General features: G+C 26.9%; 4 protein-coding genes and 1 long non-coding RNA gene across 7 annotated transcripts in view; 3 read left to right on the top strand and 2 right to left on the bottom strand.

The window, feature by feature from the left end:
* LOC126551951 (uncharacterized) overlaps positions 1–2,231 on the top strand; it is an 8,181-nt gene extending 5,950 nt beyond the window's left edge. Inside the window, exons 4-5 of the mRNA XM_050206342.1 lie at positions 1,706–1,815; positions 1,895–2,231. Coding sequence (XP_050062299.1) covers positions 1,706–1,815; positions 1,895–2,067 — 283 coding nt within the window. The 3' untranslated portion in view covers positions 2,068–2,231. The remainder of the gene's footprint in view (positions 1–1,705; positions 1,816–1,894) is intronic.
* Positions 2,232–5,977: 3,746 nt separating this feature from the next.
* Positions 5,978–6,775, top strand: LOC114130057 (mitochondrial inner membrane protease subunit 2). Its single transcript, XM_027994946.2, has 2 exons — positions 5,978–6,140; positions 6,280–6,775. The coding sequence occupies exon 2, from the start codon at positions 6,304–6,306 to the stop codon at positions 6,772–6,774; it is 471 nt and encodes a 156-aa protein (XP_027850747.1). The 5' UTR covers positions 5,978–6,140; positions 6,280–6,303; the 3' UTR covers position 6,775.
* An 11,678-nt stretch (positions 6,776–18,453) lies between these two features.
* Positions 18,454–31,603, top strand: LOC126552711 (E3 SUMO-protein ligase PIAS2-like). Its single transcript, XM_050207462.1, has 3 exons — positions 18,454–19,151; positions 29,054–29,806; positions 29,870–31,603. The coding sequence occupies exons 2-3, from the start codon at positions 29,059–29,061 to the stop codon at positions 31,045–31,047; spliced, it is 1,926 nt and encodes a 641-aa protein (XP_050063419.1). The 5' UTR covers positions 18,454–19,151; positions 29,054–29,058; the 3' UTR covers positions 31,048–31,603.
* Positions 31,604–35,192: 3,589 nt separating this feature from the next.
* On the bottom strand, positions 35,193–36,684 carry LOC126552120 (uncharacterized). Its single transcript, XR_007605963.1, has 3 exons — positions 36,514–36,684; positions 36,091–36,388; positions 35,193–36,007 (listed from the first exon to the last, which is right to left on the bottom strand). It is a non-coding gene; the product is annotated as an uncharacterized LOC126552120 (long non-coding RNA).
* Positions 36,685–54,044: 17,360 nt separating this feature from the next.
* Positions 54,045–62,834, bottom strand: LOC114119668 (ubiquitin carboxyl-terminal hydrolase 48-like). 3 transcript variants are annotated; one of them, XM_050207511.1, is made up of 4 exons: positions 61,867–62,834; positions 60,718–60,912; positions 60,411–60,557; positions 54,045–57,661 (listed from the first exon to the last, which is right to left on the bottom strand). In XM_050207511.1, exon 4 carries the CDS (start codon positions 57,598–57,600, stop codon positions 54,304–54,306), a length of 3,297 nt encoding a protein of 1,098 aa, XP_050063468.1. In that variant the 5' UTR covers positions 57,601–57,661; positions 60,411–60,557; positions 60,718–60,912; positions 61,867–62,834; the 3' UTR covers positions 54,045–54,303. The 3 variants fall into 3 exon arrangements, with proteins under 3 accessions (XP_050063468.1, XP_050063469.1, XP_050063470.1); XM_050207512.1 differs by lacking the exon at positions 61,867–62,834 and adding an exon at positions 61,225–61,854; XM_050207513.1 differs by lacking the exon at positions 60,718–60,912.
* Between the last annotated feature and the right edge of the window lie 9,255 nt (positions 62,835–72,089).

Here is a 72,089-nt window from a genome sequence, read left to right as displayed (position 1 = left end):
CTTCACTTATTTTATAATTTTTATATATTTAAATATTAATTGTTATAATAATAATGGTTAAACGGCAACAGGCCGACACCGGCCCATCGGGCTGCTTTTAAAATTAGATAGGGGCAAATCCCCACCTTGTCACTCCCAAAATGACGCCTCTTATGCTTCAACAGCCCCGGACTAGGTCTTCATACCGTATGATTTAGTTATGAACTCAACCTACCTCATTGTGATGATTACGTTGTCACTTATAAGTTATAGCCTATATAGATACGGCCGTACTCCGCAAACGGGCTACGGTTTGAAAAAAATGTAAAATAATATACCTAATAAAAAACAAAAAAGTAGGTCAGCGCATTTCGGTGGTAGATGTTTGTCCATCGTTCCTTCGGTCCTCAGACAGGATAGTGTTATTTTACTGTAGGTATTCGATTTGAATGCAATATGATTGCATTCGATAAAAAACGATTCATAGCGGACGAGAAGATCTTTTTTATTTAATTTTATTCGTTTCTATAGTGATAAACAAAGCCATAATTATTTTATACCACATAATCGTGAAGTTGTACATTTTTTCTCCTTTAACCGCTTTTATTTCGAGGATCATTTCGAAAATCGAAAAATGACCTCTTTAAAGTACCAGCTCAAGAACATTATCTTTCAGAAAATATGCTACACTTGTACTTTTGAGCAAGTTTAGGGAGAGAAAAAGTGTTTACAGAATAAAAAAGAAATAAACATCATTGTAAAACCAATAAATTCCTCGCTCCGCTCAGAATCTAAAATATAATAATATAGGTAACAAATGTAAAAAAAATGATTGCATAAATATTAAATATAATAATACAAAACAATAAAATGTTGATTACAAACTATTATAAAAAATGTTATCATTTTAGCACACAACATGTTAATTATTAAAAATTATTGGTTACTACAATAAAAAAAAATTAAAACGCTACGATATAGATACAATTTTTTCCAACGTGATTTATAATTTTTGTATTTTGATACAAATATCGAGAGAGTAAAGTCATCCCGCACTAGACAGTTTTTAACTACCTATGTTAAGACCTATGTACGAGTATAAAACAGAGAACGACGCGCGACGTCTTCACAAGCAACTAAACGAGTACCTACATAGGTACTAAATATACATTAGATAATTTTAAACTTTATTTTTTTTTCTCATTAAAGTTTAAAATACTCTAGATTACTGTAAATAAATACATTAATAAACGATTACATTAGTGGCAGATTAAATATAAAAAATGCTGAGTTAGTGAGTTATAATAAAATTTTTAATAGTATTTAATTCTAATTTAGTAGGTATCTTAATATTATAAAACTTCAGTTGTTTCATAGAATAACAAATACAATAGAATTAAATATTTAATTCTGTATTTTTTATACATACATATATTTAATTTGATACTACAGACTACTCTAATTTACGCTGTATACTTGTATTCTCGAACTTATGAGTCTTTAAAACTTTAACATTTAAAATTAAACCAAATATTATGAACAGCTATTGGTAAATTATGCGAGTATTTCAAAATGTTAATTCAATTATTTTAAATTTGTAATCTTTGTTTAATACTTACACCCTAGAGGCCTAGAATATTTACTTATATAACATATTTCTGAAGTTAAATATACATATATTTTCATTATGCAATATGTGTGGTAAATGTATGCTTATATTTTTTAGTTATGAACATTTAATAAAAAAAGAAGATAATTTATCATTAGAATTTAGTTATGTTGAAAATCAATCAAATAAATCAAATAATTTTTTTGTGAATGATTTTATGGATACAGGTAAATTAATTCAAGTTTTTCCAAAATATTACATTTATAAATACCCAATAGGAATTACTAATTTTTTTTTTTTGATCAGATGATTTTGGAGGTACAAAAGAAATCGAAAATATAATACAAAAACTATTTGACAATGATGATTCGTTTATTGACAATGAAACTAATAAATGGTGGACAAATGATCGTGATTATGAAGATGACGATGAAATACAAGATAAGTATTTTTTATTGTTTAAACAATTTAATAATTAAATTTTTAATAGATAGATTTTAATTAGTCAATTCATGTATGATATTTACATATTTGATATTTTTTCACTATAGGTACTTACGTATGTTAAGAGTATTTTCAAAAGATATTTTATTTCAAATTTTAGTTAAAATTAATTATCTAAATTACAATATATTTTATACATAATATTATTATAATTTTACATTAAATTTAGTAAAAAGTTATTAGGCTATTAAAAAATTATTCCTAATATATAGGAATTAATTTGTTTTTTTATTACATTTAATATCATGTACCTATAGTATTTATCAAACATTTCAATAATAAAAAAAAAATGTTTATTTATATATTAAATTGTTTAGTATTTAATAAATTAATGTTTTTGATGTGTATGAAAATATTATTGGTTACTTCGTAATGATTATTTTTATTACTATTTCTACATTCACCTCCTTAGACCTTTACTCCGCTCTATAAGCTCTCCTTAGACCCATATGGTACTATATGACAGTGATTCTCAACCATTTTGTTTTCGCGGACACCTAATCTAGAATTTAGATTTAAGTAGGACTACGGATCACTTAGGGTTTTGGTTCGTTTAACCACTACACTGGAAATGTAATTTTTCCAATATTAAATACACGGACCAGCGGTTGAGAGCCACTGCTGTATGATATTCGATGTTGGCCATTTTAGGGCTAAGCTAAACCGTCTAACACTAGAACAATACAGGCATTTCAGTTTATTTGCATTCGCTTAATATCAGGTGGCTTCTTGTAATATTACTAATGACTCACCATACAAAGACATTTATTTTGCATTCTAACTTTACACAATCTTGCTAAGCTCACGGCTCACCTAAAAAAAACACTTTCAATTAGCTTTCATCCAAACAAATCTGCACAGGTAATCCACTCAAGTGCCTTAAAAGAAACTGGTATAGGTACCTACTCTGTAGTACTTTCTCCATAAAAACATTTTCGTATGGGGTGCAGTTAATAGGCGTCTTCCGCCTTCCCGCCATTCTAATCTCATCCAATTTACGTCTTAATGTATAATACTGTATATACAGATTGTAGATACGATTTTGTTTAAAAAAATCTGAAATATCTAAGTAAGTATACACTTAACAAATATATAAATACAAACTACTTTGTATACGTATGCAAGTAGAAAGAGGTAGAGAAAAAAGTGTGTCAATAACTAAGAAGTAAGTACGTAAACGTTCAACCGCAGGACGGAAAATAATTTATATTTTATTATTATGTCAGAGAAATAAGCTTTACCTATTTGTCCCCGAATTACAATTCAACCTATTATAATTTATAATTTATCGATTGATGAAGTGTACATCAAATTTAAAACGCAATAAATAAACAAAAATAAATATTTTTACATTAATAAAACGAAATACCGTTGCACTCAAAAATATTTTATCGTAGACCGTAGATATAGGCACACTTTGTATTTGTCCATACAATAAAGTGCCTTTATCCACCATAATAATACGTAGGGTACAAAACTATATTATACATATTACTCGTGTTGATGTATTTTAATTTAAAAGCTTTTAATAAGATAATAAATAATAATATAAAATTATAATAGCATGTCATCAGATACATTACATACTAATCGACCAAAACTCCACACAAATATGTTAATAAGTAGGTAGCCCAAAAAAAATTGTTGTGTTACTGTGCACCTTATAAATACTGATTAGTTACTATTCTATAAAATGTATTTTAATTGAAAATCTTGAATTTATAGTTATGGATTGTGCCGGTAGTATTGGATTCTGAAAAAAGTGATGAATGTATTAATTTTACAATGATGTGTGTTTTTTTGTGTCCGTGTATACGCATTTTGTCAAAATAATGCTGCAATTTAAAACTTCAAGAATGGTTTCCGATGGCAAAGTGAATGTCCTTGGTGTATTATATAGATCAAAAGTAGGAATTTTCCTGTAGTTTTAAAAAAAATCGCGAAAAACAAAAAAAAAAGTAACGGAAAAACGGCAAAACCAGTTTTCGACAAAATTGATATTTTTATATTGTTGAAACTTAAAAACGAATCACTGCCAATAAACCTACTTGAAATTTTTACAAAATGATTAAATAATATCAATATACAGTTAAATTTTCAAAATATTTTGACCTTTTTTGAGCTATCTGAATTTTCACATCGTTATAATTAAAAATAAGGTTTTTCAGTTTATCAAAATCTCATATAAGGTTATTAAGTAATAATTACTAATAACTAATAAGTAATAACAACTATACTAGCCTTTAAATACTGATACTGATTTTGATAATACTACTAACAAATATGTTAGATGAAAATTTAGTGTTTTATTAGCAAAATAAAAATAAAAATTGTATATATTCTAACATAACTTTGATTTGAAATGAGGTTTTTTTAATTTTTAAAAATCTCATGTAAACATATTTTGTAATAGGTAAGTAATATTATCTTTTGTCTAAATTTAATTTTAAAACTCATGGTAATTATTTCAGGTGTGTAAAATCAATATTCTCTTAACTATCTTAAACGGAATATGTTTAGTTGGTGACTGGTATTTACTAATATCTTTATAGTTAATTTAATAGCTGATCATATTATATACGTTGCTATTGTTATTAAATTAAAAAGTCTAGTTCCTAATTGTGTATAATTTTATTTATTTTCACTTATTATTTCAGATCAAAACTTGTGGGAAAAAATTAAAATAGGTATATGGTTTACAAATGTATATTTGTATAACATTTACAGTTACTGATTACCAGGACTAGGATTTGTATGCAATAAAAAATTGTAAAATATGTTTTTTATTTACCAAAATATGCAAAAATATGCATTTAAATTTTTATAAGATTTTTTTTTTTTTTTATTAAGAAAATTTGTCTGAACCATTAGTTTTGATAATTACAATAAACATATAAATATATAACAATTAATAAGCTACCTACTAAATTAGAAAAATATTATTTTTTTTTTTTTAATTATGAAACCAGCCTGATTGAATAAATTAAGTGTGGATAGAATATATTTATAAGACAAACACAAAAATATAGTAACAAAAAAAAAATTGTCTGTTCTTTATATAATGTAATTGAAAAATAAAATAAAATAAAAAAATTTAGAAATAAAATTTATAATTCACATTCAAAAGTGTTACATGCTACGACAACATATATTTTTAAATTGTCAAGTATAAATGAATTAAATACGAAATATACAATAAAACATGAATTTTTCGCATTATTTTAATCGAAGTATGCAATAATATTTATTTTATTCAATATATACAATAATATGCATTTTATCCAAAATATGCAAAAACATGCAAAATAAAAACACCACCATCTATCTCATCATGAGGTGATTCGTGGACATTACTGACAAAATCAATAATCAGAAGTCGCAAAAAAAACATGCTGTTGCATATAAATCCTAGTCCTGCTGATTACTATTCAGTTGCTGGGAGTATCGATACATTTTGTAAATTTATCGACAAAACCTTAAACGTTTTAAGGGCTTTAAAATCTACTCAGGATTGATAAAAAGTTCATAAAACAATTAACACCCACCTAAGTATTTGATTATTATTTTAATAGCTGTCATCGAGTATAATATCTATTTGTATACATAAATATAAATAACATAAATTGGTACTTAACACTTGTGCAGTTATGCCTATTATAATCCTAATATGTACCTACCTATGATAATAAAGTATATTTATTTTTATTCAGGACCATCAAATTTAATACAAAATGCAGAAGCTACAACAGGACAGGTATTGAATATCTTTATGAACACATTACGTCATAACATAAACATATAAATATGTTTATTATACATATCTGTGCTTTTGAATATTTGGTAATGATATCATGATAGTGTCGATATCTGTGATTTTAGCTTATCAGTTTTGATAAGTTAACACATGATTTGTAATCTTGAATAATATTTCCATAAAACTATTCACCGATCCAAAAAAAATAAAAATTATTTCGAACTTAAAAGTGCTGACTGTGTATTAAATAATATGACCTGTTTTTGAATCGTCAATTCATGATTGCCAATTAGTGTAAGTACATAAATATAATAATGTAAATAAATAATTATCTGTAAGTTGTATTTGATTGTGATTTTAAAAATAATTATTTAGACAATATTATTCATTTTTGACAAGTATTAAGTATTATCTATATATTTTATTTTTTAAGACTCAGTAAATCACTTCAATTCAAATGGGAGTTTGGAGTCAAATAAAAAATGTTGTGATTGGCGTAGCTGTTGGACGCACAGTAATTGATACGTTTGGTTCTGTAGCCAGAGTTGATGGAATTTCTATGCAACCTACATTTAATCCAAATAACACAGTGGATTTTGTGTTTCTATCATATATTCCAGTGCGATTTGATTCTGTTAAGCGTGGTGATATTATTGTGGCCGTATCACCTAGGAATCCAAACGAAACAATTATTAAACGTGTAATTGGTGTGGAAGGTGACATTGTAGTATCAAAAAAGAAAAATAATACTTCAGGTACAAAAAAAATTGTTCCTAAAGGATACTATTGGATTGAAGGTGATCACAAAGGCCATACATATGATTCTACCAGTTTTGGTCCAATTTCTAAAGGACTAGTTGTTGCTAAGGTTTCAGTTATAATTTGGCCTCCCAGTAGATGGCAACTACTTCAGTCTCACCACAAATAAGGTAATTATCATTTTCTTTTCAGATGATCCTTGTAAAAATAGTAGTTACTCATCAATTGATGATAGTTTAGTATTATTTAAATATCACTGGATAACTGATAATAAATTATAGTTTAGTATTAACCAGTGTCGTAGCTAGACACTTTTTCTTGGGTAGGCCCAATATTTTAGTGTAATAAAGATTATCAATGTATATTTTTATTATGTAAAAAACAGTATATAAAACATTCGTTTTTGAAAAAACTGAGTAGGCCCAAGCCTACCCGCTGGCTACACCACTGGTATTTACTATTCAGTTTATTAAATAGAAACATTGAATTATTTTGCCCTTTAATAGATAATTATAACTTTTTTAAATATGTTTATTAAATTTCATTAGTATTATATAGCATATTTTACCAGTTCTTTTAACACTTAAATTTGGCCATTTATATTTATTATAATAATAATATATATACTATATTATTGCCTTCTTTAATGTTTATTCACCATTCTAATTTAATTTTAAACTCAACATTATTTGAACAGGAAATTCTTATAATGTAATATGTTTTATTTAAATGTATACTATTTAGATGGGTGCTCTTTAAGTTTTATAGTACCATTCAATCTAGAAGCTCTATGTTTTGTTAACAGTTCTAATTTCAAAAGATTATTATAAAGATATGGGAAATTTAAATAACACTTATTTAAATTAAATTGCTCCTGAGCTTAAAAATACAGTAAATTCTCAATTATCTGGAACTGAGTTATTTTAAGAAAAAATACAAGTTATGTACATGGGTCATGCTTGTTAACAATATCAAATAATATACACATATGTATAAGAAACCATTATGGTTATACAAATATGTAACTAAACATGATAAAAGTATTTTTGTGTTAGCAATTTCATCTCATTTTGAATTTTTTTATCCGTCATTGTCACACTTTCCAATTCTATAGATGATTGAAAGTTTATTACAATAATGTTAGAATTTTACTTATTGTAAATAATTATTAAAACTTAAAAATGTTAAAAGTCGTTTAAGTTTCCACAATTTATGTGTTAATTACTACTAGCGCATACACTACTAATGTGACAAAATATTGTATTTTAATATTACGTCTTTCGATTCAATCCAAGATGCAATTCAACCAATACATTTTTCTGTACAGATTGTAATTTGTACGATGAGTGTAATTTTACTGTTTCCTATGGGGCCTATAGTATAAGATATAGATGTCTCAATAGTTGATTAGTTGAACCACAATAAGGAATGACTTAAATTATTTTTAGTCTTTTCCAAACTACGTAGGTACATAAACGTTTTTGGATTACATATTATTTTATATATTTTCAATATTATATAGAATAATTGAATATTAAAATTTAAAAAATATTATTCTTGTATTGAATAAAACTAAAAGTAATTTGCAAATATTTATGAAGACTTGTACATATGTTTACTGTTTTAGAACAAATTCAAGTCATCATTGTTTATCATACTGAAGTAAAAAGGATAGCTAGCATCCAGTATAAAGACACAAATTATAATTAGAAGAAAATGAAAGTATAAATAAACTAATTTTTTAAGTATCTGTGTTTATTTAATATTATATTTATTTTTATTTTTATTTTGTAAGGTTGTAAATAATTGTAATCATTAAAAATAATTAACATCTGATATACAATAATGCTTATCATAAATATGTATTTATTATATAATAATTATTTTATTTTAACTTGCTACACACAGTCATGTAGTTAAAAAATATAAAACATTATGTTATATCTATAAATTTTAACAGAGTTATAGTAATGGTTTGATGTATAAAATATTTTATATTTTTTAAGTTAATAGAAATTTGTTTTTATGTTAAAATTATAAAATACATTATTGATTTTTTTATTTTTTTGTTAAGTACTTTGTAAAACTAAACCGTATAATTATATTAGTTACAACATTAATTAATATATTTTTAACAATACTGTTGTGATTTTATGTGATTAAAATGTTTATTTATAATTTTAAATTTTATTACAAAAATTTCAATGGGAGGTATAATATTTTATGGGTGCTCTAGGACAATGTATTCTAAGTACATACATCTTTTAAAATAACAGATAGAAGGACTTCAAAGGTGAAACTTTTATTTTGCATGTTTTTCCATTTTTAGGTAGGTAATTTTATTGATTTTAGTGTTTAAATTAAAACATTGCACACTCTTTAAATGTTAATTAGGAAATTCAAAATTGTAAACAAATATTATTTTAAAATATTTGCTTTAATAGTTATTAGATATTTTTAATCTATTTCAAATGTTGTTAAAAATCATTTTGTACATGAAAGTGATAACATTTTTATCTATCTCTAATGATTATTACATTTGTTATCTTTTTTGCACGGACTAAAGGTGGGTTTCCACTGAACCGTTCCTATGTATATGTGAGTTTTTACGATAATAGATACACGTCCTTCATGAAAAATACTCAGATAAGTATGGTAAGCGCTTAATTTTAGCAGTAAATTAACTTACTATAATTTGGCTTGACTCCATAGTGTAAATACACTTTAATTAACTTTTAAAACAAAATAATTTTAAAGGATTATTTAATATTATAATAACAAAACTTTTGATTTGAAAAAAAGTTTTACAGTTTTTAAATATCTCATACACATATTATTCATTAAATAATATTATATTTTCCTTTATACTGAATTCTTATTCTAATGGTTTCAGTTTCAAATGTGAGAGATGAAAATTGGAAACTGAGTATTTTATCAGCAAAATAAAAGTTTTTATTGCTTATTTACATATAATGATGATATGAAATAAGATTTTTTAGTTTTTTAAAAAAATCTGAATTGGATATAGCATGGATAACATTGTGATGAACTTTTATAATGTTAGTCTATTATTATGTTATTTTTAAATGTAAGGGTTAATCTTATTGATTTGTTATCAGATGTATAAAATAATATTCAGTTTATTGTTTCGAATTTCTTATCTACTGTGTAGTATTTCCTGGTTTTATTGTAAAGTTGATTGGTGTTGCTTTATAATTTTTTTCAACAATTTTTGCTCTTATAGTCTTATGTGGTTGGGATTGTCCTAGAATGACAAATGTTTCTCTTTGCAATTTAAATTGTAGTTAAATTAATTTGTGTTTACTAACGTCTCTACTATAGACTTAATTGACTATCAATTTAATAGCTAAATATACTTACCTAAAAGTTTTGTTAAATTTAAATCTAGTCAGATTTACTAGTCAGACTAGTCACTAATTGTTCATTTAATTACACCAACCTTAAACTTTTCAGATCAAAACTTGCATGAAAAAAAATAGTCCATATTGACAGTAGATGCGCGGTTACAGCTGCTGTACTTGTAGGTGTGGTAGATGCATTAAGTTAATTTCGACACTTCACAATTTTTACCGACAAATGGTAACGATACAACCAGTGGCGTAGCTAGACAATTTTTCTTAGGTAGGCCCGATATTTTGATGGAATAAGGATTATCAATTAATATTTTTATTTAATAAAAAACATGATATAAAACATTCATTTTTGGAGAAAAGTGGGTAGGCCCGGGACTACCAGGCCTACCTGCTGGCTACGCTACTGGATACAACATTTTGAAATACATTGTAGATCATGTTTTATTATCAAGATTAAAGTTGATATTAAGAGGACGTGTGATATTGACAAAATGTGTTTACGTAGTCTGAACTATCATTCACTCTGTAGTTAGTAGTTACAGCTCCTTCAACAATTTACTTAGAAGGAATGTGATTAATTTTGTTGAAAGGAGAGATATTAAACTATGCCTCCTCGAAGAGATTTTTTTGATCGTTTTAATATATCAACCAATATTCACGCTTAAAAATGTCAGTTTTTTATTTTTACCCTTCAGGTAAAAAATAAACCAAAACATTTTTTTTAAAAAAAACTCATCGAGGAAACATAGTATAAGTCATGATCTTTCTATTGGAGTTAAAACCATGTTTCTACAGTATCTGTGCATTGTGTTGTGTTCATAGAGCCGAGGCTTGTTTTATAATTTAAAAATACACGTTCGATGTCCTCTTAAGTTGAAAGAGGATGTCGTACCCGCATGTGTGATCTCTGTTAGGTTAATCGAAAATCCATTTCCTACAAAACCTAGAAAAGAAAATAAGGAATTCAAGTATGTTTTTAAAATTAAAATCGGACTTTTGGTACTGAGTGAACTTTTCTTTCACTTTTTGGGATTTTCATGTAAACATTTTTTTATCGTAAAATTGAGTGACATGTGACTGCGCGTGTGTACGTTACTGATTTCCAAGAATCTTGGCCGGTAGTCTATCTTTAATTACATAAAGCATTCGGGAACTCACGCACACTAATGATCAGTCACAACACATACAGTTACACTTAACTCATGAAGTATATCGAATATTGCCTAAATATAACCCATTAAAAATGGTTTGCTTTCAACAGCCATAAGATTATAGAATAATCAAGGTCGGGATATCTTGTCATTTATCAAAAAATTAATCTAATTAATAGACGACTCGCGTCAAATTAGCAATATTTAAAAATTATTTTACACTTTATACATTAGATACTTATATAATTTTCTTTATGTCATGATTACATGTTACTTACGTCCCATGAGATTATTGATAAAAATTCGAAATATTACTGCAAGTAAGTTGCATACCATAACTCGAATGTATAATGCAATATTATTTTATTTTAAACTGAAAAAATTATTAATTTACAAATTTAACAACAAAGAATTAATTATATGTTATTTATAAATTATAGCTAATGTGTGTCGTACATTTTTACTTAAAATTTAACATATTTAGATTTTTAGATTCTGAACACAGTGATTAATGTATTGATTCTACAATGATGAGTTTTTTGTTTGTTTTTGTGTTTGTGTACAGCATAACTGTCGAAATAATGCTTCAATTTCAAATTTTAGGAATGGTTTCCGATGACAAAGTGAATATCCGTGGTGCATTATAAAGGTCAAAAGTAAGTATTTTCCAATAGTTTTCAAAAAAATCGAGAAAAACAAAAAAAAAAGTGACGGAAAACGAGAATTTTTACGCAAAACCTGCAGTTTTCGACCAAGGTTAACTCTTTATAGAATCACTGTAAATACTTGAAAATGTCACCAAATGTTTATACTAGTGTTATCTATATACAGTTAAATTTTTAAAATATTTAACTTTTTTGAGCTATTTGTAGGCAATCGAAATTTTCGATTTTTCTGAGAAGTTTTTTAAAAGTGTTAATAAAATTTTTTTGGATGAATCAACTTTATTGTTGCCTGATGTTGTCAGATCAATTTCAGTGTTTCCTATAATTATTACAGATACGCCAATGAAAACATGCACAATAGCGCATATTACATATGCGTATGTGAGTATAGCAAACGTGACTTACATAAGGTGACATATTGTGAATAGTTCTTGCGTATAGAAATAATTGTCTTTATTGCGTTTTCAGAATTTTTTAGACTAAGCTATTAGTGCGAGTATTTTAATTATTAATTTTTGTACTGAATTGATGTATTTGCCAAAGATATGTATTGCAAAAAAAAAATTAGTCTTTAGCAAGTACTAAAAACACAACTAATAAAAAAGAATTAAAAAAGATTAAAAACAAATCAATTATATTTCAATTATAACAGTTGTCTGACTAAAATTTTTAAGAAAAAACCTCAATAAATTCATATTTCTACTAATTTTAGCAAGTTCAGAAAAATGTCGATATAAAACACAAATAATAAAATGAATTATGTATATTAATTATACGGATGACGAAATAATATAATAAATTTATATTTTTTTTTGTTTTTCTCGATTTTTTGAAAACTAATCGAACATTCTTATTGTTGACCTTTATAATGCATTAATGGTTATTGCACCAAGGATATTCACTTTGCCATCGGACATCACCTCTGAAGTTTGAAATTAACGCGTATTATTTCGACTAGTTATGCTATACACAGACACAAAAAAAAACACACTCACATAATTGTAAAATCAATACATTCATCACTTCGTTCAGAATCTAAAAATAATTATATAAATAAAAAATGAATTTTCATAAAATAAAAATGATAGGTAGTTTAAAGAGTCGTCTTTATTTTTGATAACAAATTATTTAACGATATTTAAAAAAAAATCATAATAAATAAGAACTATGAATATTATATTATTTATTAGTTAATTACTTCAATAAGTAATTGAGGAAAGATGTTTTTCGTTTCATTTTTATTTTATTTTCCCAAAAACTATCGTCGTGTTTTATTTTTTCATACATTAAACCAAGGGTATGTAATACTCGAACATTAAAAATTTCAAATCTCACTGTACTGTGACTTGTACCAACCATCCACTTTGCATTGATTGAGATTTCATAACGAATTATTATTTTTAATTGTTTATAGGTAGTAAAAGTTATACCTAGAAATAAACGCGTTATATAAATGATGCCAAAGTACTAATAAGACTAATTATTTTGGATGTGGTATAGTCGGACGATGCAATAATTATCATGACGTATCTTTCTATTTTTTGTAAAATATCATTCTCGTTGCCTCTACACATTTGAAGCTTCTCGTGTCCATGATTGTCTTTATATTGTCTATCTCGTCATTAATATCTCATATCTGCATCATATAGGCATTATTGTATTGCTTAATGGTTTATTGAACAAAGGACATACAGTAATTGTCGCCTAAACCCGTTAAACGTGTATGTAGGTTTAGTTGCCTACCTAATTTACTATAGGCGCTTTCAGTATTTTTCGTCGTTTTTAAATATATTACAATAATATTACTTACCAATATATTTGAATGTCTTTCAGTGCGCAGCAGTTTTTTGTGAAAATGAGTTTATATGCGTTGAGTAAAAAGCTAAAAAAATAAAATATTATCATTGATTTTTTAAATTTTTAATTTATTATACAGCGGTTCCCGACCTTTTTAGTTCTGCAGACCACCAATTTTCTGTAAAAAATCTTTAAAGCCCACTAATAGCACACCTATATTACCCATTGTATATATTTTGTATTCATATGCATATAATATATAATATTTAATATTGTATGGTTCACGACCCAGTACCATGCTGCTCGCGACCCATAGGTTGGGAACCGCTGAATTATATAATATGATTCGAACAACCTCGTCAGACAATAATACAATAATTGGAAGCTTAGCAGTTTTAATTTATTTTTTCAGATATTTTTATTGCTGTGATTATTAAAATTTGTTTAGAATTACAAATATATAGTTGATTAAATTCATATTAAACAATTATATGTAAATTATATTTTCCATCAAATTCCATTGTGTATTGCAGCATGAACAGGTGGTGGTGAGGTAGGGCGCTGCTCATATTTTCGTCGAACGACAACGGTTGGGAAAGGGGAGTGGAAGTGATGGCGCCCCCACGGATCACTGTCATTGCTCGAAGCGTCGTGCGCTGCGCATGCGCGAGGGGCGTTCAAGACTGTATTAGACCATGGTTTTACGGCTACGACGTAGACAATATACGTTTACGGAGTCTGATTAACTCGCTCAATTTTGGTTCTTGAGTAAATATATCTGTTTTAAAATTGAATTGTGACAATATTTTTGAAGACAAGATGTTGCGTTTAAAAAAAAAAATTAATTGAAGATCATTTAAAAATGTTGACATTTTTGCTATTTCTATAAACGGTATAATGAACGTTGTATTGGGAAGAATGGAAAAACGCAGCGTCTTGCTTTCAGAATTTTTTTTATGTGACAATTAAATGTAGTTGATGAATATTTAGCTGTAAATAAATCTTATTATTCTTATATATATTTATACTATACAAACACGGTGTATCGTAAATATAAGACAATTTTATATTAAAATTACATTTAAATGTATCAGATTGTTGTGATACACTCTGTATATATTATCCCTAAATATTATATAATAATAAATAAATATATCCATCGATATTCGATATATATAATAAGATCATACTCCAGTGTTCTTCGATGTGTTGTTTTCAACAAGTACCTAATGTACCCATAAAAAATTTATAGACAATTAATTAAAAAAAACATTTAATTATTATTCTAAAAAGCATTATAAAACGATCACGAATAGATATTAGATTCTGCTCTTTTGGCTTACATATAATACTATTTTACTTCAATAAATTTAATTAATGATACTGTGTACCTATAATGTGTAATTGTGTAAACATCTATAACATAATATTTGACCTGGGTACTATTTTTTAGGTTTTTTAAAATACTCGCATATTAATTTATTTTAATGTATACCACTGTACCTATTATATATCTGTCCTTCCGCGTATGTTTGTGCGTGTATAACAAACAACAAAAATTTGTAGGTACCATTGGATACTCTAGTCGCTGAAATACAAGCAAATAGAGATTTTTGATATGAATTATGTCTGAGGGTTATTCCAAAAATGTGTGCAGGACACCGAGAATGTTAACATCATTACCGTCATGAACGAAACCGATGCTTATATGGGTTAAATTAAGATAGTTACGCGTGGTCGGACCCAACACCTGAACAAATCTTACACATAGTATTTGTTTAGCTTACACGATTCAATGGGTATGTGTATTATTATGTTGTGCGTGTAACTGTGTAAATGTATGCGCAAACATGTGCCGGACGGCGGTTAGGTTAGCTAATGTAGATATACATTTTATAGTAAATACTAAAATACGAAAACCTATATTTGTATTATACTAAAAATCAATAATTTATTCAAACGATTTTACACGTGGAGTATAATAATTCAAATTATATTGTAAATAAAAACACAACCTTATTGATATAATAACATTTTAACTGTTTTTAATTCAATTATTTTTCTTGTCTAAGTATATTCCAGTGAACCATATATAGTAAATTAATTTGTCCATAAATAACACGAATAAATGGAAAAATATTCATTGATTTCTGTGAAAATATTTAATGTTATTGAACGAATATTACTTTAAAATTCTTTTAAAATGTAAATATACAGTTAAATTATAGTATTTAATTAAAAACTTTTATAAAATATAAATTTTACAGCAACGAACAGATATAATTTATTACAATAAAGCTGTGAGACCTAAATATTTTCATAATAATGTATTGAAATCGTAAAAATGAAAATTACGTCGTGTACTCGTGTTTCAACTAAAATTGAATATATTTTTTATGTTTTATTATTATGTTATTATTATTATTATATTACTTTATTATGTACCTAAATATTTTATTATAATGTACTATATACATGATTGTTAAAACTATTTTCAGTGACGGATTAACACAATAAATTATCAACTTAGGTAACATTTTTTATAAATCTGATCAATGTAATATTTACATGAAAAGAAAATGAAAAATATATGTATGTATATTTTACTATATTATTTAAAATATATGTCTATCAAAATTTGTTTATTTGGGTCGAGTAACTTTATGACCATATTTTCGTACCTTTACGTTTACCTTAACATACGTACCCCGAAGTTGAACTGTAAACGATAAGTACAGAAAGAGCATTCTTATAAGTATAGGTACTGTACATGTACTTACGATAATGTACAGTAAAAATTAACGTTACGTAAAGTACATAAGATATCACCGGATAACCGGTGTACATTCGCCTAACTATTTCGAAGAACCGATGTGATGTTTTAATAATTCGATTTACTTTCAAATTTTCAATGTTCTAATATACGGCCGGTCCGTCCTAGGACATTTTGTTTCAATAACGTGATTGTATCATTTATCCGTGTTCCTAATAAGCCGCGGCTTCTACTATACAGGTATATGGACAATCGAATAAAGCAAAACAGTTCAAATGAAAATATTATATAATAAGTAAAATATTTAAAGCAAAAGTTTAATAATTTTTGGGGTATATTTTATAATTTTTAGTACATAAAACTCCTGGTTTATTATGATATGCTGTGAGACTATGAAAGACTCATCGTATATATAATTATGTAAGGCGTTTCGGTATGTCAGTAAAACTGTTTTTGTTGTCAATCATATTATAATCAATAATGATTGTGAAAAATGTATTTATTCGTGCATATTACATATGAGTTATGACAATTAGGTATTAAAATTATTTATAAAATAACATAATTACTAAGAAAAATCATTTACTTAAATAAAAATATTATATTACAAAATACTTGATTATAGTTTTCATTTTAAAACGTTAAGCTGTTCTTATATAAGATTTATAATATTATACTGCATACCTAGTGTTAATTAAATTATTATTAATTCATGAATGAATATATTATAACAATATTTTAAGTGTGAAGACATGTCACGATACCTAAGTGTAAAATTATATTATGATTTGTTTGTATTTCGATACTTTTGTTTCAGTTACTTATTACGAGAATACTACGGTCTCGCAGTGCGTGTTTATTACATCGGGATAGACGTATATACTAAATTGAATAATAATATTATATACATAAGGGCAGGCAACCTTTGATGTCAGTAAATTACAAGGAGGGTGTAAATGGAGTGGCGAAGCGGTTTTCTTCTCTGTTGTTCATCGTCTGCAGCGTTGCCATTCAAAACGCGGGCAATTTTGCCGTAGCAACGTTGTCGAAATCACACCGTTCCAAAAAGTATCCCTATCGGCGACCGGGCGAGTGCTGCTGAGCGAAACGGGGTGCGGAGAGGGGTTATCGAGACAATCCCGCGCCGAAACCGAATAACGTCCTATATACACTCTCCCTATCCACTCGGAAAAAATAACCAACCGAGGGGCTCGAAAGTAAACGGATAGAATACACTTAACGTTCTGGCAATCTAACGCCGTAGACCCATCGTCGTTTATATACAGTCAGAATATTATATTGGTGTTCAAAACAAATTTGTAAGTTCTATACTATTGTTTGAGTTCAACGTGCGTGCACGTGAGTGCGCACGCATATTTGTTTATGCGTATTGGTGTGCAAGTGTGTACTATCTTACCCCTAACCGCGTACGGGCTAAGAAATAAATCGATATCTGCCGCCATAGCCTAAAATATAATAAAACCCACCGGTGTATGCCAGTGATGTGGGCCGTGGGCGTGTAAATTCGTTGAGTTTGGGTCGATGCGCAATCGCGTAAATAATTTTGACAATAAAAACGCAGTTGTACACTGAGTTTTTCTTTTTCTTTTTATTCGAAAACCACGTAGTTATGCTACAGATATTTTATTGTCGTTACTTATTAATTTTTGTCAGGATCCCCGGGACAAAAACTATAAGTATTCGTAAACGTGCATGTATTATATTGTAGGTAGGTACACATTATTATAATAATTTACAACACTCGTATTCTAGCCAAGTAGCGGCAATCCACTGAAGCGTTATAAAAAGACTATATAATTTAATCAACAAAGTCCAAAGGTGTTATGATTATGCATGTTATCATTTAGGACGAAATCAACAGGACATAAGTGACAACATACGCTAATTATGATGAAAGTGACCAAGATGTGTAAAAAAGAAATATAATATACACCGTTATAAAATAATATGTTAAAAATTTCAAAAAATTTATAGTTCGTAGAATTTATTTTTAAGTAGCTTAGAATTTCACAGATCACAAATTACAATTGACGTGCCCGTTTTTATTTCACATTTAAAATATTACATTTATATACGATATTCTATTATTGACTATGTTTAAATATACAATCAATGTATAGTATGTACCTATGTATTTCATAAATATAAAAATCATAGTATTATTTTAGTCGAATAAAAATAAAAATGGTCCCCATGGATAAACAAAGACGATTCGTTTCGATCTTCCGAGCACTTTCTTCCCCGCCGACCTTCTCGTATACAAACACGTAATATACACAGTACACACCCATAAACAGACGCATGCGCATTTCATACACGTCTTATCTCTTTTCTATGACGTCTGTTTGGATTAGCGGCGGCGACGGGTCCTCCAAGGTTTATAGATAATATAATATATATTATATATTATACTATCTATAAACTTTGGGGTCCTCGGCCATTTTATTATACTTGCCTGAAAAAAAGAACAACACATTTTTGAGCCTAATGCCCTAATGTACAAATAAAAATAAAGATAACTATTTTGTTGCGCAGCCTGGTATCGATAGTCGTATTAAAATATTTGAATTCTTCTCTTACCCGGACCGGCTGCAGTCGGCACAAAAGACTACGCAGTCTCCCGCTATATGCGTCGGCCGCTAGAGTCGTTCAGTTTCCAATACAAGCCTATGTTAAATAGTGTTCACGTCGAGCAGTCAGATCCGTGTATGTATCGCGCCCAGACGTCCGTCCGTGTTCAAGTGCCTTAGATTCTACAGAAACTGGTAATTTACATTATTATTTATTTGTTATTAACTATTATATTGGAATATTATTCAAAAGAAATAACGTTTAGAAGTCTATATAATGTGTTTATATAGTATACAATATATATGGGGGTTATGGGTGTATCATGTATCGAATTGAATATATAAATAATTTTATATAGTAATATATATATATATATATATATATAATATATAATTTAATAAACACGTTTTAATACTTATTTTTAAATACCTATTCATAGAAATTGTTTCATATTTTTTTTGTTTTTTTTTTTTTTTAAAGTATAATAAAATAATGTGATCACTGGTTCATAGAATCAAAAATGAAAATCCCAAACCAAATCGTATACATGAAATGTTGTAAATATTTTATACGGCTAAGTAATAAAATCAAAATAACCTGCACCAAAGTGATTACTGATAACATTAAACGGAAAATTATTGAACTCTATATTATGATAAAAAAAGATAGCAACACCATTCTTATCTGCTGTCTTTTTCTAACACGCTATCTCGGTTATGTTTACATTGGTCTTAAGACTGGTGAGTATTCCAGTTATCATATTATAGAGTTCAATGCGGAAAACTCACTGTAGTTTTGTGTTTATTATATTTATTTTTAATCGTTAATGTATATATTGTAAACAATGATTGTTAAGTATGTCATATATAATTATTAATTATATATATATATAAGTATATAGGCAAAAAGGTGTTCTTATGACCAGATTTAAAAATAGTTAAATATAATACTGTGTGTTTCTACATCATACTATGAATAATGCATAATATGTTAAAATTATTCGGTAAATGTTTTATTATACGGTGAGACATCTGTTGATAACTCCGTGATCTCTTAAAAAAGGTTATCCAGGCACTTACTTATTTAAAATAAAATGTATGATATTAAATATCTTGTTTAATTGTTGTACAACATAATAAACAAATCTCTGACTGTCCAATATAATAAAACTTTATAATCGATTCTAAGTCATCTATGCGTTCACCAATCTAACTTATCTAACAAAATGTTTCTGCTAATTTTAAGAATCAATTACAAATTTACGATTCTTTGACATTCATAGTATCTGAGGTTATTATTATTTCAAAGCGATTGAGACCCGGACACCCGATACAATACCACTGTTGCACTTTATGGTATGTCCTAACCTAATGGTTATTACTTATTAATCATCGCGTAAGAATTTATGTTTAATTATAATTATTGTCTTCAGTGTGTAGAGCGGAATTCTGGTTAATGTCTACATTTTTAATATACAGTGAATACCGCTTAATGTGATCACTTTGGTGCAGGTCATTATGATTCTATTAACTGGTTAATTCTATTAAATACTTACAACATTACACATACGATTGGTTTGAGATTTTCATTTTTGATTCTATAAACAGTATAAACCAGTGATCACATAAATTGAAACTCACTGGATAATATAGGAGCTCCATAGACGTTTTTACTTTTTAACCCACCTTGGTTAGGTTATAAGTTCGATATGTAAAATAATAAATTATTTACCTATATTGGCTGTATTATATTACTGTATTAATTAATATCCTTCATGGCCTTCTCCTCCGTGACAAATAAAATGCTCGTAGATTTATCCCGTCTTAAAGTACGTTAAACGTAAATTTTATAGATTATAGATCTTTAACACAGTCATTTTGGAAGTTACAATAATATAAATATAGATAATAGGTCTAAACTTAAATACAATTATAATAACTATTTTATTTTATATACCTAATCAATGACAACCCTATCAATTGTTAAAATTAATTCAAAACTTTTAAACAATAACTTGAACGATAAACCATAGTTCATATTAATCCAGATATTAATCTATAACTATAACATATTGTATAAATAATATACAATATGCATAATAATAAAAACATAACCCAAGTGCTGAAATGTAAGGTGGATGAGTCAATATTAATTTCTTTTAGTATAGCACAAATAATATTGTATTTTTTGTATAAATTTAACTATTTGTTTTTATAAAATAAAAAATGGCAATTTTAAAAAGTTACGATTAATTTGTACTTTCTATTTAACTACAATAAGATGCAGACTAAAGTGTCGGAATACTGAGTATAAATACTTATATATATTTTATAATATAGCTGTATCAATATCGATGTATAATTATATTTCTAATGTAAATGAAATTTGTCGTTTGTACGTTGTCGGTACTTAATAGTTTTAAATGGTTAACGTGGTCAAAACACGCATTGTTATTATTATTATTTACCTACCATTATTATCATACCCGTAAACGAAACAGACACTTATACTATAACATATAACATAGTGATAGCGTACTCATAAAAAAAACAACGCTTTTAAAACTATAGCTATAGCTAGTATAACTATGTATAGTTTATTATGTAAGGTATCGATACAACTATAAACTAGGTGCTATAAATCTATAAAATAGTTTTAAGAGAATGTCACGTGCAACAGGTTTATTGAGTGTGTAAGTGTGTTGGTTCAGTAAAATAAAAAAATAATTTTGATACCATCATCCACCGCTCACTATAATCATTATACTCTGTGGAATATAGACAATAATAATACCATATACATATTATTATTCTAGAACCAGAATAATAAATCCATACGATGTATAACCTATCCACAAATTACAAATAGGCATATTCTTCTACAATGACAATATTCCAAAATATACAATATTGAAGCATATTATTCTTTTAGTCTGAACGGAGTGATGAATTTATTGATTTTACAAAGATTTGTATTTTTTATCTTTTTTAATATGTATATAGAATAAACTATTGATAAAATACTTTGATTTTAAACTTAAATTATGATTTTGAATAGTAAATTCCCAATACCTTTTTATTATTGGGGAAAACAAAAGAAACTCAGGGACAAACTCGGATTTTTATGCAAATTCAATTTTTCAAACTAGAGAACGAATAACCGTAGGTAGTTAAAAATTTTGCCAAATATATGAACTATCATTTTCTATTTACAATCAAATTTTCAAAATATTTCGACTCTTTTTAACATGGTTATAGACGTGAAAAATTTTCAATTTTTTTTCTTTAATCACTTGACAATTTAGTATAAAGCTTCTCGTAAGATATTAATATCTCAATTAAAAAATATCGAAAATCTACAGTACTTACATCATAATTTTTATACTTGAAGTTAGTATTTAACTAAATTTGTCAAAATTGCAAAATTTAGTAACTATTTTGTAATTAGGAATCTATAAAAACGTTTCATTTTACATTTAAGTTTTAAAAATAGAATACTAGATTAAGATTTTATTAAATATTTCATGCTGAAACTATAAAATCTAAAAAATGTATAAGCGCAATTATTTTTTGTAGACTTTTTGAGTCCGAATTTGGAATTACTTATTTAAACGATAAATAACGGTGTTAATTGTCTTGTTATTTTAAAACATTACTTGTAGGCATTTCAACTTTTAAATATATTATATAATTACGAATTTAACGCAGACAATGCAGACATTTTCATTTTATTTTAAAATATTATTTATTTATATACTAGGCGTGTATCTAATTTTACTGTTTTATGGTATTTACAAAAAGGTGTAATAAAATTTTGAGCTTTCCAATATCACTAGGTATATAATATATTGGATTATATTATTATTGACTTTTGAGTAAACAACTTACTGTAAATGCCATAAAAGTATGAATAGGTTCATATCATATAATATATTAATTATTATAATATCTTAAAATTAATTAACAGATTTTATATTCTTTAATTTTTTATTGTTTTTGCTTATAGTAAAATCCGTAATAAGTAACTAGGTACATTCATTAGTTTTCATTTTACCAACTAAAAAATATCGAAAATGTATAGCCACATACTCTTTTTTATTAGTATTTGAACTTAGAATTTTGACAAAATAATAAAAATGCACAAATTATTTTGTATCTAGTTTCAATTCATTAAAATACTTCTTTTTATATTCAAGATTTTAAAATTTAATATAAAAGATTCTTAATTAGTTTTTCTATATCAAAAACAAAAAAATCGCTGGAAAATTACATTAACTTTTTATGATTGAAGTTCAAATTTTAGAATAAATGAAAACCTAAATGGATATTCACCGGTATAATTTATTATAACTATTTTTCTTCATACGATTTTTAATATTTTGTTGTAATTCAAAAACAAATAATCGTAAATTTATTTAAAAAGATATTCAATAAAATGCTCATTATTCATGTTATCATTTTCTATGCACAAACTATACTTTTTTAATATTTCTACTATTTTAAAAAAAATCTTTTTTTCACATCAGCAGTTTGTTAATTTACTAGACGTATATTACATTATTTAGACAACTATTGCCGTGTTAAGCAAAAACGCCGTAAGTCCCGTATGTCCCCCCCCAACAAAAAAATAAGGTTAAAACAGATAAATAATTATAAAATTCGACTTGTGTAGATGAATATGTCGTATGTTTGATATATTACTCCAAAAGTATAATATAAGAAAGCAGTTCTTTAACTTTTTTTCTGCGTACCACTCAGGTGTATTATTAACCATTCGCGTACTACTAATGACTAAAAATAGAACGATCCAAATTGTACAGTTAAATTCTTTACTTTTTAATCAATACCTTTATTTATTTAAAACGATAAGGCAGTAAAACACTACAATATAATTGTTTTTATGTATTAGTTTTTTAAAATAAGATAAGATTTAAATAACAAATTTTCAATAAGATCAGAATCGAATATTTATTTTTAATTTTCCGTTCCACCACCGACCATTTGTCAAATTGCACTCGAGTTGAAAAAAGTAATAGTCGAACCGTATTTAGGCTCAAAAAAAGTATTTCCACAAAAATATCATGCATTTGATGGGGTTAAACGTTTAGAAAACACTCATTTCCTTTCCCACTTACAGGCTTAGAACTGACAATGATTTTAATCATTGACGTGGTTAAAAATGATAGTTTTATGTTAATATAATATTATAGATATATTTGTAAAATTAAATTTTTTTTTTTTAAATTGTCAATTATAATTATTGTTATTACCTATCACATTTTTTTGAAGTGAAATGCAGGGTAGTGAGGAAAAAGCGGGCAAGTGAGTACCGCTCTGCTGTACATTAGGTGCCGTATGGATCATATTATTATATATTATAGGAGTGTTAAATTTGAATCCAATGATAGTTATCATTGTATACGAAAAACGATTCTGAACGAAGATGATTTGTCAGCCTAGGATATAATTTCTAGTGGTTGGTGAAAAAGGTGGTTTATGTTTTAATGGCCTGAATACAACAAAATTTAAGTTCTGTTATAATAATTATTGTAAGCTAAACTTATGAAAAATCTTGTATTAAATTGTCAACTCTTAAGCTACTTATTCAAACATTTTTATGAAATATACCTACAAAATAATTTGCAAATATTCATGCTTTTGACGAATTTTCGTCAAAATTTGAACTTCAAATGCTAATAAAAAAAAATTGTGCCTATGTATTCTTATAATTTTTTAATCACTATAAGAATAACATATGAGGAACTTTGTATAAAATTTTCAAGTATTTTGATAGGGCCAAAAAAATTTTATCGACCCTTCAAAAATTTCAGTTGTCGATAAATAGCTCAAAAAAACTCAAAATATTTTGAAAATAAAATGCCAATCTAAATAACTGGTAAAATTTTCAAGTATCTACGATTTATACTTTTTGAATTATAACAAATATCAAAAATCGTTTGAGGCTAAACCGTTATTTAGCGCGGTTTTGTAAAAATTTAAATTTCAAACACTCATAAAAAATTTTTGTCTTAATCCGGTAGAGTTTTTTTTACAGATATTTAAAGAAAAATGTATGGAGAACCTTGTACCAAATTTTCAAAACTTAGTTATAAAAGAAAAAAATTTTATGATTTTTTAACTTCAAAATTACTTGCAAATTTTCGCGTTTTCGACAGATTTCGTAAAAATTTGAACTAAAAACGCTTATAAAAAAAAATTGTGACTAACGATTTTTAATTTTTTTTAGCTACATTAAAAACAACTCATAAGGAACCTTGTATTAAATTTTTAAAACTTTCTGGTCATCCAAAAATTTTTTATCGACACTTTAAAAAAAATTTCTTATTTATTTATTTAAAATTTCAGTGGTCTATACATAACTCAAAAAAAGTCAAAATTTTTTGAAAATTTAACTATATACGGATACCACTGACATTAACATTTGGTGAAAATTTCAAGTATTTTCAGTGATTAGTTTTTGAATTACAACCATAAAAAAAATCGATTTGGTCGAAAACTGGTTTTGCGTAAAAATTGCCGTTTTACCGTCATTTTTTTTTTGTTTTTCTAGATTTTTTTGAAAACTGTTGGAAAATGTTAACTTTTTACCTCTATAATGCACCAAGGATATTCACTTTTACATCGGAAACCACCCCCATTCTTTGAAATTGGAGCATTATTTCGACTAGTTATGCTGTACACAGACAAAAACAAAAAAAAAAAAAAAAAAACACACACCATTGTAAAATCAATACATTCATCACTTCGTTCAGAATCTAAAAAAGCGAAAAAAAAAATAAAAAAAAATAACGGGCGGCCGTACAAACGCGAATGCGTACATATGTGTTACTATAGTAACTAGGTATATACCTATATAGTAAAATGATTATTATTATTATTTATTTGCAATTTTCATAATTGACCTCAGATCTGTAAGTCCTTATTAATTGTAATAAAATCAATTCTACCACCTTTAAAATATAACTTAAATATCTTTAAACTTAAGATTTACTAGATAAAAGTAATTTTTCCTTCAAAATAATGATGAATTTTCAAGGATTTAAGAAATTGTTTCATTAAATAAAAGAAGTCATATAATAAATACAAATATAAATCGTAATAAAATCAGTCCCTATTAGGTACTAAAAATAACAACTTTTACATTTAAATTATTATTTTTTATTCATTTAATAAATGTAATTATAATGTAAATACTTTAATATTAATAGGTATTTTTGAAATCAAAATATTTTTGAATAAATTTAAAAGGTTAAGTTCATTACAAATTATATTATATTATTTAATAGTTAAGTACAATAAAAAATATTAATGTTTAATAAAGATAAAAATGTAAATGAGTGTTCTAATAAATAAATAAACATCTTGTACATAATTATCATTATATAAATGATAATTTTACATAATTAATTATAATATAAAGAAGATTACAAAAAAAGTATATTATATAAATAATGGATACTTCATAGTTAATTTTATATACAAACCTTCACTTCTGTTTTAAAGTAACTAACTATATTAATAGCTATATGTTCAAAAAGTTTTGGACTTGCGTGGATTTTATTTTGAAAAAGGTATTTAATAACAGGATCAGTACCTTACAGTTTTGCAACACTGTTAATTTAATTTAGAGATTTTTAAGTAAAATTCTACAACCATACTTCCTTCTCCCCATTTATTTAATATATTTTCTACATTAAACTACACAGAAATCATGAAAATAATTTAGTAACTAAAAACGTTGGTTATAAATAATTTATGCAAACAAAATATAAATATAATTCTAATATTATGAAAAATAAACAAAGTTAATGGTTTGAACATTATTCGTAATATATTCATGGATTCCAAATAATTATGATTTAAATTAAATAAATTTTACATTCATCTCATAGTTTGCACTTGAGCTTTTTGAAGTTAACGGGGATTTATTGTCTGCTCTAGAGCTAATGCTGTTGCAATGTGTAGATTCCTTAATAAACAATTCATAATATGGTATTTATTATAATATATTATATCAGCTGACAGCTAATCCGCCAATGTAAATGTATTTAATATTTAGTACTAATATTAAAATTTGATTGCCATTTCATTAAGTTATGCTTGAATATTATTCTTTGACCAAATTTCTCCTTAGAATATATAAGGTATCTAAATGTTTAGCATTCATCAATTTAAGGTTTTCTTGTGTGATACTACATTCTAAAAAGTAAAAAAAAATCTATTATTATACTAAAGGTACCTATATAATATAACATTTATTCATGTAATTAGCTTTAAGATATTTTCGTTTAATGGTTCATCGGGGTTTTACATACAAATTGTCAATCATTCAATTCATTTTAGATTCTGAACGAAGTGATGAATGTATTGATTTTACAATGATGTGTGTTTTTTTTTTTTTTTGTTTGTGTACAGCATAACTAGTCGAAATAATGCTCCAATTTCAAACTATGGGGGTGGTTTCCGATGTAAAAGTGAATATCCTTGGTGCATTATAGAGGTAAAAAGTTAACATTTTCCAACAGTTTTCAAAAAAATCGAGAAAAACAAAATAAAAATGACGGAAAAACGGCAATTTTTACGCAAAACCAGTTTTCGATCAAATCGATTTCTTTTTATGGTTGTAATTCAAAAACTAATCACTGAAAATACTTGAAATTTTCACAAATGTAATGTCAGTGGTATCTGTATATAGTTAAATTTTCAAAAAATATTGACTTTTTTTGAGTAATACAAGGTTTGAGTTATACATATAATACAAGGTTCCTTATGAGTTGTTTTTATTGTAGCTAAAAAAAATTAAAAATCGTTAGTCACAATTTTTTTTTATAAGCGTTTATAGTTCAAATTTTTACGAAATCTGTCGAAAACGCGAAAATTTGCAAGTAATTTTGAAGTAATCATAAAATTTTTTGTGTTCATAACTAAGGATTAAAATTATAACACTGAGTTTTCCATAAGTTTTCCTTCGAGTAGCTACAGAGAAAACTCATAACATCATTATAGAAAAAATTTTATGTGCGTTTGAATTTTAAATTTTTACGAAATAGCGTAACGACAACGATTTATCCCAAACGATTTTAAATATTTGTTATTATTCAAAAAGTATAAGTCATTTTTGAAGTGTCGATAAAATTTTTTTGGCCCTATCAAAATACTTGAAGGTTTTATACAAAGTTCCTCATATGTTATTCTTATAGTGATTAAAAAATTATAAGAATACATAGGCACAAGTTTTTTTTATTAGCATTTGAAGTTCAAATTTTGACAAAAATTCGTCAAAATTATGAATATTTGCAAATTATTTTGTAGGTATAATTCATAAAAATGTTTGTATAGGTAGCTAAGATTTGAAAATTTAATACAAGATTTTTCATAAGTTTAGCTTACAATAATTATAAAAGAACTTAAATGTTGGTGTATTCAGGCCATTAAAACATAAACCACCTTTTTCACCAACCACTGGAAATTATATTCTAGGCTGACAAATCATCTTCGTTCAGAATCGTTTTTCGTATACAATGATACCTATCATTGCATTCAAATTTAACCTACCCTAGTCCGAGGTCAACCCCGCCCCCTAATGTACAGCAGAACGGTACCCACTTGCCCACTTTTTTAAATTCGATTTTTTATCTTGTCTTTATTATCGACTGTAGAGCATCCACCGTAATCAGGCAAATAAGTAATAATTATTCAGTTTTTTTTTAATAAAATAATAATTATTATATCTTATTTATATTAGTAATATAATTGTGGTATCCTAGTAAACTTGAAGAAAACGGCAACTCATTAATTAACTTAAGTTTGTTTTTTAGCTTATCTGTCTAGATAAGTCATCTAAGTATCCAAAAAAATCAAATTGATTCGTCCTGGGATAAGTTTTCAAATATTTGTCACCCTTTACAGGATTTTATTTGGTTAGATATCATAGTTTTAATTTATTATAAATCTAAAAAAGTTACAGATATAACATCCCATGTTATATATTATATTATAAAGATGATGTATTTATTTTTATTATGCGTTTATTACCTACAACTATAAATTAAAATTTTTTTTTTTTGTTTTTTTAGTGACCATGAATATGAATAATTACTCCGTTGACGAAAGGTATAGAAACATGCTGAGTATTTTTCGGTATAGTGATCTACAAACACTATTGGGAATTTTTGGTCAAAATAGGGGAGGCCGAAAATCCGAATTAAAAGATCGAGCTATTGAATTGTTAAGAACTAGACCAGCTAACGTTAACTACTCAGCATATTTAGGAAAAATAAATGAAATATATCGTACCTTGCAACATGAATTGCCTAGTAATGATAGTATGATGCGCAGATTATCACAAAATCAACAAAATCAAATGCAGATGATATCATCTGTGGGTCAAATACCGATGCCCCCACAAAGAATGTACCAACCACCACAATATCCTCAACAATCAATGCATATGGCACGAGCTGGATTACCTCAAGTTATGCCCAAAATGCAAAGAGGCGTGTATGGTAACCACGTATCAAATTCTATTCCTGCTAACAATATGGTCAATAATAACATTCAGTATATACCTGCTGGCAATTATCAATCATCCAGAACTCATACCATAGTGTCACATCAATTACCCCCAAATCAACAAATGAGTATTATAATACAAGATGCATTAGGATTAGGAACAACGGCTAACGAAAATAATTCTTACCTACCATCTGTTGAAACTGTAGCCCAAATCAAATTTAAAAAGCTACCATTTTATGAAGTTATTGATGAAGTCATTAAGCCAACTCTTCTAACTGGCACAGACAGATGTACATTACTAAACGTTCCTAGAGGTAGCAATATTTTATGATTATTTTTTTATTTTAATCATGTTCATAATATCTATTTTATTTCAGATATGAAAGAAACTACATTCAAACATACTCTGTCACTCGAACACGCCAATTCCGTATCTTCGAATCGTGACTTTTCTGATGGAAAAAATGAATATCGTAATCAGTTCCAAATTCGAATTTGTCAGTTAATAGAGCCTGTACCTAATGAGTCACCAGATTACATGCCTCTTGGACTACACATACGAGTTAATATGAAAACCTGTCCATTACCGCCAATTCTTCCCAATACTCGACCAAATAAACTGACTGAACCTAGACGAACTGCAAGACCTATCAATTGCACTACAAATATCAAACTTTCTCCAATCGTTAGCAACAACATAACTATTAATTGGACTCCTGATAAAAAAAATTATGTTTTTACTATGTATCTTGTAAAAAAATTAACGGTAGATACATTAATAAAGAAACTTCAAGACAAAGGCGGAAGGAATTCAGAAGAAACCAAAAACTATATTATTCAAAAGTTAGCAGACGATGATCCAGATTTAGCTACTACTACATCTTATCGTTTTTCTTTAGTGTGTCCACTTGGTAAAATGAGAATGAAGATACCTGCAAAATCTATTCATTGTGATCATTTACAATGTTTCGACGCAAGTACATTTATATTAATGAATGAAAAGAAACCAACTTGGATGTGCCCAACTTGTAATAAGCCATGTTTGTATGACGATATACAAATTGAAAATTACTTTTTGGAAGTTGTTTCAAGTCCAACACTTAAAGACTGCAATAAAGAAATTGAATTTTTGGTTGATGGAACATGGAGAGTATATGAAGAAACTATAGAAACACAAAACACCAATAGTACTCCAGATAAAGTAAAACCTATTGAATCAGTAGATTTAGATAGTGACGATGAAAACTGCATTGAGTCAAGAACTGAACCTAGCCTTGAAAATTCTAGAACCCAAGAACCTGAAAACAACTTAAAGTCATCTTTTGTCGATCTGACATTAAGTGGCGATGAAGAACCACCAACAGAAAAAGATGATAAACAGGAAAATGAAGCCCAAGCAGCTGATGCTATTCAACCAGTCACTGTAGTTGATTTAAAACCACAAGCTCAAGTACAACCACAACAAGCTGTTACCAGTTCTGAACAAGGATTAGTAATTGAAATAGACAGTCCATCTCCTTCTTCAAGTCCTACTCCTACGACTGAAGCTTCCTAATTTAGTCTTAGTTTTATTTTTCATTTTTTTTTAATATTATACCTAAGTAATTTTGATAGTATAAGCTTTTAAAATTAATGTAGTTCAATCCATGTATCAACAATATATTTATTAAAATGGCATTTAATAAGTATTAAAATATTTATATATTAATTATCTTTTCTTTTTATTATAGTATTTAATAATAAATTTTATAGTTTATTAAATTGAAAATAGTGACATCACATTCTTTTACATTCTTCAGGTTAATGTAGGAGACAAATTATAATTTTATTATGTTAACAATGGAATTTGGTTACTATAGCTAGTACCTACTTTAAATAATAAAATCTATATTTTTCCTACCACTTAAAAGCAACCTATAGATATTTGATAAAATAACCACCGATCTACATATTTTATTCTATCACAGAACAAATACTCTGATATTATGTTTAATTATTATACTATAGGAGTGATAATGAATTCAAAATTATTTTATTTAGTATTTTGTTAACCAATAATTAAAACCTGAAAGTTAGAAAATTTAAAAAAAACACTCAACATAATAATTATCATATAAAAAATATCTGTAAATAAAATATAATATACAAGTATATATATAATAAATGTTTACCTTAGTTACTAATTACTATTAACTAATATTCTTTTAAAAACTACTTCATTTGAAATATTATTCATTTTATTACATATAACTATTATTATTTTCTTCTTCATTTTGTATAAAACTTGATGCTACCTTTAATAATTAAATTAAGCTTATGATTATATTATGTTAATTTTTTATTGATTTTTATCATCAGTTAAAGACTGTACCTAACTATTATTTATGCTTTCAATAAAAGTTATTTAATAATGAAATTCATAAATGTATCCTTGAATATTATTTTCTTATTATGTAATATCAAATTTAAAAAAGTAGTCAAGTGATAATCGTTCTAGTGTACATTAAATTTCAATTAATACACTATTAAGGGCATGTTACATTAGAATTCATAGATAGTTATGTGTATATATTGCATATATTATTTTGATATCCACAGCATTAAAGTTATTTATTTTTAATACTACAATAGGTTGATTTAATTTTTTTCAAAAATATTTCATTTATTATACTATTAAGTATTAATATTATTATTAAATTACATTATACAATATTTTTTTGTAAGTATCGTAAAACAAAAAAAAAAAATAGATTCATAGTATTATGTTTATAGATACATACACTAAGATGTGAACAATTGTTTGAGAAGAAATAATTATTTTACTGGTGAATATCAAACGTAAACATTTGAATTTGTAATGTTCTTAAAAAATGTATTTAAATTTTCGGTTTTTTTTTTTAATTTATAAATATTTCTTTATTGCACATATTATAATTTTTATTCTTACTATTAAGCAATAGGAAATTTAATTAAGTAAAAAATATGTACAGTTTTCTCGAAAATCACATATCACCTTATCATATCAAAATATTTTAATATGGTTTTTTCATTTATTATTTTTTTTTTAACAAAAATTTATACTTTATTATCGAAATTTTCCTATAAATTTTTATAGATTTCTCTTGAAAAAACTGCATTTATATTGATTCACCGTGGGATTTGTTGGGTGATAGGTAGTAATATAAAGCATTTGTGATTTCATATATACCTAACATGAAATAAATATATAAGTATTATTTATGACTGGTAACGTCTGTATTTAACTTAAGTAGTCAATACATTTAAGTTATATATATTTAAAATTAACCTTTGTATTTGCTCACATTCCAAAAGAAAAAAGGAAAATACTATTAAATATTACAATTCAATATTATATTTTAGTACAAATAGTACAATTTATGTCAATTTTTGTTGTGTGTAATAAGGAATAATTATAATAGCAGCTGCCAGCTTGTCCAGAGTCTGTGGAGTTCGGACAAATATTGTATGTATAAGTTCATTATTTGACTGCTCACTATAATGACAACATTTATTTATTTATTTATATTATCATCTTAATTCTATAATTAATTTTATGAAACACTTATACGTCCATACCCGGGTTTTTTTTTTAATGGGTTCGTTTTTATATTCTTGTTTTAGTTTTAATGTTCTTACACTCGTTTGAGATTTTTTTAAGACAGTTTAATATTTTTTTTTATGAATTAAAAATTATTGAAATATTGAATTTTTATAAATAATTATTGGATTTTAAAAATAATTGCGTTATTTATTTCTTCAACAAATATTTTCGATCTTGTGGTAATATTATTTTGATTTTTATATACTTAATTATTTTCTTCTCACCTTGCATATGTAATTATTGGTCACCCAGATAATCTAGATAAAGAGGACATCTCACTTTGGTAAATAGTTTGTGAGTTAATAACCATAAATATACCTACTGCTTATAACATGGACATTGCATTTAACATGAATTAACTTTAATCAAGTGCTTATAGGTAGTGTGGAGTTTGCGTACTACAATAATATATACAAAAATCTACAAGTATCACATTAGAAGTCCGAAGAATATATTTTTTGTAAATTAATAAACATAATATATAATACATTTCAAGTATAGTAAAAAGTAATAACGATCACACCGCGGAATTATGATAACAAAATTATTATTAACTACCGAAGTTCTACAACGTAGTCACATAAAAATTACTAACATAAAAAAGAAAATAAAAAAAAAAATAAGAAAATTAATATTTATCCTTATTTTAACAAAAGTTTGGTTTTTGGAACGATGAATGTATAAAGAATGCACAATGATGTATGTTTTTTCACTTTTGTATATATACCTATATCATTAAATTTAAAAGCAGTAAAAATTATTCGACATTTTAAAAAAAAATTCTCAGGAAAATTGAAAATTTCAGTTGCCTATAAATAGCGTAAAAAAGTAAAAATATTATGAAAATCAAATCATGTAAAGAAAATGCCAATCTTAATAACTGGCGAAATTTTTAAGTAGGTATCTACAACTTATACTTTTTGAATAATAATTAATATCAAATATTTAAAATCATTTGAGGATAAATCGTTATTGTTACGCTATTTCGTAAAAATTTAAAATTCAAACACACTTAAAATTTTTCCTATAATAACGCTTCAAGTTTTCTCTATATATCAGTTACTCGTACGAAAACAAGCCGTGACCGAAAGGAACGAAAGAACTGTCCACGCGCCTTAAAATAATGCGTAACGCGATTGCAGGTGATATGATGAGAATAATCCGTCGGCCTTCCTTTCTTTCTTTTTATAAATCTCATGTCGAAATGTAAACAAATTGACAACCCATTAAGAAAACAATGTAAACGAATAATATTTTGAAAGAACGCATATTATAGGGCGTAAGAGTTCTTTTTCTTGAACGTAATTTATTTTCTTTATTTTTTAGTGACAGTTATGTCACTATGCCACTAATGCCTCTGTAGTACCAGGATCCCATACGGGATGACGGTTCGTGACGACGCGCGGCGGTATCAGCAGATAGGCGGGTCGCCTCTCTCCGACGAGTGTGTGGGCCGTGGTTAAAAATAGGAAAAAAAATAAATTGATTAAATATTATTCCAAATGAAAATTACAATGAATAATTGTGACATAATACACATCTTAAAAATTACCAGACTTGATACTTTAACTATACATGGTAACCACTCTTATGTACGGTATTAGGTTATAGTAATATTATAGTAATACGGTTTGATTGAATTTATTTTTGGCAAATTGTGGCAATTATTGTATTCATATTTAATATATCAGTATTATAATGTGTAGCGTGTATTTAAATCAAAAAGCATTTAAAAATTAAATTTACTCTTAAACAAATTTAACATACTCATTATTCATGGTAGCTATTCAATATACTATTGATCATACATATATTGCATATTACTAAGAAAAAACTCAACATTGATAAAAAGAATGTATATTTATTTTAATAGCTTATGCAATTTTTTGTTTGTTCTTTCAAAAAATAATATATTTATATATTTATAAATAATACCAATCCATAAATATTATAGTTAATATTTTGGAAACTATTTAATATACATTGTATTTTTAATAATTAGGTAATAGTTAAATATTTTTAACTTATTATACATATATTCAATCTCAGAAAAATTTAAGCTATTTAGTGCCATTTAAATGTGTTTATCTGCTATGCAATGTAATGCATTTAACTCGCAAAGTTATTTAAAATTTATTCCCTTACAACCTTACATAATTTCATTCAAATTTGCTATATATTGAAGATTGAACGGTCGCCCTGGGTTACTACATTGTCTTATAGGAATTATCGCTAAATTGTTAGTTGAAAACATATTCTCATAGATCTGTTGTTATATATACTTATTTATGTTATATATAACATAAATTTTTATATTATTATTATGGGAAAAAGAAAAATTATTGGAAAATCTTCATATTCTTCGATAAAAAACAAAAAGTACTAGAAAAAAACGACAGAGAAGTAGACGAATCTCAAGAAAATGTTGAAGATGGTATCACTAATGTTTACAGTAGTGAACGAACCAGACAAAGAAAATCAAAGTTAGAACAGTTTTTAAAAAAAAGCCGTCGCGGGACGCCTGGCAGATGTGAAACATCAAAAATTTTTTTTTTTGTCATAATGTTGAAAATAGATGGTGAATAAGATGACTATGAAATAATTTTTAAATTAATATCATCAGACTATTTTGTTTTTTATTTACATATGAAGTACTTAAAAGATTTTCAAAGACATACAAAAATATACAAATGTAATAATGTAACTACTCTAATCAATATTATCTGCTGCCTCTTCAGTTATTTCTGTGACAGTAAATTCGAAATTTACCGGTGAATTTAGCCGAAGAGCCACGAGTGGGACATCGTCACGCCACAGTCGGTCTCACTACCGTATCGCGCCATAAGATGTTTCACATCAAAATGAAAGCATTTTCATACAATCCAGAAATCGACTATGAATTCGGAAATAATATTTCAATTGGGTTAATGGATACTGAATGTACTTATTGTCAAGCATTAAAATACAAAAACGAACCAACTAGTTTATGTTTTGCAAATGGATAAATTAAACTTTCAGTCCCAAGGAGTCCAGTTGAACCATTGTTATCATATTTAATCGGTAATACTTCTGATTCAAAATAATTCAAGAATAATATTAGAAACTATAACTCCGATTGAAAGGAGATATTGCTTTAGCAGTAGCTTCTTCAGGAGTTGCTGCAACTTTATTAGAAGGAGGTCGCACAGCGCATTCAATGTTCAAATTGCCTTTGAATTTGAATTCAGTAGAAGAACCCTTCTATAATATTGTAGATAACCCAGGAACATGTGAACTGTTAAAAGAAACCAAAGTCATTATTAGGGATAAGTGTACTATGCTAAATAAAAAATTTACCTGAAGCTTTACATAAAACTTTACAAGATTTAAAAAATAATAATTTTATAATGGGTAAGGTACCAGTAATATTAGCAGGTGATTTTCGTCAAACGTTACCAATTATATCACATGGAACACCAGCGGATCAAGTTGATGCATGTTTAAAAAGCTCATATCTTTGGAATAATATTAAAATAATTACTTTAAAAACAAACATGAGAGTATTTTTAACTGGTAATCCTGCATTGGAAATGTTTTCTAAACAATTGTTTATATAACCTGTGTTTGTTGCTAACCAACTCATATATTATACTACCTTATGTATATAATACCTATATATTAATTTATACTTAAGTAATTAATATATTAAACTAAAATTCCAACTTGAATTACCTCAACCCTACCAACTCATTTATTATTCAAAAAATTTAGTATTTAATTTACTTTTGAGCAAATTTTATTTATTCCTGGTAGCTAAATAAAAAACTCTTCATAGATAACAAAATGTATATTTAATAAAATTTGGAATTTATTGTGTGCTTGGTTCAAAAAATAATATGTTTTAATATATATATATATATCCAAAAACTCATAAGTATTGTAATAAATATTTGGTAAATTATATAGGTAAAATAGTTAATTATGTTTTTAATTTTATATAAAAAAAATCCAATCTCAAAAAAATTGAAACTATTTAGGGTGTTTTAATAAGTAGTTTAAAAAATGTTTCAAATCCCAACTTTTTTGGAGGTTTACAATTCTCATAATTGAAATATTTTGGAAAACAAATAACAACTACCTATCTATATTATTTATGTCATAATATTGTTTAGTAATTAAAATTAATGTTTAATATTTAACCAATCGACTTAATAAGTAATCCACTTAACATCTTGATGTCTTAAATTATCCTATACCAATACTATAACAATTATATTATATAAATTCTAAATATTCATAACAATCATAACAATTTACAAGTTCAAGAGACATTAAAATCTTTTCAAATACTTATTTCAGTGCAATTATAGGTATCGATATAACGACTCTAACCTTTATTTTACAAAGGTAACCAAATATTTGGATGATCAATCTTTTTAAATAAAATTATAAACATTCAGTAATTCATCAAAATAATATCTTTATATAATTTAATCTTATATATTTTATTGTACTTGTATAAAATAAAAATACAAATTTGGGTAATTGTTTAAGGACATTATTGCAGTTAAAATGCATTTTTAAAATATTTCTTTACAGTTTTTGGGGTATTAAAATCTAAACCCATGTAATACTAAAATCAACGCAGGTTGTGACGGACCTTCGATTCCAATCCATGGATGATAAACTAGGGCTAGTATTTGTGTGCAGCAACATTTTTTTTTGTTTTTGCTACTACCAAATAGTGTACTACCTACTATTCTATGGGTTGGTTAGTAAATTTGTGTTGATTTATCTCGATGATATTGTAACAGGCAACGTACCTATGAGCTACCGTGAATGGATGGTGTGAGGTAGAGCTGAAATAAATAAATGGTAGAAATATTTCAAAAGGAAAAACATCTATTTACTCAAACAACAGATACATACCTTGTGTATACCGCCATACCGTATTGAAAATATTGATAATATGCATGTATGAAACGACAAAATATGTGTACTTATCGTAGTTTGAATAGTGCGGCTACAATAAAAGTGTCCGATGTAATTTTCTGATGGACAAGAAAATGAAAAAAGAACTAACATGTAATATTGTAATGACCGACCAAATAGTTATATGCGTTTTTATACGATTTTACCTATTAAATTGTGTTTTTGGACAAATGTATCCCAATAGTTCTGATTTATACCACCAGAGTGAGTTTTGTTAATCTGCGATACCAATATCGGTATGTCGTTTCATTTTCTGGGGGCATGGAATTTGTGCTAAGTCGCCATTGTTGAATAAAAGAGCGATGTGAGTACCAGGAGTTCATGAACACGGGCGTGTTCTTTTAGCCGTAGCCGGCAGTCAGTCGGTTTAACAATTTTCCTTCACATTTGTGTGAAAAAGCCGCTTTGCCTTTTAAAATATTTCTACCATTTATTTATTTCAGCTCTACCTCACAACAACTATTCACGGTTGCTCATACGGTGTTCATAATTTTGATTGGTGAATTGCATTGATTTAACGTTTTGAAATGTATTGTAGGCGATCAGATACTGTCTCATAAATCTCTTAGATTATAATTTATTTTATTTTATTTGTTTCTAGTGTTGCCGTGTCGGTTTTTTATTTAAAATTTTAATATAATATACCCGTTGTTATCATTATCAGTTATCAGTTTTCACTATTTTATATCGTATTACCATTGAAATGGATAAGATAAACTGGAGCACGGACTCGACCTTAAAAACGAGCAGTCGCGTTTAGCGTTACCGCCACCATCGACGGACAAAACATTTCATTTTTACAGAGGAATACGATGGAATTGTAAATAATGATTTATTTTCATTCATAATCGCTGATATATTTGCTCAAATGTTTATAAAAGTAAATTATCTATCTCATACTACTAAAAAGTAAAAAAAAAACAATAAACCATCAGCTGCCACAACATAACAAAATTAAAAATATAATAGTCAACAAAAATATAATATTGGTGCTATTTATTAATTCAGTCCTCTTCCATTTGAAATTATAATTTTGTATTATAATAACAATTATGGTTTTAATGTATTTATTAATTTCTATTTTTTTTTTTTTTAATAAAATATTAAGATACTATAAACACCTTGTCGATTTAATTTATTAAACAGTCTTTATGATAATTATTAATTAATATTAATATATAGGTATCTAATAAATAATTTTAAATTTATACAAATAAACTAAAATTAATGTTATACAATTTAAAAAATAATACTAATTCTAACCTTTCACTTATTGCAGTATAAAACAATTTTATAAATTGACTAAAAATATGCAGAATTGTTTAGGACAGACCTGCAGTATTTAATAAGTTTGTATTATTAAGATTCTTTTAATATAAAAAAAATATAACAAATATTGGAATATATTCGTTATACAACAACATATTTTTTTCCTTTAGATAAATCGTAATAATAAAATAAAAAAGGATATTATGGCGTTTTACACTGTACAAACATAATATTGACTATTAAAATTATTTTATTTTTTTATATTTTATAAAAACATATTATTCAAAGAGTTATATTATTATATTTACTATACATTTAATAAAGATTCTAATAGTTATAGTTTAATAGTTTGAAGTTTGTCCCCGTCCCGCTGATATACTTCTCGGCGAACGAGCGAACGACATCTGCGTGCGACGGCGGTGGCGACGGTGACGCCGATCGTAATGTCGTTCAGATGTGGCGCCACCGACGACATTCGTGCGCCCACCCAGATCGACGATCGCCGCCCGGTTACGTCCGGCACGACGGTGAGACGATTTGCTGGCGCCTGTTACCAGGGTCCCATGCACGGTTGTCGTGCTACCGACGCGACGGGCGCGAAGACGGGGGAACAGCACCGGACCAAGTAGTGTGTCATTCGGAACCATGTATTCTAAGACTACCCGCGAGGGAACAGCGCCGGACCGAGATTGTGTCGTCAGAACGGCCGCGGTTCTCGAATTCGGGGTGCGCGTACCAGGGCCCCATCGATAATCAGCTCGCTTGCTCGACTCTGCCTCCACCGCAGTAACCGACACGGCTTCCAATACGCCGCTATTGTACCTCCAATGTACCAGGACCCCGTACAGGATGACATGAAATAAGCAGACGGAAATTGTTCCGATTTCCGCGTCGTCGTCGTCGTCGTCAGCGCTATGTGTTATTAAAATTATTTCATTACATTAGTGCGATATTGTTAACGATACGATTGGCGAATTGAGACAGCTGAAAGACGGTTGTGTATTCTTTCGTCTACGTCCATAGGTATCGCACGTGTCGTTTAAATGGACGGTATTCAGTTTTCTATCAAAAATCGAAATTGTTAAGATTTTTGAAATTATGAAAAAAACAATTTGCATAGCGGTCAAAACAGTATTTCTCAATTTGGAAAATTTGGTTTAAAGTTTTTTCAATGAATATAATATCCTAATTTAATGTATATGAACACTATTATCGGAAATAAATAATTATTTGCTATACAGTGACAATTTATGAAATTGAACATGTTTTCATATTTTAAATCGCCGAAAACTGAAAAATAACTTTTCGACGTTTTTAATTTTTTTTTTTTCAAGCGTATTTAGCGTATTTTATGTTGGATAATGAATGGTATTTTTTTTCTTAACGTTTTCGTCTACCACTAAAATAATATATTATGTACATTATTAATTGTCAGATGTGTTTTAAAGCTAATGATGATTTAGTATCAGTTACTCGTACGAAAACAAGCCGTGTCTGAATGGAACGAAAGAACTGTTCAGTGTTCACACAATCACATGCCTTGAAATAAACACGTAACGCGTTTACAGGTGATTTGATGAGAAGAATTCGTCGGCCTTCTTTTCTTTCTTTTTTTAAATCTCATTTCGAAATGTAAACAAATTGACAACCCATTAAGAAAACAATGTAGACGAATAATATATTGAAAGAACGAATATTATTATAGGGCGTAAGAGTTCTTTTACTTGAACGTAAATTATTTTCTTTATTTTTTAGTGACAGTTATGCCAGTAATGCCGCTATAGTGTCTCTGTAGTACCAGGATCCCATACAGGATGACGGTTCGTGACGACGCGCGGCGGCATCAACAGATCGGCGGGTCGCCTCTTTCCGACGAGTGTGTGGGCCGTGGTTAAAAATTGAAAAAAAAGATAAACCGATAAATTATTATTCCGAAAGAAAATTATGATCAATTACGAAATAATACACATTTTAAAAGAGACCAGACATAATTCTTTAACTATATACGAGTATAACTATAACTCTTATGTACGATATTAGGTAGCTAATAACAAAATATTAGGTAGTATGTAATACATTATTTTATCCCCCAAAACAAAGGATAGTCACATTTATATATATAAATCAGTGATGTCACTTATATGTAATGGGTTTTTTTGGAATAATCATAAAATATATATAGAACCGCTGCTCTAGTCATTCTAACGTATATTTATTTTATGTTATAGTGAGGTACAAACTTAAGTTCATAAATTTATAGTTACATAATTACGTCTATAAAAGTCAAGTATCTATACTAAAAAATTACCGATGAAATTGTTGAGCTTTTCGACAAGGATAAGAATTGCAATATATTCGATGAAATTATTATTTTTTTTCTTTTGTAAAAAATTTATTACGAGTTATTACGCGTACGAGTACTTTTTCTTGAACGTAAATTATTTTCTTTATTTTTTTGTGACAGTTATGTCACAATGTCAGTAATGCCTCTGTAGTACCAGAATCCCATACGGGATGACGGTTCGTGACGACGCACGGCGACATCAGCAGATAGGCCGATCTCACCGACGAGTGTGTGGGCTGTGGTTAAAAATTGGAAAAAAAAGGTAAACCGATAAAATATTATTCCGAATGAAAATTACAATGAATAATTTCCATATAATACACATTTTAAAAATGACCAGACATGATACTTTAACTATTTATGGTATTATGGTAACCCCTCTTATGCATGATATTCCCATTGTTCTGTGATATTAGGTAGCTATATAATAACAAAATATTAGATAGTTTGAAATACATTATTTATATTGCTGTGGTAGTAATTCATTTACTATTATAGTAATACAGTAATCTCAATATGGAAAATTTTGTTTTAAATTTTATCAATGAATTTATGAATATAATATCCACATTTAACGTATAAGAAAACTAATATCCGAAATAAATAATTATTTGTTATACGGTGACAACATATGAAATTACCGAATAATACTACAAATCGAAGCAGTTGTGCACGCAGTGGTGTGTTGTACCCCATAGTGCGATATAGCCATACAGGACTACATACGGTGCTAATAATTCCATACCGCAATGAAATACAATATATTTGATATAATATTGAACTACAATAATTTCCACGATCCCTGCTAACCTCCAACCATTATTACGTTACTGATACGGTCGTAAATCATGATCGTTCGGCCTTTTTTTTCTTTTTTTTTCTTTTACTCGGCTGGAAAACGGCGAGGTTATAACTCCGCGAAAATGCGTTGAAAATTTCAATCACGGTCGTCGTGTATTATGCACGGAATGCAATAATATTAACAACAACAATTATTAATATTATTGTTGCCACGATCTGTTAATGTTGGTGTTGCTGTTGCGGTTGTGTCGTCGCGTAAGTTGTCAGTCTGAAATGAAGTTCAAAATTTACTAGGAACCTATGCGGCCTAATACGTCATCATCGCGGCCCGAAGAGCCCGGTGTTCGGCGGCGGTGCACTTGCCGTCCAAAAATTACGGCGACGCCCGTCGTTCCGGCTAGACTCCTGGTCGTAAATCCATCGGATACCCCAAGAAATGTTGATCAATTTCGACAATGTCAGTAAGTATTATAAATTATAATATATTTTATAATATTATTGAAATATTGTAACTGTGATCTCACGCCAATTGCTGTTTAGTTCTTAGGGGTCGATCCACAGATTTCATGTACCAGAAGCCTGGTCGGAGGCAAACAAACAAGTCTAGGGCTGATATTTTAACGCCCTAAAAAATCTCAAAATAAAAATACAGTACATAATGTAGAAAATATTATTATTAATTAGCAAATTAAAAATGAATATGGTATGTTTACACATATATTAAAAACTAAAAAGAAAATTGTACTTTATTTAAATCGCACATTGTCAATATATTCATTAAGTCATATTATGGTTACTCTAAATTTAAATATGAATCTAATTATTACAGTTTGAACAGTGTGAATTGAAAACATTTTTTTTTATTATTAAATTAAAATTGATGTAGGTATATTTACACATATATTAAAAACTAAAAAGAAAATTGTACTTTATTTAAATCGCACATAGTCAATATATTCATTAAGTCATATTATGGTTACTCTAAATTTAAATATGAATCTAATTATTACAGTTTGAACAGTGTGAATTGAAAACATTTTTTTTATTATTAATTTAAAATTGATGTAGGTATATTTACACATATATTAAAAATTAAAAAGAAAATTGAATTTTATTTAAATCACACATTGTCAATATATACATTAAGTCATATTATGGTTACTTAACATTTAAAAATACTTCTAATAGTTATAGTTTAATCTTTGTGAAATAAAATCTTTTTTTATAATTAGCAAATTAAAAATGAATAAGGTATGTTTACTCATATATTAAAATTTAAAAGAAAATTCTATTTTATTAAAATTGCACATTGTCAATATATTCATTCAGTCATATTATGGTTACTCTAAATTTAAATATGAATCTAATTATTACAGTTTGAACAGTGTGAATTGAAAACATTTTTTTTTATTATTAAATTAAAATTGATGTAGGTATATTTACACATATATTAAAAACTAAAAAGAAAATTGTACTTTATTAAAATTGCACATTGTCAATATATTCATTCAGTCATATTATGGTTACTCTAAATTTAAATATGAATCTAATTATTACAGTTTGAACAGTGTGAATTGAAAACATTTTTTTTTATTATTAAATTAAAATTGATGTAGGTATATTTACACATATATTAAAAACTAAAAAGAAAATTGTACTTTATTTAAATCGCACATTGTCAATATATTCATTAAGTCATATTATGGTTACTCTAAATTTAAATATGAATCTAATTATTACAGTTTGAACAGTGTGAATTTAAAACATTTTTTTTTATTAGTAAAATTCAATTGATGTATGTACGTTTACACATATATTAAAAACTAAAAAGAAAATTGTACTTTATTTAAATCGCACATTGTCAATATATTCATTAAGTCATATTATGGTTACTCTAAATTTAAATATGAATCTAATTATTACAGTTTGAACAGTGTGAATTTAAAACATTTTTTTGTATGAGTAAATTTCAATTGATGTAGGTATGTTAACACATATATTAAAAATTAAAAAGAAAATTGTATTTTATTTAAATTGCACATTGTCAAAATATTCATTAAGTCATATTATGGTTATTCTAAATTAAAAAATGAATCTAATTATTACAGTTTGAACAGTGTGAATTTAAAACATTTTTTTTTATTAGTAAAATTCAATTGATGTAGGTATATTTACACATATATTAAAAATTAAAAAGAAAATTGTATTTTATTTAAACTGCACGTTGTCAATATATTCATTAAGTCATATTATGGTTACTCTAAATTTAAATATGAATCTAATTATTACAGTTTGAACAGTGTGAACTTAAAACATTTTTTTTTATTATTAAATTAAAATTGATGTAGATATATTTACACATATATTAAAAACTAAAAAGAAAATTGTACTTTATTCAAATCGCACATTGTCAATATATTCATTAAGTCATATTATAGTTACTCTAAATTTAAATATGAATCTAATTATTACAGTTTGAACAGTGTGAATTTAAAACATTTTTTTGTATGAGTAAATTTCAATTGATGTAGGTATGTTAACACATATATTAAAAATTAAAAAGAAAATTGTATTTTATTTAAATTGCACATTGTCAATATATTCATTAAGTCATATTATGGTTACTCTAAATTTAAATATGAATCTAATTATTACAGTTTGAACAGTGTGAACTTAAAACATTTTTTTTTATTATTAAATTAAAATTGATGTAGATATATTTACACATATATTAAAAACTAAAAAGAAAATTGTACTTTATTTAAATCGCACATTGTCAATATATTCATTAAGTCATATTATGGTTACTCTAAATTTAAATATGAATCTAATTATTACAGTTTGAACAGTGTGAATTTAAAACATTTTTTTGTATGAGTAAATTTCAATTGATGTAGGTATGTTAACACATATATTAAAAACTAAAAAGAAAATTGTACTTTATTTAAATTGCACATTGTCAAAATATTCATTAAGTCATATTATGGTTACTCTAAATTTAAATAATGAAACTAATTAAAACAGTAAAATGAATTGAAAACATTTTTTTTTTTTTTTTATTAAAATTGATTTATTTTATATTTTACACATATATTAAAAACTAAAAAGAAAATTGTACTTTATTTAAATCGCACATTGTCAATATATTCATTAAGTCATATTATGGTTACTCTAATTTAAATATGAATCTAATTATTACAGTTTGAACAGTGTGAATTTAAAACATTTTTTTGTATGAGTAAATTTCAATTGATGTAGGTATGTTAACACATATATTAAAAATTAAAAAGAAAATTGTATTTTATTTAAATTGCACATTGTCAAAATATTCATTAAGTCATATTATGGTTATTCTAAATTAAAAAATGAATCTAATTATTACAGTTTGAACAGTGTGAATTTAAAACATTTTTTTTTATTAGTAAAATTCAATTGATGTAGGTATATTTACACATATATTAAAAATTAAAAAGAAAATTGAATTTTATTTAAATCACACATTGTCAATATATACATTAAGTCATATTATGGTTATTCTAAATTAAAAAATGAATCTAATTATTACAGTTTGAACAGTGTGAATTTAAAACATTTTTTTTTATTAGTAAAATTCAATTGATGTAGGTATATTTACACATATATTAAAAATTAAAAAGAAAATTGAATTTTATTTAAATCACACATTGTCAATATATACATTAAGTCATATTATGGTTACTTAACATTTAAAAATACTTCTAATAGTTATAGTTTAGTCTTTGTGAAATAAAATCTTTTTTTTATAATTAGCAAATTAAAAATGAATAAGTTATGTTTACTCATATATTAAAATTTAAAAGAAAATTCTATTTTATTTAAATTGCACATTTTCAATATATTCATTCAGTCATATTATGGTTACTCTAAATTTAAATATGAATCTAATGCTTATAGTTTAAACTTTGTGAAATAAAAACCTATATCGTTACTAACAAAATAAAAAAGGAAATGGTGTGTTTTCATAGGACAATTATAATATGGATTATTAAAAATATTTTTATTTTTTACAAAATGTTTTACTATAATTACCTACTCTCTTTTTAAATTGATGCTAATGGTAGTTATTGCAAATGTGTTCGATGAAAAATGGGTTTTTTATTATAAAGCTGAATTGAGTTTGTTTATTTCCACACATAATTATTATTATATGAAATTTGGTTTTTGATTTTACGTTAATCTTATAGGGATATTTTATGTATAGAATATTTTTTAAAATGGTGATGGCGAATGTTACGGGTTTTGTATCAAAATAATAAAATAATATTCAGCTGGTGTTCTTGATCATGGCTTCCACTCTAGGTTTTCTTGTTTTATTGCTCATGTACTTGTGGATTGGTGCTGTTAGATATGTTATTTCCTCTGTATCTCCTTTGCTGCTATTGACGTTTTGCTAGAATTATCCAACATTTTATCTTGTTTATCTAAAAGGAAAAACGATTAATTTTTGTCCCCTTATGTCCCAACAAGTTATAATAATCAGTCTAGTCCCTTCTAGTTCATTTAATTTTAGGTTCACTTATGTCTTCAGATTGAAACTTGTGAGAAAAATTTAGTTCACATTTGATAGTATATGCATGGTTACTGCTGTAGTTCTTGTTTCTATCTCTAGGTGATGTTGGTATTTATTGTGTTTCCTGTGTTTGTATACCATGGTATTGCTATTCTATAATAAATAAAATACAAGGAGTTATTTAATTTTGTTGGCCTAAAAAATGTAATAATAATAAGATAGAAATTAAACTTAGAGAGTTCAGAAAAGTTTTGGTGCGATGCACTAGTTTTTTCAAAATCTAAAAGGACATGTTTTGTATAGTCTGCTAATACAAAATTGTTTTGCTAATCTAACATGTGTTACGTATCAAAAAATTAAATAATATTCCGTCTATTGCTTCAATTCCTTTTTCAACTGTGATGGGTTTCCTTGTTTTATGGCGAGTGTACTTGTTAATAGGTGCTGCTTGACAGTTTTTTTCTTCGACAACTGCTTTGCTGTTATCGGTTGTACCAGAATCATTCAGCTGTTCCTCTTTACTATCTGAAATTAAATATGATTAATTTGTGTTGACTTACGTACCTTCAGTTAATTTAATAGCTACTCATATTATAAATAATTTATTATTAATAATAAATAAATATTATGGACTTTAATAGTAGGGTTGTTAAATTAAAAACAGTCTAGTCCCTAATTGTTGTATTATATTGATAATATTGATAATATTATCCGAGTCCTCGTATGTTAATTCCATAAGTGCAATGTACTATAGCCTGGGCTATAATCAACGGCGGTTATAGAATATCATTTATCGAAATTAACAAAACAATAAAAATATATTGAAATATTCTTACCATTTATTTATTTTAGCTGTACTTCACAACTACTATTCACGGTTGCTCATGATTGGTGAATTGCATTGATTTAACGTTTTGAAATGTATTGTAGGCGATCAGGTGCTGTCTCATAAATCTCTTAGTTTATAATTTATTTTATTTTATTTGTTTCTAGTGTTGCCGTGTCGGTTTTTTATTTAAAATTTTAATATAATATACCCGTTGTTATCATTATCAGTTATCACTTATCAGTTTTCACTATTTTATATCGTATTACCATTGAAATGGATAAGATATACTGGAGCGCGGACTCGATCTTAAAAACGAGCAGTCGCGTTTGGCGTTACCGCCACCATCGATGGACAAAACATTTCATTTTTACAGAGGAATACGATGGAATTGTAAATAATGATTTATTTTCATTCATAATCGCTGATATATTTGCTCAAATGTTTATAAAAGTAAATTATCTATCTCATACTACTAAAAAGTAAAAAAAAACAATAAACCATCAGCTGCCACAACATAACATAATTAAAAATATAATAGACAACAAAAATATAATATTGGTGCTATTTATTAATTCAGTCTTCTTCCATTTGAAATTATAATTTTGTATTATAATAACAATTATGGTTTTAATGTATTTATTAATTTCTATTTTTTAATAAAATATTAAGATACTATAAACACCTTGTCGATTTAATTTATTAAACAGTCTTTATGATAATTATTAATTAATATTAATATATAGGTATCTAATAAATAATTTTAAATTTATACAAATAAACTAAAACTAATTCTAACCTTGCACTTCTTGCAGTATAAAACAATTTTATAAATTGACTAAAAGTATGCAGAATTGTTTAGGACAGACCTGCAGTATTTAATAAGATTGTATTATTATGATTCTTTTAATATAAAAAAAATATAAAACAAATATTGGAATATATTCGTTATACAACAACATGTTTTTTCCTTTTAGATAAGTCGTAATAATAAAATAAAAAAAGGAAATAGTGTTTTTACACAGTATAAACATAATATTGACTACTAAAAATATCATATTTTTTTTTAAATTTAATAATACCATTTTGTACAAAATGTTAAATTATAATTTTTCTTCATTTAATAATGATTCTAATAGTCATAATTTCAACTGTGGTCTGTGTGATATGAAAGTTTATTATATTGCCTATTAACAATATAATAATGAAATGGTGTGTTTACAGTGTTTACACTGTACAAACATAAAATAGACTATTTTAAAAATATTTTATATTTTTATACTTCATGAAAACATTTTATTCAATAAATTATATTATAGTTACTCTACACTTAAGAATGATTGTAATGTTTATTGTTTCAACTGTGTCAAATGAAAACTTTTTTTTTAACTAGCAAATTTAAAATGAACTAGGTAAAAAGGAAATAGTGTGTTTACATAATACAAACATAATAAAAATAGTACCTGTTGGAGTACCGATTTAGGACATAAAACTATAATAAATGTTTACAGTACTTATCTAATTAATACATTTGTCATTGATCCGTTGACTGTCATATATTTTAATTACCTATTGCAAGTTTAAATCCGTAATAATCATTAAAAGTTTTATTATTTTGTTAGATTGATTATTGTTTTTATTGTACCCGCTATAGTATCATAATTTAACATATTTTAAAAATGTAAAGACTAATGTGCCTTATAAATAAAATATAAAAAAAAATTTAAGAAACCGTTTAAGCAGATCATTTTTTTTCAGATTCAGTTTGAACCAAATTTTTAAATATTTCATTAAATTCAGCAATATGATTAACTATTTTTTCAAGATGATCACTAACTACTTTTTTTTTTTTTTTGTATTTATTTTGTTTTTGTTAATGGTTAATCAGGTGATCATTTTATTGTTACCTGTTACAGAAAATCCAAATTTATTGAGTTTAGCACTAATATCATTCCATATTTGAATTTTTGTTTTTCTACCGTTATCAAAATGTTTCTCAAATTTGACATAGGTACTCATAAGGCATTTAGTTTTTATATAACTCGATGATAGGTAATGGATTAAATGAGGAGAGCTTTCACAAACAAACAGTGTAATAATATGTGTTGGTATAATCTGAGAAAAGACGGTCAGTCAGTCTATAGTATAGTCTAAAAGTTTCATATACCAATAAATAATATTTTTAAATTGGAACAAAATAATTAAAATTCTTATTCTTGGTTTTAATATGTAATTTTATCCAAATTTTAATTTAAAATATCAGTAAAAATAACTGTATTTATATATTTTTTAGATTTACACCCCCGCAAAATACCAACTAGATTTAATTTTCTATCAGAAAAGCTACTGTTGAAGAATATCTAAGCATTTTTACTATTCTAAAAGGTGATGACAGACACAAAAAAACACATCATTGTAAAACCAATACATTCATCGCTTCACTCAGTATCTAATATATATACCTATAATAAATGAAAGCCATACAATGGGTGAACCTTATACAAATTTTACAGTTTTTGACAAATTTTCATTCAATGCTTGTTTATGGATTCTGCAAATCTGTAGTGGCTAAATTGTCTTTCGAGTGTGTTAAAAATAAAATAATTGTTAATTAATTTTTTTATTAATTTATACTGATTATAGGTACCTATATTTAAGTTATTTATTTTTTTTTTTTGTTGCATTTTTAGGGCATTTTTTGAGATTTTTTTGGGCATCAAGCCCTAGTTATTACCGAATAATACTGCAAATCAAAGCAGTTGTCCACTTAGTAGTGTGTTGTACCTCATAGTGCGATATAGCCATACAGGACTACATACAGTGCTAATAATTCCATACCGCAATGAAGTACAATATATTTGATATAATATTGAACTACAATAATTTTGAAAAAAAACGCCCACGATCCCTGCTAACCTCCAACCATTATTACGTTAATGATACGGTCGTGAATCGTGATCGTTCGGCCTTTTTTCTATTTTTTTCTCTTTTACTCGGCTGGAAAACGGCGAGGTTATAACTCTGCAAGAATGCGATGCAAATTTCAATCACGGTCGTCGTGTATTGTACACGGAATGCAATAACATGGCCAACAACAATAAATACAACAACAATTATTAATATTATTGTTGCCACGATCTGTTAATGTTGGTGTTGCTGTTGCGGTTGTGTCGTCGCGTAAGTTGTCGTTCTGAAATGAGACTCATAATTTACTAGGAACCTATGCGGCCGAATACGTCAGCATCGCGGCCCGAAGAGCCCGGTGTTCGGCGGCGGTGCACTCGCCGTCCAAAAATTACGGCGGCGCTCGTCGTTCCGGCTAGACTCCTGGTCATAAATCCATCGGATACCCCAAGAAATGTTGATCGACTTCGACAATGTCAGTAGGTAAGTATTGTAATATATTTTATAATGTTATTGAAATATTGTAACTGTGATATCACGCCAATTGCTGTTTAGTTCTTAGGGGTCGATCGACCGATTTCATGTAGGTACCAAGAGCCTTGTCGGAGGCGATGAGTGTCACTGCGATTTTCATGTGGCGAGCGGGAGCGCCGCCAAACACCTGACTGTTCGGATACCGACGATGACATATTCGGCCGCATAGGTTCCTAGTAAACATTTGAACTCATTTCAGAACGACAACTTACGCGCCACACAACTGAAACAGCAACAGTAATATCTACAACAAATAGTTTTAAGTCTAAGGCTGAGATTTTAACGCCCTAAAAATCTCAAAAAAAAAATACAGTATAAAATGTATGAAAATATTATGATTTATTAGCAAATTTAAATTGAAGTAGGTATGTTTACACACATAATAAAATTTAAAAAGATAATTGTTTTTTTTTTTAAAATTGCACATTGCCAGTATATTCAATAATTTATACTATGGTACCTCAACATTTAAAAATCTAAATTTTATAGTTTCAACAGTGTGAATTGAAAACATTTTTTATTATTAGCAAATTTAAATTGAATAGGTATGTTTACACACGTATTAAAAATTAAAAAGATAATGGTTTTTTTTTTTTAATTACACAATACCAGTATATTCAAAAGAAATTAAGAGTGTATTGTGTATTTTAAATCAACATAAAAACATCATATTTTATGGATTTTAAGAGAATATAAATCCGATCTAGATATTGATAATTTATCAATATTTATTTTACCTACACATTTCACATTTAGATGGGTGGCTTTTTAAACTGGTCTCAATGTTTTTGAAGTATAATTAAAGCTCTTTACAAAAAAATGTAAAATGTCAAAAACACGATACATAATTGCAATGAAATTTTTAAATATACTTACCGATACTTGACAGTTCTATGAAAATTAATTAAAAATTAGAACATAATAAGAAATAGGTACTAATTTTTAATGCAAGGCCCCCACACAAGTCTTCTCAGTGGAGTCCAGTATTTCATTATATAAAATTAAAATTAAATAAAATAATAATAATAATAATACAGTGGTGTGTGTATCTTAGGGGGAGTTCAAACCTTCTGCCATTTTGCTTAAAAGAAGCCACATCATTTAATTTGTTGCCTATTATAATTTATACATATTTATAGTTTGATTACATCCATAAAAATAATAAAATATAACGTTATTACATTTATACAGTTTTATAACGTTTATTAAGGTACACTAGGTGAATAATTCGCGCATGGATGCGATTATAATTCGCCGCGAACCTCTGTTTAAAATTAAACAGCCAGTGTAAGATTCACATTATGTCACTATAATAATATGACGTACTACGTGCGCATAAAATTCGTTATCGTTTGCGATTATAGGCGAACAATCGCCCAAAACAGCTAAAATTAAACACGTTGTTTTGGCCGATTTGGAGCGAATTTTAATCGCGTAAAATGTAATAATAGTATGCAAGCTTTGTGTTCTAACGAATTTTATTCGCGGCGATTTAAATATTTCAAAATCGTGTTCGAGGCGTTCGCGCGCGAACTGTTATCATACCTACTTATATTATATTATGGTGATACAAGGTCGCATCACCACTTTACTGGGTCGAACGATCGACCACCGTTAACATTTTTGCAACTTGAAGTTTACCTTTATATTATATTCGTAATTATTTTTATACTGTATTCGTTTTTGTATTATTTTACGTCCGCTGAGGTTTATACAATACGTTCCTCCATTTTACCGACGATATCGTCCCCATCGCCGAACTTACCGCGAATGTCACGATGCTGGCGACTTCGAAAGCTTCGTTTTCTTTTTGCTTACAGCGTTCGACTGAGCCACGCGGGACAACGACGCGAGTCTTTTTCACGTCATAAAAAAAGTAGTTTTGTGTAGCTACAGTCATTCCAGTCCGAATACCTCTATCTTACCTTCTGCTAAGGAGTAAGGAGTCAAACATAACATACGACAAGTTGGCCGCAAGTGCTGTTTGGCATCTTGTAAACATTACCTCCAGGTTACGACACCTGCACTCTACAATATTATTTATAACGGCGTTTTGGCACAATAATTATACTTTTAATCATGTTTTTTTTTTTAGTGAGCAAGTGGCTTTATTTCTTGTAGTGCTATTGTCACGTGCCCATCGACACAAGTCTGATTGATTTGATGCAGTGAATAGTGATAACACATTAGTACACTATCTACGAAAAAAAGTACGAATACATACGGTTAACGATTTTCGGCGCACTTATAGTTTTACTGCTCCAAGGTAATATTTTTTAGTGATGACTGAAGAGCAAAATAAGAACATGGTCATTAAATCCCTTGGGAAATTTCTGGCTACCCTATTGACTGATACTATTGAGAAGATAAGTATCTTATTAATTTTAATTAATTAAATTAGAACTTTTACATTAGATTGAATTTCTTTTTTAAAATAATAATGTATATATTAGAATTAAAATAATAATAAAAATATATTTAGCACAATGAAAATAGTAAATATAATGTCATTAATGATGTTTAAAAGTATTTATCTGAATAGAATACAAATTAACATACTTAATGTAATATTTTTTTTTCTTAACTTAAATACACCATAATTTAAGAAAAATACAAAATTATAATTATAAAAAATATCTGCATATTTAAATTGCATATTAAGTTTAAAACAAACCATACGGAATTCATATATTTTATATTTAAAAATTAATAAAAATGAATACTACGGAACATAAATCAACAAAAATAGACATACACATTATAGTAAATTAATTATTTTTCTAAGAAATAAAATTATTTATTTATAAATTAAAACAAAAAAAACTTAATGCATAAAGAAAATGCATTAAAGTAAATAATACACAATAAGTGATAACATTCTATGTACAACTTATACAATTCCATTTGTTACAGTAAAAAGTTAACAATACGAGTATAATATAGGTAATTTTTGTATAATAAAATATGAATAAAAAACAAAATTATTTCAGACTAAAAACGCATAAGCTCAGTACCTTTAAAACCAGTCTCTTGTGTAGTAATGACTTTTGACTTATGTATTTTTTCTTCATTAAATTGGACTAATATCACCGATTGAGGAAGGATATTAAGTTCTTCCATAGTTGCATCGTCGTTCTGCAACTCTACTCCTTCTGTAGTTTTTAAACATTGATTAACAGGAAAAACATTAAACACCTTCATGATCTTTAATTTGAGTTCAAGCACCGTTTCATAAAATGAGATCATGATGGACTCAACTCTTGGCAGTCTTTTTTGTTCACTCCTTGTAAATTTACTCTGAGTCACTATATTGTTATTGTTCATTGAAGTCGAAGCAATATTTGAACTATTAATACTATTCACTGACATAGAAGGATTTTGTTTGAATTTCTTCAAACAGTTGCCATTCTGATCTTCACTATCATCCACTTTAATGAATATTTCCACATTAATGTATTTTAATTCATTCATTTTATCTTCTTGCATTTTCTTCTGGCGGCATGTTTCACATACTTCTGGTTTTGAAAATGTAAAAAGATTTTGATCATTAAAGTTTACAAATATACCAAAATCAACTTCAAAACATTTTAAAAGAAAATTCCATTCTTTTTTTGTTACAAAAACCAATTTATTATAATCATACTCTGTTGGACTTAGACTTAACATTGGATGGTAAAGCAATTTGTTGTGATCATTGCAAAGCAATATTTTATTCTTGATCATAATAGGGACTGGACCCTCTAATGGAGATCTGACAAAGTTCCGGAAAGTTTCCAAAAATTCAGGAGAAATGCAGGCATATGGGGAATATTGTATTGAAAAAACATCTCTTTCACTATTCCACAGTAAGTCATTAAAAATGTAATTTTCTATTTTTGCCAGAAGAATACGTATACACTTGTACATCCTAACCTGAAATTCTATATTCTTACACATGTTACATGGTAATGTACTTTTATCAAACCATGATACTTTTGGGAAGTAGGTTTGGAATATATCTATTACTTCTTTTGGCACCAATTTCTTTGAATCTTTTTCAATAGTCATGTTTCCATGCTTGCATATAATGTCACTATTGAATCTCCATGGCCTAATATGTTCAGTATTATTCATGTTTTGCAAATAAGCATAACAGTTGTTGTTAAGTGCTTCATCAAAGTTTGTATTAAGTAATGAATTGTCTTTCCACTTGGCCTCTGTGTCTGACTCTCCAGAACAATTATTATTGTATCCAAGATTAATCATATTTTCCGCATCGATGGCCACATGAACATTTTCCTGTTTCATATCTTCACTAACTTTAATTTGTTTGCATAAACTGCTATACGGTTCACATTCTGCGGACAATGTTTCGTAGTTAATTGGCAATGTCATATTAGGTAGTACATCACTAGTGTTGAGAAATGTTTTAAATGACTCAAAATACTTTTTATGCCAGTATTTAATTGTTTCATTGCCTACCCAGTAACTTGTTTCTCTATTTTTACTATTTGTATTGTCATTTTGGGACCAATTGTCTAAGATTGTAGCAATAGATTCATTTTGATTTAGAATTAAAATTTTTGTATACATTCGAGCACATTTATTTCTAACGCATACTTTACATAATGACGACATTAACTTCAATCTTGGACCCCCTTGAAATAGACCATAGAGTTTATCTGCTAAGTCTGATCCAATATATTTGACTGAACTTACTTTTTCAGGATCCAGTAGGTTATGTTTACATAATATTGCATAGTTGTCTATTTTCTTGACAGTCTCATTTGGGTTCACTTTCATCAAATATTTCAGCCACTGCACAGAAATAATATCACCAACTTCGTTTACACAATTATTTTTTATATCGTTCATTAAACTTAATATTTGTTGCTCAAATATTTTGCCTTGTTTGCCTTCTAATATTTTATTTTCAAAATTTGTGTTACAAGTGTTAACCAACTGAGTTAATCTTGGCGATAAATTGCAGGAAATTGATTTGGTTTTCTGATTTTTAGTTTTTATATCTTTCAAGTAAACTAACATATATGCATCAGTAGATTGTAATTCTTCCTTGGGATTTTTAATATTTTTCATTGACTTAAATTTGTTAAGCTCATCATCAGTACATAAATTAAAACCTTTAATGGTTAGCTTTTCTACTTTATCATCGTTGAATTGATACCATTGTTTTGTAGCATTATCTTTGATCTGTGCAACATAATGACCACAATTAGCACTGGAGCCTTTATGAATAAGTACTGCATATAAGTTGTACTTATAATTTTTTCTTAAAGTTGCATTATGTTTCTTAGGTAAACTTAAATATTGTGTCATGTCTAAAGTTTGCGGGAATCTTATAAATGAGTTAAGTTTTATTTTTTGCATTGATTTTTTATTGTAAACAAACCGCATTAGTTGAAAACTAAACACTTCAGGTAATTTATTCAAATACATTTTACGTGTAGCATTTTGTTTTCCTTGACATTGATCACAATAATATTGGTCATCTCCAGCAAGAAGTTCTGCTTTAAAGTAATCTTTCAAACTATCATTTAAAGTTTGATGACCTTCAATGCTTAAGCTTAGATGTCTAAATGTAGAATGACTTGCAGATTCAGTTTTACACGTCAAACATGTAATTATACTTTGATATCCACCTAAAAGATTGTTTTCTACCATTTTTCTAACAGATATATTTGTTTGTTCATTAAATTTATTTTCTAGTGTTGTTAATAATAAATTAGAAAACTCTTCTGCATCTTGTTCTATTGTTGTATCTATTTTTAAAGATTTTATGAAAGCTTCTGGATTTATTGTCTTTTGTTTCCCTTTTAGCATTAATGCAAATATTAATTGTAATTGGCCAACAGAAGTTGTTGGTTCATATCCGTTTTCAATGAAAAGAGTTGGGTTATGTTTTTCAGTCTCATCTTCCATAGGATTCCATTTCAATATAGCATTTCTAACTTGTAAGTTGTGGAACCATAACTGGAGCAAACTGTTAATGTAACATGTTGCTCCTAAATTTTTCAAACCACAAAAAGAATTTATTTCTCGAATTTCTAATTCTGAATCTTTAACTGGAAAGATATTATTTTGAAGCCAACGTTGTTCTCCTAATCCGGATAAGCAGAATGGGTTGTTTCTACAAGAACGATGGTTAGATAGTGGTTTACATCTGGGATGTTCCAAAAAAAACGTTTGACTAATATGACTATCGTTGATGTCATCAGGATGAATGTCTTCAGCCCAAGACCACTGCTTCCTTTTCTCTTGAATTGACTTTTTAATACGCATGATAAACATTATATTTTGATGAATTAATCAGTTAATGAGCGTTTGTCATTTAACACTTGTGAGTTTGTGGCTGAAACAATAAAAGCAAATAATATATTTAGTAGGTTATCGATGGATTATAAAAATAATAAAATAAATAAAGCAGATTAGATACTAAGCGTAAAACTATTTTTATTTGGGCATTTAATACTAACACTGATTAAAACCATTCATCCAAAATTTAACGGTAAAATTTTAATAATTTAATATTCTCAAAGAAAGTAATTGATATATTTTAAATTATTTAGATTAAAACTATAGAAGTTTGAAAATGGAGTGTAAGTTTTGATTAATTATTAATTTAGAATGGTTTAGTTTGAATGATATGAAATTAATTTGTAAAATACAGTGAGTAACCTAATTTTTATTTTTATTTGTTAAAATCTTATTATTGTAACTTAAAGAAAGATAATTATAAATATATGTGATATAATTATGATAGTTTAAAATAAAAACAAAAAAACAATTAACTAATACTGCATGCATTTTTTTTTTATTCAAGCATTATATAATATAAATTCTAAAACAATTGACAAAAGTTTTATAATTATATACTATTTAATTATTACCTATCTAAAAATGCAATGGGTTGTATACTTTAAAATAAATCTAAGAAAGAAAAGAACAAATTTAGTTAGATAATAAAGTAGGTATTAGGCAGTAGTTCTCAATCTTTTTTGATTCATGTCACCTTTAACAACTAAAATCAAGCACAGCTTCACCCTAACATTAAAATAATAAACAATCTTAGCTTTATATTTAAAAATTATTCTATTAGAAAAAAAAAAAAACACAGTACACAGAAAAAATCGTTCAAAACGTTGATATTAATATGAATATAATAATATGATTTTTTTCACAAAAATGTATTTATTTTTAAATTTTTTTCCTTTTATTGTTGATTTTTTGTGTCACCCTGGTTGAGAACTACTGTATTAAGGTAAATAATTTTAGTATTTAAAAAACATTAAATGTGAATGAACCATTTCAAATTTATTTCAATAAAACAAATAAATAATTGAATTATAAATATAGAAAAAAGCTAATATTTTAGCACAAATAGTTCTCACTGAATAACATACTTGGTTTTACTAAACACAAATATGCTTAATTATATGTTTATAAGATGGAGACAACACACATAGGTGTAACATCCTTTTAAGCTAGACAATTTATAACTTTATAAGCATGTACACAACTGTCTTATTATTTTGATGACATGATATTTTTTTTCAAGTTAAAAATTATAAGAAGTAGAAAATTCAAAGAATATATTATGATAATAGTTTGTATTTAGAAAAAAATTTAAACTGTACTTTAATATTTTAGTTAAAAAGTATTGAAAATTATAAAATAATAAGTGAATAAAATATAATAAATAAATAATAATAATAATGTGATTTGGTTATACTGGTTATAGAGTCATTAACCTTAATTTAAAGCTCATAGATTAAAGGTTTTATAAGTTATCTATATAAATAATATTCTATATTCTACCATTTTTTGAATTTGAGCTGGTGCATGACAATTATAACAAAAGGATTGTTGGTAAAAAAGAGAGATTGTAATTTAAAATAAGAAGTCATTTATGGTACAAGTGAAATGCACACACATAAAAAAAATATATACTTTATTATGTACCTATAAGTAATGTAACAAACAAAATATATATAATTAAATGAATGTAATCAGTTTTTATAAGATTTTAAAATGTAATGTTTATTAAGTGAGTTCAAAAGCATAATGTATCTAGATCCTTAGACTAGATTAGGCCTTGGAAATAAAATTGTACTTGGAATACATGGATAAACAATATATTTGAGTCTGTTTATTTTTGTATTTTGTATCACATCAAGTATCCACAAAATAAAATAGTTAGAACTTTAGAAGACATCATTAAAAATTAATTAATTAATAAACATGATATAGTATTGGTAACAAATCATTTCAATCACAACAATTCATGTAACAAAATATACTATGTTCTATGTGAACATTTTATAATGACAGAACAATACAATTAAGTAGAAAAATCAAGTTGTTAGGTATCAATTTCTAAATTTAACAGTTCATTTATTTAAGGAACTAAACAAGGAAATCTCACTCATATAGACAAATATTTAATAACATTTAATGATGTGTACTTGATCGAATTAAGCAATTGTGTTTATAGTTATTTACGAGAACACCACAAAGGCATTTATCTTAAAAGATACAAATGCAAATTTGCATTTGCATTGTTAACTTTTATATTTAAGTAAATTTACCTAAAAAAAAAAAAAAATTGTTAGAGGTAAAAATATTATCACTTTAGCTTGTAGTTTTTTTTTAGATTTTATAATTTGTAAGCAAGATACGATATACATATAACATTATAAATTGAATATACTGATATCTAGCTTAAAGATTAAAATATTAAAAAAGCCAATAGTTAATAAATTCAATATAATATTGCTAACAACACGTCATAATGTGTTATACTTATACTGATACTGAATGCTCAAATCTGTTATGTTTGTATAACAAAGAAATGTTTGTCAATGTAGTTTCCTCTTAAAACATACAGTATCCTATCTACTATTTTATAACAATTTATAATAAAATCATCTTATTAAAAAAAAACTTATGATTTGAAGTTGTAAATATTTGTGTATATAAGCTAGTTACATATAAAATACATTATTTTTATAATTAAGACCACCTACATTATACAATAGTACATGCACTAATTTAAATTTTTAATGATGATGAAAAATTAGAAATTGTATTATTTAAATTACCTGTATTTATGGTATAGAATTTACAGTTGAATAAGTTGTTGCTGTTGATAATTTGTTTGAAAACATCTATTTTTGTATTGTGAAAAGTTGTGTAATATTCCTTTTATATTCACGTTTGATGTAGAATTTATAAAAGATGTAGTATGACTAGAAATATAAAATAAAATATAATCATTAATCAATCATTACCATAATTTATTATCAAATAGCCATAATATTTTTATAAATACTTTTTTTAAGTAGCTATTATTTAACCTAATTTGAACTTTTATTCATATATAATCTATACAGATAAACAATTTCTTACCACAACTTATGTGTTTTGTTGTCTGATGAATTATTATTTATTGGTTTAATTTAAGGAACTTTTATTTATCAATGCCAATATACAATGATCTTCTATAATGAATGTTAAAAAAATGTACTCTTGACTAAATTGTTTTTGTGTATGATTTAATATTTATATCCCCAAAAATACACAAAAGAAAACTACTGAACAAATCTGAAAAAAAATTCAAATATGTTAATTATAAAATAATGCAATGAGGTAAGTAGATATATAATATTCTAACATAAAACAATGTAAATGTTCCTTTAGTCAATTTTAATCTTAGAAATTATAATAATATGTATGTACTATTCATCACGGTGCTGAAGTTGTTAAAATAAATAGAAAATAGAAAGGTGTTTAAAATTAATATACACAATTTAAGAAATAAATTTAGACATAGTATACAAGAATAACGTTTCTACATACTGAAACATTAACAACTCATTGTATTGTATCATATTCAATTCGTTGTGCAGTACCTACCCACATAATTGTCACGATGACGAATAATTGGAAAATGAAGCACCAAGTTATGCATTCATCTGTATACATGTAACAAAAATGTTGAAGCTTAATAATTATTAATTATTATGTGATTTCAGTTGCTACGTCATGAGTTTTAAAGAGCAATTCATTAATCTATATGTAACGAAAAAATGTTTAACAGTGATCAGTAACTATTGTTTAATTGTAAACAGTTGTTAATATCCAAACCGTATTGAATGTTTTGATAAACAAACTACAAAGAGGACGCTACTCTTATCAGTTATCGACTCCTGTCAGGTATAGAAACATTGTATTTATAGGAGGGGGGGGTGGGCGCGAGATTTTTGAAAACCTACAAAGGGGCCGTAGGATAGAAGAGGTTAGGAACCACTGGTTTACAGAGTTAAACAAAAATGCACACGAAACGGCCATTCATTGTCCTTCAAACGCTTCTCTTCCGAATTCCCGCCAACGGCATAATCAATCAACTAGGTGAAGGGTACTCGAGGAGCATCAGCTCTTCCGAACTTTAACGACCTCCCGACCAAAAAATCTCTTATTGTCGGTTTTGGAATATTATTGACGAGGTCGTGATCATCTTTTTAGTTCTCGAGTGTTATTCGGCCGATTTCAACTTACTGCGATTGCATCGGTTCCATCTTCAACCGGGAGCCTTTTGATTATCAACGATAATTATTTATTGGTGACGTACCTATATTTGTGATCGCACGTAAAAGCTTAAAAACCGACAACGAAGCGTACAAGCATTGTACGCATGCACGACGTAAGTGTGCACAAACACACACGCGCGGTTAACGACTCGAGTGGCTCAGCTATACGAGTTTACGGTTTCGAAAAACTTTGGTTTCACACGCGCGTAGAAGCAGACTTACGGGGGGGGGGATAAGAGGATAACCAAGAGCCGATTAGGAGCGAACGTCTGAAAATGTACGCGGGCAGGTACTGCTACGAAACGGTCGGTGACGACGACTAGACCGGGACGCGAACGTCGGCAACGATCGGCGCACACACACTAACCGACCCGGTAAAACAAGAATGCCCAACTACTCCGGCCGCCGCTACCGGTAAAACCGTCAAATACAGTTTTGCACGCCCCTCGCGCATGCGCAGCGCACGACGCTCCGAGCAATGACAGTGGTCCGTGGGGACGTCTGCGCCTCTCTCTCTTTTCCCGACCGTCGTCGTTCGTCGAAAAAATGTGTGCAGCGCCCTATCTCACCTCCACCTGTCCGGCTGTCCACGCTGCAATACACAATGGGATCTGATGGGGTCGGGAAAATATTGAACATCGTGTTTGGATTATTGTATCGTATTTTAAGGCGTTTTTTTTTCTTTTGTTTTTTCGGTAGACGTACAGTGCTGGCTTACGAGGTGGTTACGAGTAACCTAGCCCGCGTTAGACTCATCCTTTCGAGAGTAGGGGCCACTGTACGAAATTCTACGGGCGCGGTCCACACGATTCGCCCGACTCATCTAATACGGCCGTATAATATTATATCCCAATCATAGATATTAAAGAATTTATTATTATTTATATTATTAGTTTTTTTTATCTTTATTATCTATGATCCAAATAGGGTAAACGATAGCAGCTGCTGCAGACTGCCTGCAGTATATTATGTGATAATACTGTGTATAATACGCGCATAGATACGTAATTCGTTCAATGTAAAACGCTCGTTATTACAAAAACTTTTATAATATTTTTGAAAATATTTATATTTTATGTTGTTGTAAGTCATTACTAAACAATGTTTTTGAAAAAAAAAAATTTCCATTTTTATTATACTATTGTTATTGTTATTACTTTTGAGGATTGTATTTTTATATTATATCGAAGTAGATACTCTGAAAATATTCTGATGCATAATTAGTAATTACTAATAAGGAATTAAAAATATATACTATACAATCATTAAAAAATAATAATAATGACACTTTTACTTTGTAGCGTTTTTTATAAGATACATATATATAAAATGTATTATGTAGTATATCATTATTTTTATTATATTTATAAATATAATTTGCGTATAATAATTGTTTAATATGAATTTAATCAACTATATCTATATTTGTTATTCTAAGTGAATCTTAACAATAATAGCAATAAAAATATCTGAAAAAATAAATTAGAACTACTGAGTGTCCAATTATTGTGTTATTGTTCGACGAGGTTGTTCGAATCGTATAAATTCAGCGGTTCCCAACCTATGGGACACGAGCAGCATGGTACTGGACCGTGAACCATATAATATTAAATATTATATATTTTATGCATATGAATACAAAATATATATAATAGGTTATATGTTTTATATGTGTGCTGTTAGTGGGCCTCAAAAATTTTTTTTACACATAATTGGTGGTCCGTACAACTAAAAAGGTCGGGAACCGCTGTTAAATGAATATACGTACATATATGTATTAAGTATACTGTAATAATTCGCCACTGGTTTTGGGTATATTTAGAAATATAATCTCTAAAACCGAGATTTGAATAAAATGATGTAGAAGTATAGTTAAAAAATCATCTATACGTTAAAGAAATAATTTCATCATTAAACAAAATATTCTGATTCAACGTCGCAATATTCTTTATTTAATTGTAAAAATTGCACCTATGGCCAAAGTGCATTAAGTTGATATAGGAGCACCATTATAGGTACTCTCTGCAAATATGAAGAGTGTAATAGAAATAATTTACAAATAAAAACGAAAAATAAATACAAGTTAGCCATATGAAAAAATTATAAAAATTTTATGGATTTGAGATTTACTTGTGTTTGAAAATTCTCAAAAATAATAGGTATTTTTTTTTTTTGTCATTACGTTTAAAATCAATTTACTACAAAAATATATTGATATTTAAAAAAAATAACTTCTTGATTTTCATTAACGTTTTAACATTACAACAAAAATTATTTCATTATAGATAATATGTTTTCTGTTACATGCGGTAATCGGTCAAAAAGTCCGGGGATAAAAAGTCCATTTTGAAAAAAAAATGAATAAAAAGTCCGAAAATATAATTTAAATATTTTATTAAATTTTCATCTATAATTATTATATTATATTATTTATAGGTATTAGATGTTTCATACTCCACAAAACAAATTATTCAATACAAACATCGATGCCTACAATAATAATAATAATTTTAAATAGTACAAATATCGACCATTATTACAGTAATATTAATAATTTAAATTACTTAAGTCAATATAAACATGTTTTTAAAAAAATGTCAATATTACCTACATTTAATAAAATTACGTTTTCTTAAACAGTGGCCAATATACGATCTCTTCTACTGTCAACTCATTATTACTAATTTTTACATATAAATATTTTAATTTTATATTTTTTTCTGAACCGCATTTTTTTTTTTTTACAGGTTCCATGTCATGTAATGCTATTTTTGCTTTATCTACCCCCACTTCCTCTCGACATTTAATAATTAGCTTCCAAATTGTTAGATGACTATGCCCGATTAAATGCGCAAAGGTTTGTTCCAGCTTTCACAAATATTATTTGTACGGTGTCTGGATAGTGTAATGTAGCCTCGTGTACGTATAGTACGTTTCATGTTTCAGGTGGATACAAATATACAATGACTTATTTCGTCTGAATTTTGAAACCCCGAATTTTCTGTATGTTCCATTAACATATGTCGCATCAAAATAGTCAATAAAATGATATATATAATTATAAAATTATCGGATGCACAAATTGATTTCAATTACTTCATGCCTTCAATTTATTTCTGTACTGGTAAAAAAGCTAAGTCATCAACCATACTACAATAATGACTAAAGACGTTATATTATTATATTTATTTTTTAATCCTAACTTTTGTAGTTTCCTATGTGAGCTTTGGCACAAATGATAAAAATAACCTTGTAGGTATACTTATATTATTAAATGGTCACCAAATGACGGTTTTTGCTGCTTGGATACAGCTTGCTCGAAATCCATATTCATTATCTTAGTAAACATTATTTTCGGAACATTTATTAAGAATTGCAGTAAACATTTCTTCATAAGTACTATAAGAGTTTTTTTTTTTAGCAAACAAGACAATGCATACAAATATACAGCAGCGATAACCATCAGATATAGTATATATAGTATATATATACTGTATATAACTTACTTACTTAACTATAGTGAATTTCCCGTGTATTTTTGATGAAAACTTAATAAAATATTTTAATTATATTTTCGGACTTTTTGTCCGACAATAAAAAAAATGAATCTTTTTGTTCAACTTTTTTTTAAAATGGACTTTTCATCCAGGATTCATTACACACTGTAACTTGTAAGTATATAATACTTCCATATTACTATAGTAGTATACTAATATAGCATAGAAAAGACAATAAAATATTAAATAGTAAAGACACAATATAATTACTCAAATACTGACGAGGATTATTATTTTTATAAAATTGAATAAAACTGTCATTTTGTATTAACCTAATATAGTGAATTGCAATTTGAGGAATTATTTCTCAATTTTTTTAATTTTTGTCCTCACCGTTTTCGTTTTTATTTGCAGACTCGCAGTCCTCTATTATTTATAGTCCTTTATTATACATTAAAATATTTTTGTAATTAATATTTTTATGAATATACTTATTAGTGTTAATAAATATTAATAAACATAAAACATATTCAAAAAAATAAAAAATAATTACCATAAGTACCTACCTATCTGTACCATTACTCCGGTCATCTAAACTTTAAACATCTATTTATAAAATAAACAACCTCATTTAAAATTAACGTTTTATGTTTCAAAATACTCAGAAAAATATTCTGCTTCGAAATATCAAATTAAAAATGTATGCTGTCATAAAAAAAGTAATATATAAATTATTATAAGGATAAAAAATTGTTAAAAAAGAATTTTTTCAAAAAAGATTGAAATATTTCAAAATAATGAGTACCTCCGTAGATACATACCTACTTATATGGATTATGTATGATTTTATCTTTCATTAATTAGTATTACAGTGATATTTTCGCGTGCTTATATCTAGTTATGTCCTTATTGGCTGTAGTCAATCTGCACCAAAATTGACCCAAAAAATTTACAACATGTGTAATTTGCACCACTTTTTTAAAATGCGTTTGTAATTTGCCCCAAAACAAAGATATGTAATTTGCACCAAAATTAAAATCGATTATATTTTCAATAGTATTTCGATAGTACTTACAAACTTACGAGTTTTTATATCGTAATATAAATTTAGCTTAGCTTTTATTTAAAAGATAGCTGATGAGCTTATACACATATTTCTGTAAGTTTATATAAAATCGTATAATTATGAATATAAAAAAAGTTGGTCAATTAAAAAAAATATAGGTATGTAAAATTAAAGTCATATTATATGAATTTAAAAAAGTTGGTCAATAAAAAAAATATATATATAAAATTAAAGTCGTACGAATATAAAAAAAGTTAGCCAATTAAAAAAACTATATGTAAAATGAAAAAAGAACAAATGTATACAATATAGATTTTGATAAAGATGTCTATAATCCTATAACATAACTTTAGCTTAGTTTATATTTATAAAATAGCAGAGCTTATGCACAAATAATTGTTATAATTTGTTTATATAAAATCGAATAATTTTGAATATAAAAAAAGTTAACCAATTAAAAAATTATATGTAATTACCAGATAAGGTAAAAATCCCGAAAAATTATTATTGTCATTCGTGTCCATCTATAATCTCGACGTCTACGAAGATTCAGAATATTTCTATTGCAAATATTCGATAATCAAACAAATAAATAATCATTTTGGTGCAAATTACAAATTCTATTTTCGACTACCTGAGGGTGGTGAAAATTACATACCCTTACTTTAGTGCAAATTACAAACACTATTTTGGACTACCTGCAGTGATGTAAATTATACATCTTTAATTTGGTGCAAATTACAAACTCCCTCATCTTATTGATTTGTAATACCTATTATTGTTAGGTACCTGAAACCTGGTATTTTTTTTAAATTTGAATTCAAAACTCTCTTAGAGTCTAGAAGTTACTACTACCAGGAATAAATAACTATGGTATATTCTACGAAAACGTTTTTAAATATTTAAGATTTTTTATTTAATATTAAAAATAATTTATTAGAACGTTTTGATAAGTCTTGCGAATATTTTGTTTTCAATCGGAACAAATATAAAAAACATATTTTTGGCCATAAAAAAAATCATTCTCATTCACCTTAAATTTTGCTAGAAATACGATATTTTGAACATTAAATAAAGTTGACTAATATTTTTGATAGAAAAATTTGTTTTGTCATAAACTCATAAATTACAAACTATTTATCGAGTACAGAAAAAAGAATAGGTATAATAGGTATGCATTCAAATACTTTTTTTTTTTTAATGTGTTAAAAATAGTAATCAAATATTTTTGTTTGATATTCAAGTGACGGATTTTGTTTATGACCTATATTGATTTAAAGAGAAACTATAACGTTAAACGATTTTTTACGAAAAATGGTTAGTCCACGGCTTGTCATTAAAATAATATAATATTATATATAATGATACGCGAAGTCGTTCTGTATTTTCGCACAATCGGGATACAGGCGAGATCGTATGACAAACAAATTCGCCAATCGCGCTCATGACTCGCCCACTTACTGCTGTATCATACAAGCGGCGATTTTTGGAAGGGGATTTTAGCGATCAGCCAGAGAACCATTAGTAGCGGACATAACATTTTTTTGTTTAATTGCTTGAATATCTCGTCGTTTATCTATATTTAATTTGCATATAGAAATTAATACAATGTACAGTTTTTTATCTGTTTTATTTTGATTAGGAGTAATAAAAAAACTCCACGCTTGGGTAAAGCTAAAATGCTCATATTTCAGACGATTGTATACCTATATATCCATTTGTATTTTGTGTTATAAAACGATTAAATCACTTATTTACAGTCACCTATTTTAAAACTTAAAATCAAGTACCTATGTTATCGTTTTTTCATTTTGTCAGATTGTTATAGTTATCATAGAATATGACTATACTTATGAGTACAAAAAAGGTTATAATTTAAAAAATGTTCATTTCTCGTTTAAAAACTGAAATAATATCGTAAAAATCCAATACACAAACATAAATAATATTCTTAACTTTAAGTTTGATAATAGGTTTCATTATAATGCCTACTAAACCTAACTACCTACTGAAAATTAGAATTTCTAAACGCAAATTTGCTATGTTGCTCATTTGCGCGTGAATCAGGGAAAACAAGTAGGCGCTGACAATTGTTATTTATATGTAAAACGTCAATTATAAGAATAAACTGTATGGTAATATTTAACTGTATCATTTGAGCATGATGATAAAACGTGTGTGCGGGGTTGTGAATTTCGGTGGTTTATCACTGCGTGCGAAACACGTACGTTGTCGGTTGGCAAGTTAGGGTATACGAATCGTCAGTGAAACGGACTGGAACATAATATTTTGATCCCCCGTGTTTTATATCGACGGCGTGCGGCGTGTGACAAAAGAGTACACATATGACATATATATATATAGGTAGTATACCTACAATTTACACAATGAGGCTTGACGACCGAAAAAAATCATTCGACTAGAACAAAGAAGAAAACGGTTTCAAGATCTAAGTACATGATACAACGAGATAATAATATAATAATATACCTAATATGTAAATGACAGATTTTTTTTTATAGTTGATTCGTCTGCGCTACACGTATTGTGTATTGTGACGATTCCGATGAAAAAGATGCCATTATATACATTATATGGGAAAAATCAACAAAAATTTTAGTACAAAGAGTAGTTACTTATAATAAGTAACTACAACAGTAATAAACAGTCAGTGATTCAGACCCGAATGGCCGAGACGTTTTGTCGAATTCGTTGAAGACAGAACGATTTAATATTAAAATAATAATATGTAACTTTATTATATTATTATAAATGTTAAATGTTTATATACTTGCATGTTCTTATATATTAACAATGTCTGTCATATAATCCATTTTAATGGCGATGTAAATAAATGCACTGTATAGCATAAGAAATGATTAAGTAGTAACTTTACATGAATATAGTAACAAAAAAAAAAATGGATATAATATAATATAATATTAGTATGTTTTCTAAGACGGTGGTTTTTAGGTTGAAAATGTTAAAATATTTATTTTTATAAAATATAGGTTTCATCGAAGTATATATACATATTTTTTCAGAGTTTTCAATTTATGTAAATATTTTAGACTTTTAACCATGGTAAATGGTTGTATCCCGATAATTATGAACTTTGGGAAATTCTTATTACTTAAACTATGTGTTATCTTTAGATATTTGATAGTTATGTATGTTTAAATAAATTTCAGATTTTTTGATACTGCCGGCACCGGTTGACCACACTTTATCTATATTCTTCTATAACTTCAGTGTGTTGTGTGTATGTTATATAAATATATTATATAATTTGTATATATCTAAATACAAGTATACAACTTAACACAATATGAGAACAACGTATATACATGTTATATGTATAAAAGGTGCCAATGATTGTAATTTACTGATATGTATAATGTATATACTCGTAATATGTTGTCACACCACATTCTTTAGGTGTTGTTAGTGTCCACGACACCACGAATCACTTTGAGTATGTGTGACAATTGTGTGTACTGTGTATTGGCCTTAAGAGTATTTGAACTTTTTCTACGTGAGTTTTATTACTTCTTAGAATATAAATATTTTTATACAGCGCTTTATTTTCTCTTTATTTTTGTAACAAATCGTATATCCACCTGAATCCCCGAAAAGGACGCCGTTCATTAGCAAACGTTTTATCTCTTGCCAATAGGTACACGTATGTTGTACAAATGAACGGACGCGTACCTAATACCTTTATCATTAATAATTTATAATAAGGTTCAGTTTTTTGGCCATTATTGTACTATTCATACTACCAATATAATATAGGTACCTATACAATACATATTACTGTCTAAGACAAAACATCTCCTGTTTATAGTGTATATAGGCACTCTCTAAGAAGCTATAATACAGAGTATTTCGGCCATTATTTTATAAAACCTTTTCTTACAAGAATAACACTATTTACTGTGTAAACATATAAAGGTCATAATGACTAATTGCACTTGTATAATGGATTGTCCAATACCAGACCAGATCTCCTGCCAAATAAAGAGACTAGGGTGTGTCTCTTGTTCCAGGTAATTAATAGAATTAATAGAATTTGTATATTTAAGCTAATTAAGTATTATGTTATACACTTATATTTTATACAAGAAAACAAAAATTTGTATTTTTCCTCGAACATGAGAAAATTCGATTTTGCTATACATTTAACCTAGTACCTACTAGAGAAATATTTTATCAGTGCTCTCTGAACTCTGTGGACATTTGATCAAATCCAATTTAAGTTGTTACAGTATTATATGCAGTACTTATTTATAGTAACAAAAAAGGATAATTATTTACACCTACTCAAATACGCGAATACCTGTATTTTCTATTTTTCGTTACTTCTCTCTTTATTATTTGAATAAATATAGTTTTAAATAAAAATATGGGTATACTCTTGTAAGTTTTAATTTAAAAAATTTAAGATTTTGACAAAATTATAGTTAATTTACGTAATTCTGAAAATAAGATTTTAATTCGGCAGAAAAATGTACATATTTATTGAACAAAAGACTTGGAAAATATTTTTTCTTATTATTAATTAACAATTAAGATGTATGACTGAAAACTTAAAAATCTAAATTTTATCAAATTATAATTTTAATTTTTAACTGTACTAAAAATTAAAAGTATTACTGTTTATATTGATATTTTTCTACTAAATTCAAATCTTATTTTCTGAATTCGGAATTAAAACCAGACAAAATAAATTAAATTAAATTTTGTAAAAAGATTAAGTAAGTTGTCGTAGAATTTGTTAATTGAATTTTATATATTATTATCGCGAGTTATTAAGTTACACGTGCATACGAAAAGACAATCTCCGCAGTCCGCATTATATCTCACTCACAAGTCACAGTAATAATGATTTACGACTTATCCATAATCACAAAAATCTCAGGTAGTAATTATGAGATTAATTATGTTGTCGCTTTTTAATCTATAACAAGACCCCTTAAAGCAGAAGTGTCACTTCATCTTTTTTGTAGTATTGATGTCTACAATTTTCAGGACGTTTTAAAATCATTATCAGACCATAATATAATAATTAATATAGTTATTACTTATTGAATTATTGTAATATAATAGTTATCGTTATTTTAAATATTTTTTACTAAACTTAAATATAAATTTATTGAAATAGGTAGTCAATTATGTCATCGTTTGAGAGAGTAACACACATGATCCATTCTTTCTACGAATAAATTTACAAGTATAAAATTTTAAAGAACAACATTTTTTATTCAAGTATCTTTCTATAGATGAAAAATATAATGTTAAAATGTATTTTTAAAAGTAAGTTCATATTCGTATTTAAGAGCTCGACAATCTATGCTAATTAATTATTATTTTTAAGTGAATCAAACGGTATGAAAATAATTGCCGATCACTTTCTTACGGTTTGGGACTATGTAAGTAAAAAAGATATAGAGAGAAATAACTGATAAGTTACTAGTTAGGTAGATAGGCTCACCATTTTTTATTCTACTTGAAGAAAAAACACCGATTTGAGGCATTGACACATCAAAAATTATTTTGATGATTGGTGGCCATTACCTATACCTATAGGAGCACATTTTTAAAGAAAATAATCCAACAAAAACATGT

Source organism: Aphis gossypii, chromosome X (genome assembly GCF_020184175.1).
Source record: "Aphis gossypii isolate Hap1 chromosome X, ASM2018417v2, whole genome shotgun sequence".
Taxonomy (NCBI): Eukaryota; Metazoa; Arthropoda; class Insecta; order Hemiptera; family Aphididae; genus Aphis; species Aphis gossypii.
Note: the sequence above shows the minus strand (reverse complement) of the source record. Positions and strands in the feature narration are given on the sequence as shown.

Coding starts and splice junctions, on each gene's coding strand:
- LOC114119668 (XM_050207511.1), bottom strand. CDS start 57,600: ATGTTTATCATGCGTATTAAAAAGTCAATTCAAGAGAAAAGGAAGCAG.
- LOC114130057 (XM_027994946.2), top strand. CDS start 6,304: ATGGGAGTTTGGAGTCAAATAAAAAATGTTGTGATTGGCGTAGCTGTT.
- LOC126552711 (XM_050207462.1), top strand. CDS start 29,059: ATGAATATGAATAATTACTCCGTTGACGAAAGGTATAGAAACATGCTG. Junction 29,807..29,869: donor ATTACTAAACGTTCCTAGAG/GTAGCAATATTT, acceptor ATTTTATTTCAG/ATATGAAAGAAACTACATTC.